The sequence below is a fragment of the Phragmites australis genome, chromosome 8 (genome assembly GCF_958298935.1).
Source record: "Phragmites australis chromosome 8, lpPhrAust1.1, whole genome shotgun sequence".
In the NCBI taxonomy this organism is placed as follows: domain Eukaryota; kingdom Viridiplantae; phylum Streptophyta; class Magnoliopsida; order Poales; family Poaceae; genus Phragmites; species Phragmites australis.
Window position 1 is genome coordinate 11,521,453 of NC_084928.1, and position 70,778 is coordinate 11,592,230.

General features: G+C 47.5%; 4 protein-coding genes across 6 annotated transcripts in view; 2 read left to right on the forward strand and 2 right to left on the reverse strand.

Annotated features, from left to right (window-relative positions):
- Positions 1 to 24,628: 24,628 nt before the first annotated feature.
- On the forward strand, positions 24,629 to 31,134 carry LOC133926626 (uncharacterized). Of its 3 annotated transcripts, XM_062372644.1 has the most exons (8): positions 24,629 to 25,134; positions 25,218 to 25,553; positions 26,478 to 26,536; positions 26,649 to 26,777; positions 27,949 to 28,084; positions 30,216 to 30,390; positions 30,464 to 30,769; positions 30,877 to 31,134. In XM_062372644.1, exons 1-7 carry the CDS (start codon positions 24,658 to 24,660, stop codon positions 30,487 to 30,489), a joined length of 1,338 nt encoding a protein of 445 aa, XP_062228628.1. In that variant the 5' UTR covers positions 24,629 to 24,657; the 3' UTR covers positions 30,490 to 30,769; positions 30,877 to 31,134. The 3 variants fall into 3 exon arrangements, with proteins under 3 accessions (XP_062228628.1, XP_062228627.1, XP_062228626.1); XM_062372643.1 differs by having other exon boundaries at positions 24,635 to 25,134; positions 30,216 to 30,769; positions 30,874 to 31,128; XM_062372642.1 differs by having other exon boundaries at positions 24,635 to 25,134; positions 30,216 to 30,769; positions 30,877 to 31,127.
- A 22,749-nt stretch (positions 31,135 to 53,883) lies between these two features.
- LOC133926628 (uncharacterized protein At3g17950-like) lies at positions 53,884 to 55,127 on the forward strand. Its single transcript, XM_062372647.1, has 2 exons — positions 53,884 to 54,262; positions 54,341 to 55,127. Exons 1-2 carry the CDS (start codon positions 53,906 to 53,908, stop codon positions 54,914 to 54,916), a joined length of 933 nt encoding a protein of 310 aa, XP_062228631.1. The 5' UTR covers positions 53,884 to 53,905; the 3' UTR covers positions 54,917 to 55,127.
- Positions 55,128 to 56,024: 897 nt separating this feature from the next.
- LOC133926627 (endoglucanase 17-like) lies at positions 56,025 to 59,436 on the reverse strand. Its single transcript, XM_062372646.1, has 4 exons — positions 59,193 to 59,436; positions 58,698 to 59,105; positions 58,193 to 58,447; positions 56,025 to 57,140 (listed from the first exon to the last, which is right to left on the reverse strand). Exons 1-4 carry the CDS (start codon positions 59,400 to 59,402, stop codon positions 56,508 to 56,510), a joined length of 1,506 nt encoding a protein of 501 aa, XP_062228630.1. The 5' UTR covers positions 59,403 to 59,436; the 3' UTR covers positions 56,025 to 56,507.
- A 9,149-nt stretch (positions 59,437 to 68,585) lies between these two features.
- LOC133926629 (signal recognition particle 9 kDa protein-like) overlaps positions 68,586 to 70,778 on the reverse strand; it is a 6,151-nt gene continuing 3,958 nt past the window's right edge. Inside the window, exons 3-4 of the mRNA XM_062372648.1 lie at positions 68,991 to 69,084; positions 68,586 to 68,898 (exon numbers count right to left, since the gene is read on the reverse strand). Coding sequence (XP_062228632.1) covers positions 68,822 to 68,898; positions 68,991 to 69,084 — 171 coding nt within the window. The 3' untranslated portion in view covers positions 68,586 to 68,821. The remainder of the gene's footprint in view (positions 68,899 to 68,990; positions 69,085 to 70,778) is intronic.

Sequence of the window (70,778 nt, forward strand, 5' to 3'; positions counted from 1 at the left end):
GTTGCATTGAAGGAGATACACGGGTTGGATGATGATGTTACTGTAGGCTTGTTTGATGTTCTGGCTTCTAGTGCATGCAATTTGAGTCTTTGTTGGTACTTCAATGGAAATGAGGACATGATGACTGATGGTGCAACTTAAGAAGTGAAGGCCTTGAGAAGTTATGTTTGGATGAATCGCCTATACTTGTTGTGCCTTAACTTGCATGGTCTTAATCTCTTAAAGAACCTGTGTCATTTTGTGTGAGAAATCAAGTTGAAATGTGCTTTGGTTCATATGTGATGAGTGTTTGGCAATGGTGTTAATTTGGTTTGATGTTTTTGAGATTTCATGGGCATGGTTATATACTGCAATTATGATCATAACTAACTAATGTTGCAGAGAAAATAGAGTTTATATGTTTATCTCTAAGTCCAAGAAAATTATACACGTCGGATGATCCGGTGTTCACATGCAGTACACGCTAGAGCATTCAACAAAGAAGCAAAATTTGAAGTACACGCCGGATGATCCGGCGTTGGGCATCAATGAACGTCGGAGTTTTTCTAGAAGAGAGGTTGCAAATTGGCTCTAGCGGACTTGTATATGTCGGATGGTCCGACGCTAGGCAATATGTACGTTGGATGCTTCGGTGGAGTAATTTGTCCAGAGAGGGTGCAAAACAAGTTCCGGCAAGAATGGATACATCGGATGGTCTAGCGATGGGCATGAATACATGCCAGACCATTTCTTGCAGAGAGGATCTCAGGCGGCTTAGTTTGCTGAGTTGAACACGCCAGATCATTCATGATTTTTCAGAGACGGGTCATATCTACAGAGATTTTGATTTCGATTTAACTTGTGATGGACTTAAATGGTGTTGAAAGTAGATATTTGCATTTCTTATGGTGTGTAGGTGATAGATGCAACTTGACGGCTGATGGTAGATAGATTGGGGCTAAGCGGGGAGCTTGGTGCGGGACAATTCATGGAGCCAAGCGGGGTCAAAGGTGATCCTAAATGTACACATGGAGATCAAGCAAAGCATAAGATGGACGATGAAGATGACGTGTTGACAAAATCAAGTGAGAAATACTAGTGCAAGTGACAAGGTGGCCCGGTGGATTGAAAGCAGAAGAGACTTGACAGCGGTCATGATCGCAAGGCGGAGTACACATGTTGTTATCGAGATGCTTGCATAAGGTGTATGCAAGTGGTTGTGAGTCATGCTTTGAGAAGCGTGCAAGGCTGTTTCCCAGTTTGATCGTAAAAGCCATGGGAGGATGAAGTGCATGTGGCATCATCGTGAAGCTTGCGCTCAGGCGAAGTAAAGTCATGAAGGCACCACGACCATCTGATGGACGGAGAAAAATTCGGATGAAACTACCCCCGTGGTAGGTGGGAGTGTATTGTAATTGAAGGTCAGTTTAGGGACAATATTGCTTAAGGGGTTAAGCAAGCTCCATAGGCCTATAAATAATGGGGTATGGCTGGTGGAAACACTTGAGTCTTTGAGAGTTTTTGAGAGCTTTCCACTTATATTGTGTGGAGAGGGAGAGATGAGTGCTTAGCATATGTTTAGGTGAGAGTTTTAGTAAAAAAACAATTTTTAATCTACCAAAAGATGGTGCTTCTCTAAGCTTAATGAAGACTGTATTTTTGTATTTGCTTGAGTCCATCTCCTTCTAGTGTCTTGCTTTTGGATCCCTTATTTCCGTACAAGTTTTTTGGGTTTTTTTGTTGTTTTTTGTTTTCCTAGAGAGATATTTGTTTTGGGTCGTATAAGGGGTGCTCTTCTTATTGCTAGAGGGTTAATCATCTCATATGAGTTGGTCTTGGACCATCTAAACCCGTTAGATCCACCAACTTGAATAATCCTTTCTTCTAGCAGCTAGTTCTCTTGTGTTTATGAGTTTTTTTTTGTCAAGTTTCTTATTTTCTTGAGCTATGACTCTTAATATGGCCTTAACCGGAACTTAGTGTTCACATTCATCTAAGAGGAGTGTTGGTTTTAGAAGTTTTGCATCTATTCTTGTCTCTCTTGCTTTCGCGTGTGATTTTGAGGTGCGTTGAGTTCAAGAATAGGAGAAGGTCATCAATTTTGAAAGAAATTTGTTAAGACGTCTTTTCACCCCCTCTAGTCGCCTATCTCGGTCGTACAATTGGTATCAGAGTCAATTTGATCACTTATTCATCTTAACCAGCTTTGTGATCCATAGGCGGCAATGGAGAGACATCTGAAGATTCTACTCTTTGAAGGTTGTGACTTCTCTTATTAGAAGGTGAGCATGGAGGCTTATCTTCTAAGCTAAGGAAGTGCAATATGGGAGGTTATAGACTCCAACTATGAGATTCCTATCGGTCGCACTACTCCGGTCCAAATTTAACAATATGAAGCTAACAACAAGGCAAGAAATATATTATTCACCAGCTTAAGTCATAATGAGATTGACAGAGTCCAACACCTCTATTCTGCTCGTGAGATTTGATCCACTCTTAGTGTCTTTCATGATGGCACTAACCAAATCAAGACTCTACGTCAAAGCACGTACAACCAAGAATGTCAGATGTTCATGCAAGGCCTCAGAGAGTCTTTGGATGCCATGTTTGCTCGATTTGATGGGATTGTTAACAATCTTAGATCAATTGGAGTTTTGCCCTGCTCTGACCATGAGAGGGCGATCAAACTTCTCTATGCTCTTGACCGTAGCTTATGGCAAGTGAAGATCTTGGGCATTGAAGAATCATCCAATTATGACACCCTGACACGTGATGAACTCTTTAGTAAGCACAAATCTACCAAGATAGCCAATGCAGCTAGAAAAGGGCTGGGAACCTGTCTCAGAACATGATATTGGTTTCAGGACCTAGTGGTGGTAGTCCTGCTAGAGTTGGCATTTTTTGTGCTAATCCTTCACCTAATAGCTTTTCTTTGTCTTTCTTGGTTTCTACCACAGAGGAGCAGGTGGACAAGCATGATGATGAGGATCTTGCTTCTACAACAACAGAAGAGATGGAGGAGAGGCAATTCTCATGCTTGTTATGAGTGTAGTGATACCACTCATTTCAAGGCGTGCCCAAAGCTCAAGAAGAAGTAAGATCGCAACCAAGACCACAATAAGCACAAGAAGGCCAATAAGTCCTTCTCCAAGAACCATGACAAGATGGCCAAGAAGGCTGCCAAGGTGGCTTCAAGGGCATTTGTAGCGGCGCTTAGCGATGTCGGCACCTCCTCAAGCGAGGAGCAGAACTCGGAGGAGGAGGAGCCGTCCATAAAGAACAAAATGAAGAATAAGGACTTCACAGGCATTTGCTTCATGGCAGATGACAACGACAGCGACAATGAGCTTGATTCTTTCGAGGTATCACCGTCCTACGTCCAGCATTCTATTCAAGTCGATACCTTAAATTATGCACTTGTTAGCCAGGATAGGTTGCTCAATAAGGCGGTTAGGGAGGTTAAGGAACTCAAGCCTAGACTAGAATCTTCTAAGACGGAGTTCCTTAAGTATAGGGCCAATGATGAGAAGTGTGATAGTTGTCTTGTGGTCATGAGTGAGCTTGCCGAGCTTCAGACTTTGCATGCTCAAGTTGCCAGTCGGCTTGAGATTGCCGAGAAGGTCATTGAGGAGGAGTGTAGACTTACTATCTTAGGCGCTTGCAATAATTGCCCTTTTGTTCTCAAATGATGTTAATGTGAAAGCTAAGAACATAAAAGAGTTAGAGTCTAGATTGGAGAGTGTCGAGTGTTCTAAGGATGTGCAGCCAAACTGTTCCACTTGCATAATCCTTAAGGACAAGCTCAGCTAGGTTAGAGGGCAGGTTCAGAAGTTCATGGCTAAGAATGAGTATATCTTTTCTCTTACGGAGAAGTGCTCATAAGGCAAGGGCAAAATGGATTTGATCTTGGCCAAGACCAAGATGTGCATTGATAAGGCGGGTTTAGCCTTGGGTTTTGGTTTTGAGAGGGCGGCTTACAATGAGGTTGGTAAGACTGTTTTCACCTTAGCTACTACCCTAGAAGCCGAGAAGTCCAAAATCAATGTCAAACCAAAACCCATCAAGAAATGTACTCCACAACCCATAAAGAAGAAAGATAAAGCCACACCACAACCCAAGAGAGCTCCAAAGCCCAAGACAAGAGCTCATGTGAGAGAGCCTAGAGTGACCGGCAGTCAAGTTCTTGAGAGACACTAACATTGCATCTACTGCTAGAGAGAGGGTCACCTTTTTGAGTTTTGCTTTCGCCGTAGGAGAGATGAGTGGCATGAGTGGAAGTGGATTACTCAGAACATGTACCACCCCTCGTTTGGTGTACGTGAGCCTTTTTCTTGCTCTCGCCCATGAGTTTTTGACACTCTTCAGTTCTCCTCTAGAGGTGTTGTCCGACGTGGAACTTATCATGATTCATATGGTTTTGGTTCACATGTAAGAGGTTTTTAGTTGTAGCGCTTTGGCGGACCATGTTTTCCCTATCATGGCACTCGCCCTCAGCACACTAGTGTTGATTTGCATTCACTTGCTTCTACTGCTTCAAGGAGAATGACCCAGTACTGGATTCCCAAGATGCTTTTGTCTAACCCCAGTACTGAGTCATCCACCTATTATTCTTCTCATATATAGGTGGCAGGTAGAGGCTTGGAGAACAAGTGGCTCATCGACTCTGATTATTCACACCATATGACCAGAGATGTATCATGGTTCTCCAGCCCCAACCCATTAAAGCGATATGAGTACATCACTTTCGGGGATGATTGGAAAGGAAGGGTGAAAGCCAAAGGTATCGTAAAGGTGAATGAGAGTTTCACTCTCAAAGATGTGTCTTTGATGGAGCATCTGGAATACAATTTGCTTTATGTATCTCAGTTGTTGGATGGGGACTTTAAAGTGCATTTCAAACATGATACTTCTCAAGTTATTGATTCTTCTGGTGCTTTGATTTGTCAAATTTCTAGAGTTATGAGAGTTTTCTGAGCTGATTTCTCCGAGTCACTTGGTTCTTCTTGTTGTTTGATTACTCAACCTTCTTCTGAGCTTTGAATGTGGTATAAGATACCAGGACACATGAGTTTTAATTTGCTTTCTTGATTGAGTGCCCTATGCTTGATTCGAGGATTGGCCAAGCTCAAGTTTGAGAAGAACCTTGTTTATGCTCCTTGTCGGCATGACAAGATAGTTTCTGCCTCTCATCCACTAGTCAATCTAGTGATGTCTAGACGATCGGGAGAACTTCTCCATATGGACACTGTTGGTCCTTTCTAGGTTCGTTCGTGGGTGGGAAGTGGTATGTACTTGTTATTGTTGATGACTACTCTCGCTATTCTTGGGTGTTCTTTATTACGAGCAAGGATGAAGTGTTCTCACACTTTCGGAGGTTAGCTTTGAGATTATTCAAGGAACTCCCTGGTGCATTGAAAGCTATTCACCGTGATAATGGAACCGAGTTCAAGAACTTTCTCTTTGATGCTTTCTTCCTTGAACATGGATTTGAGCATCAATTTTATGCCCCAAGCGTTCCTCAGTAGAATGGCGTGGTGGAAAAGAAGAAATGCACTTTGGTGGAGATGGCTAGGACGATGTTCGATGACATAGGACTCCTAGAAAGTTTTGGGCTAAGGCCATTAGCACCGCTTGCTATATCTCCAATTGGATTTTCTTGCGCTCGATCTTGAATTTGACTTCTTATGAGTTGCGCTTTGGGAGGAAGCGGAGGCAGCCAGCAGAAGGGTGGAGGCCGTGCAGTCTACTCAGGAGGACTTGTCCTGCCAGAACGATGAGCTCGAGCATGGCCGCGCTAACATCCTCCGCCGGGAGGAGCAGGTCGCGCTGCGCGAGACCGACGTTGAAATCATGGCATTGGCGCTTGACGCCTAGGAGGAGAAGATCGCGCGGCGCGAGGCGGATGCCGACTCGGCATCGTCAGCACTCGCCGCCCGGGAGGCGCTGGTCACCAACCGGGAGGCCGACCTGGCTGCCCGAGAGCAGGCTGTCAAGGCCCGGGCCGAGCAGCTGGGGCGAGCTCAGACCGAGGCGGCCGCCCAATGCCAGGAGGTCCCGACCGTGAGGGGCATCCCTATCAGCACCGCCGACGGCACCAGCCTTGAGGCCTGGCTGAAGAACACCGAGGACGAGCTCAAGATCGTCCTCTCCGAGCGGACGAACGTGAAGCTGATGATGCTGGTCATCCTTCAGCAGGCACAAGACTCCGTGGAGGCAGCCGGGCTTGGGCGCGTGTTCGTGGGCGACCAGTTGCTGGATAAGGAGTCGATAGGCCATATCACCCTCGGGTTCGTAGAGATCTCCCGGCACCTCGAGGCCCTTCCTGACGCTGTGCAGGAGCTGGCGACCCGGGAGGGGCATGCACTGGCCCAAGGAGTGGCCGAGCACGTTCTCGCCTGCTACCGCAGCCGAGACCCCGCCTTCCCGCTCGAGCCAGCCCGGCAGGGCGTGGTTGAGGCGGAGGAAGCCGCCGCCTGGGAAGCCGTCCGCGACGTCGCCGCCGAGGTGGCAGCGTGTTTTGTGCGGGAGCCGAGCCCGAGCAGCGACAGCAGCGGCGACGCATCATCTCCTCCACCTGAGCCTGTAGATAGTTAGTGTATTTTTGTTTTTTGGAATGTTGTAAATATGGGGGTGATCCCCTCCTGAACGGTTCCCTTTAATATAATAGAAACCACTCTTGGGATCAAAACTCCACTCTGTACTTGCACTTTATATTGTTTGCTTTTTGCTTGATGTCCCGAGAGGCACTGGCCGGGCTGAGCCCGGCAATCTTCCCTCGAGAAGTTAGGTTGCCCCGACCACTCATCATTCGAGTAGTGGGACCACCCGAGCGTCCAGCCCCCGAGCCCTCGCGAGTGCACAGCTGCTGAGTCAAAGAGACAGACACGAACTTCTCTGCTCGGGAGACAAATCCACCTGGCACAGTACACGCCACGACCAGTGAACGCTTTTCTCCCTGCAACCTCTCAAACAAATAGACCAGAGACACGTGCGGGCAGAAATGCGACCAAGAGTCCCCACGGTTTGGTGGTGTCCGGGGTAGGACTGACCAGGCCGAGCACCGACAGCCCGCCCCTAGGGTCTAGGCGGTCCCGACCACTCTTTGTTCAAGCAGTAGAATTACCCGAGAACCCCAGAGGCTCGGTAGTGCTCGAGGTACTGCCAAGCCGGCCGGGCACCACAGCCACCATAAAGGACCTAGGTCAGCCATTGCCACCTGTACGGTACACCGACTACTGTCTGTTTTTGTCGTTCCGAAAAAGCGAGCACGTGGGCGGGGTTTTGCGCACGAGGAGATCATCTCGCTGAACAGATTAGCATGCGAGGGTCCCGAAGATAACTCGGGAACAATAGTTTATTGCGTATATATGAAAGGAAATTCATATAACTTTAGTAACTCACCGGGTAGCTGCCAGCCTTTCGGCCGACCGGGCCAGGGAAGGGTAGATGTCCTGAGCTCGGGGCGCCCGGGAACTTGGGTTCCCTCATGTAGAGCGCCTAAGCCCCCAGGACGTCCTTTTAGCACCCGAGTACTGGAATCCCGGTAATAGAACCTGGGGCCTAGGCGGTCCCGACCACTCATGTCCGAGCGGTAGGATTGCCCGAGGACCCCAAAAGCTCGAGCAGCGCCCTGGGCACTGAGGCCCTCGTAGTCGGGCAGCTTGGCTCTCGAGCATTAATCTATAAGCTTAAAAAATAGGCAAAGATTCTTTACTTGGTGCGCTCTATTAACGCGGTACTTATTATAGACTGCTCTCGTTTTTTACCCGAGACCTCTCGAATACCCGGACCAACGAAGTGTACAAACTGAGGCATAACCAAGAGGTCCAATGGTTCGGTGGTGCCCAGGGTAGGACTGACCAGGCCGAGCACTGACAGCCCGCCCCTGGGGTCTAGGCGGTCCCGATCACTCATGTTCGAGCAGTAGGATTACCCGAGAACCCCAGAGGCTCAGTAGTGCTCGGGGTACTACCACGTAGTCGGGCACCACAGCCTACCACAACAGACTTAAGTCAGCAGCTACTGCCTGGACGCATACCGACCGAGATCCGTTTTATCAGCGGAAAATATGAGAGAGCGTGTTTTTCTCACAAATCGAGCATCTCACCAAACAGATTAAACATATGGATTCCAGAGGAAAAACTCAAAAAGTATATATTGACAATTAGTACAGAAGTGCTAACTTACATGGTTGGTGGCAGCCCCCGGCCAACTTGGGCAGGGGGAAGGCCCTTCTCCTGGTTGGCCCGAGCACAAACATGCTGACCTAGGGATAAAACTTGCGCAGATGCTCGATGTTCCACGCGTTTGGGAGAGGCTGCCCGGCCTCTGTGGCTAGCCGAAACGAGCCTTGTCATGGGGCACCAGTCACGATGAAGGGGCCTTCCCACATAGGGGAGAGTTTATTCCTTCCTTCGCGCGTTTGGGCGCGTCGGAGAACTAGATCTCCAACCTCAAGTGACCAGCCCCGGATGTGGCGCTGATGATAGTGCCGCAGGCTCTCCTGGTATCTGGCGGCTCGAACGGCGGCTCATCGCCGACGCTCCTCCAAGTGAACGACATTGCCGCGTCTTCGCTGTTCCTGTTCACCTTCTGAGTAAGCATTCACCCGAGGGGAGCCGAGTGTGAGCTCGGAGGGGAGGACCGCCTCGGTGCCGTAAACGAGGAAGAACGGCGTCTCCCCGGTGGCCCGGCTTGGCGTGGTCCGGTTGGCCCATAACACAGCAGGCAGCTCATCGATCCACCCTTTCCCATGCTTTTCCAGCATGTCGTAGGTACGGGTTTTGAGCCCCTTCAGTATCTCAGCATTTGCACGCTCGACTTGCCCATTGCTCCGAGGATGAGCGACAGAGGCGAAGCAAAGCTTGATGCCGAGGTCCTCGCAGTAGTCCCCGAATAGGGCACTTGTGAACTGGGTACCATTGTCGGTGATGATCCTGTTCAAGATGCCAAAGCGACTTGTGATACCGCGGATGAATTGGATCGCTGTGTTCTTGGTAACCTTGACAACTGGGACCGCCTCCGGCCACTTGGTGAACTTATCGATGGCAACGTAGAGGTACTCATAGCCCCCGATTGCTCGGGGGAATGGACCCAAGATGTCTAGCCCCCAGACCGTGAAGGGCCAAGACAAGGGGATGGTATGAAGAGCCTGAGCTAGCTGGTGAATCTGCTTTGCATGGAACTGGCACCCCCTGCAGCACCGAACCAACTCGGAAGCATCCTGGAGAGCTGTAGACCAGTAGAAACCTTGCCGAAAGGCCTTCCTGACTAGCGTACGGAACGATGCATGGCCACCACACTCTCCCTCATGGATCTCAGTGAGGAGCTCACTGCCTCCTGCCCGGGTGATGCATTTCAGGAGGACACCGTCCGTGCCACGCCGGTAGAGATCCCCATGTACTATGGCATAGCGTTTGGACTGCCGTGCAATCCTCTCCGCAGAGGCATCATCCCCGGGAAGGATGCTTTCTTTCAAGTACCCTCGGATCTCATCGATCCACGAGGCATCTTGAGAACCACCGGCAAGCGTAGCGCACTCACCGGGCGGCGGCATCGTGATAGGACCTCCCACTGAGGGTGCTGCCTGGGTTCCCCCAACTAGGCTCGAGGGTTCCCCTTCATCCTGGTCGGCAGGCAGAACGGATGGCCGTGTGAGCCTTTCTTCAAAGGCTCCGGGTGGGATGAGCGCTGGGGCAGAGGCCAGGCGGGAGAGGTCATCGGCTAGAGCGTTGTCACGGCGAGGTATGTGCCGCAACTCCAGGCCATCAAAGTGCTGCTCCAGCCTTCTGACTTCCGCCACGTACGCCGCCATCTGAGGATCCGCGCATTGGTATTCTTTGGATACTTGGTTGACCACCAGTTGGGAGTCTCCCTTCACCAGCAGCCGCCGGATCCCGAGACCTACCACTGCACGGAGGCCAGCAATGAGGCCCTCATATTCCGCCATATTGTTGGTCGCTCGGAAATGCAGCTGCATGACATACTGGAGTACTTCACCCGTTGGGGAGGTGAGCACCACTCCAGCCCCCGCGCCTTTCAGCGTGAGGGAGCCGTCAAAGTGCATGACCCAGTACCCAGGCCCATTTTGCCCAGGGTATGCGGACAACTCTTCATTGTCGATTTCGAGGACCGACGTCCACTCTACCACGAAGTCGGATAGAGCCTGGCTCTTGATTGCTTGGCGGCTGACGTAGTGCAGATCGAATTCTGCAAGCTCGACCGCTCACTTGACGATACGCCCAGTGCCTTCTTGGTTCCGCAGGATCGGCCCCAGTGGGTATGTGGTTACCACCGAGACCTTGTGCGCCTGGAAGTAGTGGCGCAACTTCCTGGAAGCGATGAGCACTGCATAGAGCATCTTCTGGGACACGGCGGGCCCGAACTGTGGCCTCACCCGGGGCCGGCCGAGGTCTCAGGCTCGACTCCCTGGTCGGGAGGAGCCGCGGTCTCGGGCTCGACTCCCTGGTCAGGAGGAACCGTGGTCTCAGGCTCGACTTCCTGGTCGGGAGGAGCCGAGGTCTCGGGCTCGACTCCCTACTCAGGAGGAACCCCGAGACCAGTATGCTACTCGGCCTTCGGTGTCCAGTCAAAATGATCGGTCTTCTTCAGCAGTTTGAAGAGCGGGAGCCCTCGCTCTCCAAGCTTGGAGATGAAGCGCCCGAGGGCCACCATGCAGCCAGCGAGACGCTGGACCTCCTTGAGCCGAGCCGGGGGATGCATCTGTTCGATGGCCCGGATCTTCTCCAGATTGGCTTCGATCCCTCTGTTGGAAACTAAGAAACTGAGGAGCTTGCCCGCGGATACCCCGAAGACGCACTTCTCGGGGTTGAGCTTCAGGCAGGTGGTGCGGAGACTATTGAAAGTCTCGGCTAAGTCTTTCAGTAGGGTGGCCCGATCTCGGGACTTGACCACGAGGTCGTCGACATAAGCTTCGACGTTGTGACCAACCTACGTATTAAGGGTAATGCGCACGGCCCGCTGGAAAGAAGATCCTGCATTACGCAAACCAAAAGGCATTGACACATAGCAATAGGCCCCCACCGGGGAAATAAAAGATGTTTTTTTCTCATCCTGTTTGGCCATACGAATTTGGTGATAACCCGAATTTGCATCTAAAAAACACAAAAGATCGCATCCCGTAGTGGAATCTACAATCTGATCTATGCGGGGTAAAGGAAAAGGATCTTTTGGAAAAGCCTTGTTAAGATCGGTGTAGTCGACACACATCTGCAGCTTGCCGTTGGCCTTGGGGACGATGACTAGGTTGGCCAGCCACTCCAGGTGGAAGACCTCTCGGATGAATCCGGTGTCGCGGAGCTTGCTGACTTGCTCCCGGATGAACTCCTGGCGCTCGAGCGCCTGCCGCTGGACCTTCTGCCTCACCGGTCGTGCCTCTGGGCGCACAGCAAGGTGGTGCTCGATCACCTCCCTAGGGATCCAGGGCATATCGTACGGTTGTCATGCAAACACGTCGACGTTAGCCCGGAGGAAGGAGACGAGCATGCTTTCCTATTTGTCGCTCAGGTCACAGTCAATCCAGATGACCTGGGATGAGTCTTCGCCCAACACAACCTCCTTCGTGGGGATGGAGGCGTCGGCGGTGAGTCGGGGTTTGGATGAAGAGGGTCCCGGCCCCCTTGGGTTCCCTTCGACCTCAGCCCGAGCAGAGACCAAGGCTGAGTATAACTGCTCGGCGCAGGAGATGGCGCTGCTGATCTCGGTGGGCACAGAAATGGAGCCAGCAGGGCCTGGCATCTTGACCATGAGGTAGGCGTAGTGCGTCACCACCATGAACCGGGCGAGCGTCGGGCGCCCGAGGATTGCGTTTTAGGGGAGAGGAACTTCCGCGACATCAAAGATGACGTTCTCCGTCCGGAAATTGTCCCGGCTCCCGAATGTGACGGGCAGCTCGACCTGCCCGAGGGGCAGAGTGTGCCCCGGCGTCACCTCGTAGAAGGGGAGGGACGGCTTTAGGCGCCTTGAAGGCATCTGCAGCTTCTTGAAGGCCTCCTGGGACAGGAGGTTTAGGCCTGCACCCCCATCGATCAGCACCCGGCTAACCTTCACATTACAAATGGTGGGGGACACCACCAGAGGTAGTCACCCCACCCCTGCAGTACTCGCGGGGTGGTCCGCCAGACTGAAGGTGATCGGGGTATCCGACCACTTCAGAGGCCTTGTGGCCGCAGCGCCCAGGGTAGCCGAGCACACCTCATGCCGCATTGTCTTGACGCAGCGACGAGAGGAGGGCTTGTACGCGCCTCCGTCGATGAAAGCGATGGTGTGCTCAGGCTCTTCGAACCTGAGCTCTTGGTTTTCGGGGGCGGTTTTGTCGTCACCACCCCTGCGGCGCTCCTCGCGCTCCTTCTGGCGTCGCTCGACGAGCCCTTTGACCGACCGGCACACAGTGAGGTCATGCCAGTCAGTTTGGTGGATCTCACACCACTTTCCTAGTTCGGGCCTCACGGGAGCGGGAGCCCTCGTGGGAGCGGGCTTCTTGTCGACAGCCGCCCGATGTGCCGACCTGCAGGCAGGGCCCTCCACCGGCACGACAGGGGCACCGTCGCGCTTCTTTCTCTTTTTCTTTTCCCACCTGTCAGAGCGGGAAGGACCTGCCTTGTTGGTAGCGGGTTGCTCAGGGCGTGGGACATGCCACGCCCGAGCCTCTGCCGCCTTGGCGCACTTGTCAGCCAATGCGAAAACTTCCGCATGGGTTTTGACCTCATGCGTACCTAGCTTTTCAAGCATTCGCTCATCGCGGACGCCCTGCCGGAATGCGACGATGTTGGCATGGGGGGTAATCCACATGATGGTGTTGCGAACCTGGCTAAAACGCTGTATGAAGCGCCTCAGCATCTCCCCCTCTTGCTGCTTGACGGCATGGAGGTCGCACTCCAAGCCGGGGTGCGTGAAGGTGCCCTAAAAATTGGCCACAAATTGGTTGCACAGATTATCCCAGGAACTAATAGATCCTAGGGGTAAGTTCATAAGCCAGGAGCGGGCAGAGCCCCTCAAGCCTATGTGAAAGTAATTGGCCATAACCTTTTCACTGTCGCCCGCTGCTTGGACGGCGGTGGTGTAGATCTGGAGGAACTCGACGGGGTCAATGGACCCGTCGTACTTCTCCGGTAGTTCTGGCCGAAACTTCGTGGGCCAGTTGACCCGACGGAGCTCACTGTTGAATGCGCGACAGCCTGTGCCGTATCCCACAGCGCCAGCAGCGCCCTTGGGGGGCGAACGCCGGCGCGCCAGGGAACCGCGGCGGACGCGGGCTGGCATAGAGGAAGCCTGGTCCTCTGCCTCGGCCTCGCGCTGAGACTCCCGGTGGCGCTCGAGGGTGACACGCGCATCCTCAACAGCCCTCCGCTCATTGAGGTGCAAGCGAAGGTCCTAAGCTCCTGTTGTGGCCAGGGAGGGCGGCACTCCACCTGGAACCCCCCCGGCCGATTCTGCCGCCACCCGAAGATGGACCGGCTTTTGTTGCACCGCGGTGGGAGGTGGCGTGGGAATTTTTAACCAGCACCTGTCGGTGAGCCGTGCCCACCAATGTGGCCACCTCCTGCAGCCAACGGCCTTCCGAGGTTTCCCCTGCTGCCTGGACAGGCGGGTGCCTGAGGAGTGCTTGCGCCGCAAGCAAAGCGCTCCCAGGGCTGGCATCACCAAAGGCAAGCCTACGCCGTAACGGTGCCCGGCGCTGTCCAGACGTCGATCTTGCGGCGTTTGCCGCTTGCTAAGGGTTGGGCGGCCCGCTTGTAGCGGCGGCGGCCCTGCTGGGCCCAGCGCCGTTGTCCCCAAGGGAGCGGGGTGCCGTACGAGCCGACCGCTGCTGCTGTTGCTGAGGAACAGTAGAAACTGGGGGCTCCTGGGCCATGGGCTCCACTTCTTCACTCTCGTTGGAGCTGGTGCGTTGGAGACGATGTCCGCCCGCCATTTTCCTGCAAAAAACAAGGCGGATTCAGGTATGCAACCCCCCTACCTGACGCGCCAGCTATTGGAGGATGAACTCCTCAAGCGGGGATCCTGGGCGACGCCCTTTGAGATTCGGCTGGGGGGATGATTCTGAATCTACCTCGTACGTGGATTTAATGCGAGTATATATGAGATGTAGGCGGGACGGATGATCGGATGCTGATGGGAGTAAATGCTCGAGGGATTTTAGATAGGTTCGGGCCACACGGAGCGTAATACCCTACTCCTGTGTGTATGCTATTAATGCTCTTGAGATGCCTCTCTCAAGATCTCTTGTGTTACAAGGATTTCTGTCTAAGTCTAGAGCTTCGGTCTTGCTTGGAGCTTGGTGAACCTCTGCTCCGCTTCTCAGACTTGTGTGCTTCGGCTTGTTGCTTCAGCTTCTCTAAACCTGTTCGGCTCGTCTGAACTTTGTCTTCCGTGTCTGTTGCCCGGAGTGTACTCCCCCTTTTATCCCATCGGGGAGGCTTGGCATGCCCAGAAAGGAGGGCACGAGTCCCCATGAGCCATAAATGGAAAACAACCATCTGGGGCTGCAGTTTGATGTTACGGGGGTTGAAAAATACGTCCCCGACCGGTCCTGTCGCCCACCATACCACCTTTTAACAGGTGCAGCTAAGGGGCCCACCGGGCAGCCACCAAGCAACCCCGCGTGCCTGCCCGGTCAGAGCAGGCCTGACACAGTAGGGCGGCAGGCGATATGCCTCGGGCCCAGCGATGATATCTCCAAGCCGTGCCAGATGACGTGCGATGGGACCCATCGCATTAAATGTCCCCACGCCTCCCTGCCAGGCGGTGGCAGGGACTGACAGCTGGCATGGGGGAGTGGTTGGAAGTGATAGGCCATGCTCCCTCTTAAATGCAGCATTGGGCCTGTCACCAGTTGACACCTCACCGCTGAGCTCTTGTGGGGTCCACCGGCAAGGGGCTTCTCAGGTCCTCGGGGAACACTGGGTGCTCGGGGACTATTGTTCATAGCCCCGAGCGCCCTCTCCCGGATATGTCTCCTCTCGGTCCTCGGGGAACTTGGATACTCGGGGACCACTGTTCATGGCCCCGAGCGCCCTCTCCCGGAACTATGTCTTCTCGTGTCCTCAGGGAACTCGGGTACTCGGGGACCACTGTTCATGGCCTTGAGCGCCCTCTCCCGGAACTGTGTCTTCTCGGGTCCTCGAGGAACTCGGGTACTCGGGGACCACTGTTCATGGCCCCGAGCGCCCTCTCCCGGAACTGTGTCTTCTCGTGTTCTCGAGGAACTCGGGTACTCGGGGACCACCGTTCATGGCTCCGAGCGCCCTCTCCTGGAACTGTGTCTTCTCGGGTCCTCGGGGAACTCAGGTACTCGGGGACCACTGTTTATGGCCCCGAGCGCCCTCTCCCAGAACTGGGTCTTCTCGGGTTCTCGGGGAACTAAGGGTACTCGTGGACCATTGTTCATGGCCCTGAGCACCCCTCCTAAAACTTGGTTTTCTTGGGCCTCGGGGAGATAGTCCCCGAGGGAAGGCGTCATGTGGCATTCTGCTGTCCTGGCCTCGGAACTTGGGGACCCCTGGTTCCCATGTCACCCACAACGGCGTGTTGACAAAGTCAAGCGAAGTGAATGCTGGTGCAAGTGACATGGTGGCCATAGGGATCGAGAGCAGGAGAGACTTGTCAGCGATCAAGATCACAAGATGGAGTACACGTGTCATTATTAGGATGCTTGCATAAGGTGTATGCAAGTGGTTGTGAGTCATGCTTTGAGAAGCGTGCAAAGCGGTTTCCTGGTTTGACAGTAAAAACCTTGGGAGACTGAAATGCACGTGGCATCATCGTGAAGCTTGTGTCGAGGCGAGGCAAAGTTATAAAGGCGCCACAGCCATCTGATGGACGGAGAAAAATTTGAACGAAACTACCCCCATGGTAGGTAGGAGTGCATTGTATGTGAAGGGCAGTTTAGGGATGGGATTCCTTAAGGGTTAAGCAAGCCCCTTAGGCCTATAAATAGAGAGGTATGGTTGGTGGAAATACTTGAGCCTTTGAGAGTTTTTAAGAGCCTTCCACTTGTGTTGTGTGGAGAGGGAGAGATGAGTGCTTAGCATATGTTTAGATGAGAGTTTTAGTAAAAAGACAATTTGTAATATGCCAAAAGAGGGTGTTCCTCTAATCTTAATGAAGAGTGTATTTTTGTATTTTCTTGAGTTTATCTCCTTCTAGTCTCCTGCTTTTGGATCCCTTGTTTTCATGCAAGCTTTTTGTGTTTTTTTGTTGTTTTATGTTTTCCTAGAGAGGTGCTTGTTTTGGGTCATGGAAGGGGTGTTCTTCTTATTGCTAGAGGGCTAATCATCTCATATGAGTTGGTCTTGGACCATCCCAACCAGCTAGATCCACCAACTTGAATAATTGTTTCTTCCATCAGCTAGTTCTCTTGTGTTTAGGAGTTTTTCATCAAGTTATTTGTTTTCTTGCGCTATGACTCTTAATATGGCCTTAACCGGAACTTAGTGTTCACATGCATCTAAGAGGAGTGTTGGTTTCAGAAGTTTTGCATTTGTTCTTGTCTTTCTTGCTTCCGTGTGTAACTTTGAGGTGCGTTGGGTTCAAGAACAGGAGAAGGTCATCAATTTTGAAACAAATTTGTTAAGACACCTATTCACCCCCTCTAGTGGCCTATCTCGGTCCTACAGTGTGTTTTCTTGTTATCTATTCGATCATACTCAACTCTCAACTACCTCCTATTGATGTTACTTTTCTGTCATATTGTACTGCTATATGAAGTTTGAATCAGGATGAGTTTAATTGAATGCCTACTGTAACATCTTTGTTGAGTAATATGTTGAAATTTGTTTTGATGTGTGAATGGAACTGATATTTTAAGGTTTTATATTCAGGTCTTGCATCCATTATTTATTTGGCTGTCGTCTTGTGCCATTCTATATATTGTGATTGAAATTTCAGAGTCCTTCTTGCATGAGAACACAACCAAGTCCAAAGTGAGAGGCATCACAATAGACATCGAAGCTCTTGTGAACGTCCGGTTGTGCTAGAATGGCATTGTGGTGAGACGAGACTTCAAAGTCTTGAAAGCCACTTCACACTCCTCGGATCATTCAAACTTGACATTCTTCTTCAACAATTTGGTCATGGGCTTAGCAATCTTGGAGAAATTTTCGATGAGCCGATGGAAATAACAACCGAGTCTGAGAAAACTCCGGATGTCAGTGACACTTCTGGGCTGCACCCAACTAAGCACATCCTGCACCTTGCTCGGGTCAACTGCAACCTCGTTTTCTGACAAGACATGACCTAGAAAGGGGACCTCTTTGAGCCAGAACTCACATTTGCTGAACTTGGCATAGAGTTGGTGATCTCAAAGGCGGCCAAGAACAACACGAAGATGCTCAGAATGTTATTCTTCAGTCTTGGAGTAGATGGGAATATCATCAACGAACACCATGACAAACTTGTCGAGTTCCTCCATGAAGACTGTGTTCATCAAATACATGAAGAATGTTGATGTATTTGTCAAGCCGAAAGACATGATGGTGAACTCATAAAGCCTATAACGGGTAGAGAAAGTCATCTTTAGAATATCCTCCGGTCGGATTTTGATTTGGTGGAAACCTATCCTCAAGTAAATCTTAGAGAAAACCCAGGCACCGGTCAATTGATCGAACAGGATATCAATCCGAGGGAGTGGATATTTGTTCTTGATTGTGACGGCATTCAACAGATGGTAATCAACACACATCCGCAAAGTATCATCCTTCTTCTTGACAAAGAGTGCCGGACATCCCCAACGTGAGGAGCTCGGACGAATGAAACCCTTCGCAAGCAACTCCTGAATTTGCTTCTTCAATTTTGTTAACTCGTTCGGCAGCATCCTATAGGACCACTTTGAAATCAGGGTCGTACTGGGCAATAGCTCATGGAGAACTCCACGGTTCGACCGGGTGGCATTCTTGGCAATTCTTCTGAAAAGACATCAGGAAATTCACAGACAACTGGAATATCTAGGAGATCTATGGTTGCGACCGCTTTAAGAGCACACAAGTGTAGGCCACCCTCTCCAAGGTGAAGAGAAACTCGATCGCCCTTGGGACCTTTGAGAGAAACGACTCTCGTGGCACAATCAAGTCGAGCACTATATTTGGTTAGCCAATTCATCCCTAATATAACATCTACTCCTCTAGTGTCAAGGGGAATCAGGTTTGCAGGAAACTGAACTCCCTCAATAAGAACTTTGGGCTTCGGAACAACTCGGTCGGTCCTTAACTTAGTTCCGGGTACATCACTGATATAGGCAGAAGGCAAGGTCTCGGTAGCTAACTTATGACTCAAAACATAATTATCCCTGATGAAATAGTGAGATGCCCCTGAATCGAAAAGAAAAACTGCGATGTGGGAATTCACAAATAGCGTACCAACGAGCACGTTATTGTCCTCTCGAGCACCCTCGGCGGTGGTGTGGGCCACTTAGGCACCTTGGGGACGTGTGTAGCACGGGAGGACTGTGGAGCTGGTTGAGCGGGTGGCGGCTTTGGAGCAGTCACCATGGCTTCTGGCTTAAGGTAGGGCAATCACAAGCGAAGTGCCCGACACGCCCACAGTTATAACACAGGCCGTCGGGGCCACCTGTCATACTCACTTGAGGACCAAGGGGTCTTAGAGGCTATCCTTGAGGAGCAAAGAAAGATGGGGGGTGCACCATCCACATTGGGCATGGAGCACTCGAGGCCGATATGTGAGATGGAGTAGGTTGACTTTCCGTCTGCGTGCGTTGAGAACCCCCACCCATGGAGGGTGACGGGACCCTCTTGCGCTTCTTCTCCTCCTGGTGGTTCTTCAACTTGAACTCCACCATAAGAGAGGTGCTCACTAGCTTGTTGAAGTCAGCGAACTCATGGCCGATAGCTGGTCTTGCATCTTGAAGTTAAGGCCATTCACAAAACAGTATTTCTTCCGTTCATCGGTGTTGACCTTATCCTGAGCATATGTGCAAGATGATTGAACACCTGCACATACTCCATCACCGATCTACCTCATTGCTTGAGGTCCATAAACTCCCACCTCTTGATCTCCATAAGGCTCTTAGGAATATGGAATCACGGAATGCCTGGTGGAACTACGCCCAAGACACCCGGTGATTGGAGGGGTGCATGGCAAGAAACTTGGACCACCACACGCCCGTTGCACCTTGAAGCTGATAGGCAGCGAAGAGCGCCTTCTCATGGTCCTCGCACCGGAGGAGAGCAAGCTTCTGCTCGATAGTCCGGAGCCAGTGGTCAGCATCCAGAGGAGCCTCAGCCCGCGTAAAGGTGAGCGGTTGAGTTTGAAGGACATCTGTGAAGTCATCCTGGCGCCTAGCCCCACATCCTCCATGAGGGGCCATGTTACACACAAGGGCCTCGAGGAGAGCAGTTTGAGCTTGGCAGTTTTGCTCTATCTGCATCAACACATCCGCCATGCTCGGTGATGGGGGTGGCACGATGTTATTCTCATTAGAACCCTCAGGACGATCTCCAAGATTTTGATAGGTCCTCACCCTATTGTGGCGATAGGATAAAAGAAAAGCAAAAAAAATCAAATTCCGACATGGATCGATGCTGTTGGAGCAAGAGTTCGTCTTGCCCCAGCAAGTACGACGAGAGTTTCTTCTAAGGAGGAGACTCAAGCTTCGAGACGAAGTTTAAGAGGAAGTAACACCACGGATGTATTGATGGTAGAAACAATAGATCGCTCTGAGAGAAGTATCACAACGTGACTTGGTGTATTTTCACCTCTGTGTCTTTTTTGTTTTCTTGCCTGTCCTCCTAGCCCAGGCGGCCATGGCTCCTATTTATAGGGCCGTGCACAGCTTGGCATACAAGTTAACATAATGTACAAATATCTGGGATCCGATCGATTTACTGGGCCTTATCCTGGATAACTGCTTTTTACCCTATCTGAGAGATAAATATCTATTGTGGTAATTATCATGGTGCATGCACCCTGGAGTGCGGCGAGCCGCTCGTCAACTGCGGCCCGGCACCGCACTGCCAGGGGTGTCAGGACAGCCTCCATTATGCCAGAGTGTCAGAGCGGCGTCCACTAGCCTAGGTATTTAATGCCGGTCACCTCCTTGCAGGCAAAGTACGACTGGTGCCTCCCCTTTTGACAGATCTTTCCTGAGGCCTGATGACTCACCCAGTAGCCTCCGGGAAGCCAGCCCGAGAAGCGGGAGGCCGAGGCTTCGGGTGATCGAGCCTTCGAGAGGCTAAGCCTTCGGGAGGCCGGACTCCAGAAGGCCGGGGATTCAGGAGGTGGAGGCTTCGAGAGGCCGAACCTTTGGGAGGCTGAGGCTTCGGGAGGCTGAGCCTTTGAGAGGCTGAGCCTTCGGGAGGCAGGACTCTGGAAGGCTGGGGCTTTGGGAGGCGGAGGCTTCGAGAGGCCGAGCCTTTGGGAGGCTAAGCCTTCAGGAGGCCAGGCTGGTTAAGCCAAGGAGCCATCGGGGGTCCTTAATAACGACCACCAACAGATGCTATCTTTGCTATGTCGGATTCAAATAAGTGATGCACACTAAGGCATCATATATCAAGGAAAATGCATGTTCAAAGGTATGGTGCGAAATAAATAATGGAACATGAAAGTATGCTCGATCCTTATCTTCAAGTTTCTTCCCCGAATGCATCTCTCTCTAAAAAATCATCACAAACACATACATCACCTATCGTACGAAGAGAATAAGTATTTGCGCGAATGGTGCTTGTGCAACTCACCGCACAAGCGATGTTTTATATGTGGTTGCCCACATATTCACTTCTCGTACCTTCGCCTTACGGGACATCTCATGTAAGTGTCACATGAGTAGACATATCTACCATGTATGGTGGATGTTCATATGTTATCACTAACGTATTCACTTTCCGTACTATCATCGTACAGAACACATCGAGCCCCTACCTCGCACCGGTTGAGCCCCTGATATTTATCACTATCGGGATGCATCAATGCAACATAATTAACAAATGCATCATAATGAGAAAACCACACAACGCATAAACAAACAATTCAAGTGCATCACTCAAGCATACGTTACACTCATGGGGCATATTATAGCAAGTTCATACATATTAATCATGAGGGGGCATAAAGCAAACTTTAGTGAGTTGCTAAGTGGGTTTGACACACTTGCTGAATAACGCTCTAACCATTTTTTAGCTACTTAATTAAACCAATCTCTGATACCACGCTGTAAGGAACCGTCCAAACAGTATTCTAATTAACCATTAAGTCGATTATTTTCTTAATCATGACTTCAACGATTAATCAGAATATTGCTCCGGTAATCCTGGCACGTGTTTTGTGCCCAAGATCGGAACACGTGTCTTTCCAACATGGAACATCATAACATAGCTTAAGAAAGAGCGAATAATTAACATTATATTACAAGTTCTTAAGCATGCACCAAGTTAATATAGTTTACAGCAAAAATGAGTTAGGAGGAGACTAAAACTGCTCAACTCCTAACCAACAAAAAAAAACTACGTAGTAGAAACAAAAGTTAAAGACAGCAAAAAGTGGGTGAAGCCATATGCCCTTAGGCTTCACCCCGAACGTGCGACCTCCAAGAGTAGGATGCACTACTCATTCCCGTCACTCACATCGATGGGAGTGAAGTAGCCAAAAACTAACTCCTCCTCACCTACAAAATCTGTAGAGTAGCTGAGTACGAAGGTACTCACAAGACTTAATCTATAATAGACACTTATAAATAGCTCAACTCCAAGGATGATGCATTGTGACGTTATCAAGAATATGGCCACATGGTTAAGTAAATTCATATGCGAAAGCAAATCTGACATAAACATATGTGAGCATCTATACTTGACTAAAGTAACAAACAAGCCTATAAACATCAATTGAACATAATGTAAAAGAAACCATAGTAGTAACATCTATAACGAACCATCTCAAACATACCAAACCACATTCGTAACTCTACTACTGTTGCAAATGGACAAAAGCATGCTCATGACCGAGAGCGTGGTATTTTAAAATATTTTTACACCCTGCAAGGGTACTCCTTTACCTATACGACTTGAGGACCATACGACTTGCATGACCACACAGGTCCATACAAGGGGTACTCATGTCAACCTTTTCCAATAAACCTTGATCGTTTGATCATACACCGACAGGTGCGGGGGTCATCCAGAACTACTCCCGGAGCAAACTGGATACCCCAACTAGCCTCTTGCCCAACACCATCGACCCGCAAGTCGAAAAGCCACAGCTACAAAGGTAATCGGCGTATCGTTCCCATATACGATATATAGTAAGCACGAAAAGTGCTACAGCCAACTGTAACAACGATCAGTGCTTAAACGATGCAAGCATTCTACGATGTCCGGATCCCTCTCTCAACCTACCCAGTGTAACTTCACATCCGAGCAAGACAAACACCCCTAGCACCGCCCACATCTCGCCTCATCCACCCTACTCATCCAACCAACATCATCAACCCATCATTATGATCATTATACAAGTAGTCAAAGCCTACGCTCGCGAACGATGAAACATTTCACCACTTGACGTCTGCCGAGGACATAAGCACTTGGTAAGCATCATGAATAACATTTTAAGTTAGACAATGGCATATTAAACCCAGGCTACAAGGATACAGATCAATAATTATCCAAGATAAGAGAATTAGTGTATCAACATAGGTTCTACCCATCATAAACCCGATATCGACTCGAACTCATGCATAACATACATAAAACATATTTATCACATCATATCATATGGGATCCAAAGTATTGGGAAAAATATGCTTAGATGCATGCATTGCTACTCAGGTATTTACCTTATCCTACCCGCGCAACACTCGTAAAACTCAGGCAGACTGGCGTCACCTTCAATCACAGTCGCGACACGCTCTAGTTCTTCATTCACTAAAAAAGAACGGGTACAATGATGAGCATAAATAAAATGCACAGTGTATGCTACAATATGCATAACAACAACCTAAATGTGTAATACATACAGAGGAAAATGAAACTTGCGATCTAAACAACACCGGAAAAGTAACAGGAGGCCGATGACTCCAGGTTGAACTCAGAACCTCTGGGTGAACCTATGGGTGAGAACTCTCAGTTAGCTATTTTTGAAATAACTCAGAACCTTCGGGTGAGTCCGGATACTCCGGATTGGGCAAACACTTTGGGTTGATCCGGACTATTCGGGTTCTAACCAAGTTGAGTTCTAAAGTGTTTCCCCCAGTCGATTCAACTCGCATGCTAAATCTATTCCATCAAAACATGGATATACATTATACAAAGGGTTCTAGACTCAAATTGTATCCTAAATTGTCATAGTTTTCGAGGACAATTCAATAGGATTTCTCCAGGTTTACTCAAAGTATCCAGGTCAATCCAGATTATCCGGGTTGTCTAGAGATGCTGCTTCAAAGGGGAAATCTCGGCCGATTTGATTTGCGAGCTTCTCCAAACCAAACAAAAACATGTTTAAGGGAGTTTATAGAGTCTCGAACTCACTCACTAACCTAGCAACACCAAATTCTCACTCAAATTCTCATTTTAGCTCAAAACTCACTCAAATTCTCATTTTAGCTCCAAAGCTCAAGAACTCAAGAACTTTACAACCGAAACTTCAAACTCGGGATTCATCCAACTTAAACATGCATCTATGCCATGGGAGCCTAAGAGACTCATCTAAGATGCTTTGCCGAGCTTAGGGACTGTTGGTTGAAGGAGGAAAAGCTCAGAAAGAGAAAGAACACTGGTGCTCCTTGTGTTTCAACCAAGAGCACTAAAAGACATCAAAACCGACTCGAATCCTTCGGAAAAACGAAAATGAATTGGATGGATGGATAGCTCATAAGTTCGTGATCACGTAAGTATCACATGCATACCTCGATTCTTTCTCTTAAGGTGAGATTTTGAGGAAAAAAGAGAGATGGAGCTTGAAAGGGAGGTAGGGAGAGAGCTCCTTGCTCTTGTGACCAGTGGGGAGCACGGGAGTGAGAGAGAGAGAGCACGGGGAGAGTGAGAGAGCTGAGGGAGTGGTTAGGCTGGTGTCCATAGAGAGGGAGAGATGGGGTGGGGCCACATATGAGGCTCACGTGTTAGATAAAATGGTTTATTTTAACTGCGAATTTTATTCTTTTCTCTCCAAAAATTCTTTCTCTCGTCCGATTAACTTTAAACAAACTACACTAGCATTCCAAAATAAATTATATCAAAACTAATCATGACACTAATGACATATAATTAAATTTAATCATGCGATTATTAATTTTGGACGTGACAATTTTTCAGCTACTAATGATTTCATATGTCTAATATCAAACGACATTTTGAATTTGATTTCTATAAACAAGTTCCATGTACAACCAAACCAGATAATTGGAATTGAATTAGATACAGGAAAATTCAATTCCTTTTGGAATCTAATTACTAGAATCAAATTCAATTCATTGCATCCAAACGGACCCTTAAATATCGTAGAAATTTTTCACGAAAGATCGGCAGCTTTTTACGCAGTCCAGATCTCATCGTCCCACAGTTACAGACGATTGGACGGTCGCCTCCCAGGAAAGCAGAGGTCCGCGTGCGAGGAATCCCCAGTGCGCACACCGCACAGGCAAACACAGCAAAGCACACCGCTTTCGGCCCCACCACTCACCACTGCAGCTCGGCGAGCTCGTGGCTTCCGGAAGAATCAATGCGAAAACTAAAAAGAAATTGCAAAAAGACACCAAACCCAAGTCCAAAGCCACCGCGCAGCAGCCCGCGACAACCACCGCACCGAGCTCGTGGAGGGGGGGCGGCCATGTCGGTGGGATGCGGGCTGGAGTGCGTGGTGTGCCTGGGGTGCGCGCGGTGGGCGTGGAAGCGGCTCACCTACATCGGTGCCTACGACAGCGAGACCTGGCCGACGGCGTCGCCCGCCGACTTCGAGCCCGTCCCGCGCGTCTGCCGCCTCGTGCTCGCCATCTACGACCCGGACCTCTCCAACCCCAAGTTCGCGCCGCCCGGTCGCGGGTACTTCGACGTCGACCCCAAGGGCGTCGTCAAGCGCGCCACCTACGACGACGTCGGCACCGCCTGCCCGCCCTACATCGTCTACGTCGGCCACGCGCACAAGGAGATCATCCTCGCCGTGCGCGGCCTCAACCTCGTCCGCGACGCCGACTACAAGGTCCCAAAGCAGATCGCCGTGAAGAGACGCGCCACCGAGATTTGACGCGGCGAGATTTGACGGTTTATCTTCTCTTAGCGCAGGTGCTGATGGACAACAAGCTGGGGATGCAGATGTTCGACGGCGGGTACGTGCACCACGGCCTGCTCAAGGCCGCAAAGTTCATCCTGGAGCGGGAGACGGAGACGCTAAGGTACCTGCTGCGGCAGTACGGGCCCGAGTACAAGCTCATCTTCGCCGGCCACTCGCTGGGCTCCGGCATCGCCGCGCTAATGACGGTGCTGGTGGTCAACAACCGCAAGGAATTCGGGAACATACCCAGGAGCCAAATCAAGTGCTACGCGCTCGCGCCCGCGCGGTGCATGTCGCTCAACCTCGCTGTCAAGTACGCCGACGTGATCAACTCCGTCGTGCTGCAGGTATGAGGACTAGATCACGTGTTCAATCTTTAACGGCGGTGGTGCCGTACTATCATTAGATGTCGAATTTGCTAACCTTCGGACAATTGGCGTGTTGGAATGGTACGGGGGGGAGGGTATGAGGAGCAATTTGGTCAAATGTGCTTTGCTTGTGTCCTGATTGCTATGTATAGCAAAGGTGAAGTAGATTGATTGTACAGAACGGTAGGAATCATGTTGCTGGAGTAGTGCCCTGATGGAAGGTTGTTTGGTGGATGTTGGTTGTATCTATTTATGATTCCAAGACATGTTTAATTCAAGAAGCACCTAAGCAAGTAGTACTAGTAAGTTGTATCCTATTTTCCAGGGGCGGATGCAGCAAGGGGGCGGTCCCCCACCCCCCCACCCAGTGCGCACCTTGGGTACCCCTAGTCCCTTATAAGAAACAAGTGAGAATAGGCAGCTGGTTCATAAATAAATGTGTGGCCGTGACAACCTTCAGTTTGTTACTTGTCTGTCTCATTAAATTTTAATTCTCACGTTGTATTCCTTCCATCATTGATGTTGACTTAACCCCCCCCCCCCTCCCTCGTTTCCGATTTATGGCTCCACCCCTGCTATTTTCCACGTTTCACGATGAGACGATTTATTTGTTTTATGTAGAACGTTGAGTTTATTGGGTAGTAGAAGGTTTATTTCTGAAGAAACTTCGATAATGCTCTTGCCATGTAATATGGTGTTTGTGGTGCTGCAACTTGCACGCAGCTGCTACATGTTGTTTGTTTCTCTGTTGCTATCTCGTTTCATGCTGAATAAGTGAAACAGTTCATGAACACAAACTAATCCTATGTTGTCAATCTAATGTGAAAATCTATCATCTTTGGTACTAATTACATTGTGATATCTTCTGAAATTTATGCACTCACTGTATGATGTATTTTCCAGGATGACTTTTTGCCAAGAACACCAACACCATTAGAGTACATTTTTGGGTTTATCTTCTGGTAACTTGATCCCATGCACTGTCTCCAAATGCTTATGTAGTTCTACTTTCTTTCAGTAAAAAAACTGCATGTAGTGATTGATTTTTTCACCAGGCCTTTATGCTTTGGACAGCTTGCCCTGCTTGCTATTCCTCATTTGCTTGAGAGATACATTGAAACGAGACAAGAAAAAATTTAAAGATCCGAGAAGGCTGTACGCTCCTGGGAGAATGTATCATATTGTTGAGAGAAAATTTTGCAGGTAATTGGTGTCTTTAGGTAGTACCTGCTACTGTTTTTATGTTTATGTTGTAAATAATAAATAATAAACCTACTCTTCTAGGATAAGGAAGCTCCAGCCTGTTGCTTATTATTCATGCTACATCCTTTTTGATGATTTAAATGAAGGATTTTACAGTTTTCCAAGGCGGAGGAAATAAAGTCCAGCAGCATCATATACAAAATGAGGAACTGTAGTTCACAGAAGAATGCGATAAAAGCAGAGGCCTCTCTCTCCGGGCTAGAAACAAAAACGAAAGTGCTTGCATTCCATTAGCTAGAACCTGACAATCGAAGGCGTCTAAAAAAACTGGAGCGGGACTGATCTAGAAAGATTCAATGAAGGAACTAGCCTTACTATTGTAGGACCGTGTTCCCTTCCTGTCTATCTCCCTTCGGTCTGGTAGTTCTGCTTCCGATGCCGGAGGAGCAAGGTGGGATAGAAGGGTAGTTTCTGAGTTCAAGATGTCTGAGCTTGGAGGTTCCGCCCCGCAGGGGTCCCTCCGGTATAGCGTCGCGTTGGTCACTATCGCAGAGTGGCATTTCTGGTGCCACTCAGTGGGCATTATCATTTCTAAAATTCCAACCATTTTATTCATTTGGAAAAACCCAAAAAAGGTCTTTGTGTTTATCTAATAGAAGCAACAAAGCTTCAGTGTGCTATGGCATGCTTCATCATTAATATTCATCATTCACTACTGTTCTATGGCATGCATTTTCACAGCTAAAGAGGAACTGAGTATTGAGGAATATGAACTTCATGTATTCTTTTATATTGTTTGAACAGATGAAGGATAGCCTTGTTTTCCTTAAGTTCCTTGTGTGTTTCTGCTGGTCAATGGCCAGATAAAGTGAACCAAAAATCTAAAAAAATTGAGGTATTTCATTATTGATTGGTTACAATTGGTAATCTGTCTCATCACATAAGCTAATGAGTAGAGATTATTGGATTATTATATAGGGAAATGATTCATGTCAGTACCTAGGTTTTATTCATGTTCGCACACAACGGTTTGCATAATACATGTACGACCAGAAAAAATCATGAGAAATCTTGGAGATACATTTTTGAGATTTTTTTTTTTTTTTTTTGCATTGTTGTACACAAAAAGTGTGTTTTTACGTCGAGAATGACTAATGCTACTCATCTGTAGATGTGGAAGATTCCCGCCTGACGTCAGAACTGCTATTCCAGTGGAAGGACGATTTGAGCATGTTGTGTTATCATGCAGTACCACTTCTGATCATGCCATTGCTTGGATTGAACGAGAATCACAAAAGGCTTTAGAGGTATACACACATTATTTTACATGTTACTGATTTATTTTAGCAGTTTCCCGTAAGCTTTCCTTTTTCTGCAAATTGTATGTATCATATTGATGACATATTTATCTAAATCTAGACTGTCTTATACTTATGTTGATATGTCAATGTACCCTTTTTAAATAATTTGATAAAAACGGTTGGGAAGACTAAAGACCCCTACAGTATATGGAATATAAATAACTAATATAAGAATAAATAGTATTACGAGGTATGTACTGACTCCTAATTAGGGGAATTCAACTAGAAATTATGGAGCCATCATCCATGTTTGCATGACTAGCTTCTTATATGGTTTTGCCCTATGGATAACCAGAGAAAACTCTGCGCAAACTGTCTTTTTGAAGCAGCTATGGGCAAACTGACAAAGTCTTATTCTCAAAGATAGTCTTATTCCTATGAGTCAGCAGGACCAGAGTTTCATCTTCAATCCTTGAAAATTTGGAACCAAGAAATTCATTCTGTGAAGTAGATTCCTTGTATTCAACCTTTCAACCTACCATGGAGGAGCAGCTGAAGAACTCGTGTTTCCTTATGTAACATGATTTCCTAATCCATTTAAGAGGTCTTGGGACCTTTTGGTTGATCAATTAAGAATTTAAGATGAAACAGACCTGTTGTGACAGAAGGTCTCATTAGTCGTCACTTTCTTTCTGTTCAAGTGATCCAAAAATGCTGCTAGAGTAGCAAGCTGAGAAGAAGGGATTGGCGAGAGCTTAGTATCATTAATCTGTACCTGACTGATTTAATCAAGTTTCGTGACACTACTCACAGAAAGGTACCATGCTGCGGGTTATAATATACTCATCCATTGTATACACCAAAGTGCCACAAGCGCGCAGCAATGACTGAACTGCTTTGATATACGTATGGGTAATGGGTCAAAGCTTACCGCTTCTTCCTCCAATTTTTTCTGAGCTGTGAACTAATATTACGTGGCAGTTTGGCCTCATTTGGTAATTCACAAGTAGCACATAGTAAGTCAGGTACCTTGGATGGGCTTTGTAGCCTTGTAGCATGTATTTTTTATGTGATTTTATATAGGAATAAGTCCATATTACACCCCCTCAACTCTTCAGTTTGTCTAATTTCGACCCCAAACTCTTAAACTGTCTACTTTAGGCCTCTCAACTTTCAATATCGGAGCACTTTAGACCCCAAAGCCTATTTCAAGTTGTTTTTGGATGACGTGGAATATTTTTCATGTGATGTTGCGTGGTTTTTTGGTGATGTTGTGTCCTGGTGTCACGAAGGCAGCCAAACACAATGCGTCGGCTGTAGTTGCTCTGCTCATGCTTGGGGTCGGAAAACCACTTGAAATAGGCTTGGGGGTGTATAAGTGCTCCAGTATTGAAAGTTGAGGGGGGCTCAAGTAAATAGTTTAAGAGTTTGGGGTCAAAATTAGACAAACTGAAAAGTTGAGGGGTGTAATATGGACTTATTCCTTTTATATATTCCAGACTAGCCCTACATAGTAAGATAATAAGGAATCATCCTAAGTTGTTGCATACATTTAGATAAGAAGGATACACACGCTGGATGAGCTTGTGGCCTTATAGCAAGATCTGCAAGCATTAGTCTCCTTATTGTGTGCATGGAGCATTTTAATAGATAACTGGTTGATAAATGAACAGGATGTGCGAACACCTGGCAAATGTAGATTTGATTTCCCAGGGTCTGCAAGTGAATGGTGCAAAACTTTTTCTTGAAAAGAAATGTATTTTTTATGGATTTATGGGGCTTTATGTACCTTGGTTTGAATTAGTAAACTTGAAATGGGGCATACATGTTTGAGATTTGGCCTTGCCCATTTATCCATTTTGCTTCTGTGACTTCTCTTCTGCACATTTTTCTTCCCTAAGAGCTAGTGTAAGAATTAGAAAGTAAAGTCTGTGTGTTGTCATGATTTTCCGTAGTAAATTATATATGGAAGATATATAATTTGACTTGGAAGAGTCATTGCAAACAAAACGGAAATGTGCATCCTCGTAACAGCAAACATTGCAGAGCTCCTATGTGCTGGAACTTGTGGTTGGTTGCAGAGCAAAGTTTGCAGTGAATATTTCTTTATGATTACAGCTATATCTTTTTCTTGCAGCTAATGATGGAAAGGGAGAACGCAGTGACTCCACCTCCGCAACAGAAGATGGAAAGATTGCAAAGTTTTGAGGAGGAGCACAAGAATGCCCTGCAGAGAGCCAAGACCTTAGATGTTCCTCATGTAGAGGAAATTCAGGAGGATGATAGTACTGCACCACCCTCTGATACTCATAGTGAGACGACTACAGAACCAAAATCCACAGGAAGAACCAGTTGGGACGAACTGATGGATAAACTTTTCACCAGAGATGAAGATGGAAAACTTGTTGTGAAGAAGGACATCATGGCGAGGGACATCGCTATCGAGTGATGATGATTCTGGGACTACTTTGCACATGTTAATTCATTCTTTTAGCCAGCTGTTTAAAAGAGTAAGTTGTGGTTTTCATATTGAGTCTTTTTGAGGTTGAGTCTTTTTTTTCCAAGGGCTATCTCGCTTATATGTAGAGACATCATCTTCTGTGCATTTGGCCAAGTCTTGTAAATTTATGAGCAGACTTTGTACACTGTTCCCATCAATGGATCGCAAATTCAGAATTTATTCAGGCAAAGGTAAAGAGCTTTATTCTACTGAATTCACCTTCTTTTTTGTTCATTCTTTTGGTGATGATGGACGCGAGTTCATTAACTTGAACTTGGAACCAAATCCTACACAGCAGGATGTAAGGGTGGTTGTTTATTGGAGGGAGCAGAGAAGGGGATCACGATCATGGAGTTCGTGGTGGCTATGGTGGGCGGTGGCTAGGATTTTGGTGTAGGGAGGCGGCAGTGTGAAAGAGAGAAAGCGAGGTTTGGTTAGGCGCTAGGTGTCTGGACGGCAAGAAGAGGGTTTTTTTTTTAATTTTTGTTTATCTCTTTATTGATAATTTGTCTCTATATAAGGCGGCTAGGTTTGGGCATAGGGAGGTGGTGACGTGAGAGAGAGAAAGCGAGGGTCGGTTAGATATCAAGTGTCTAGATGACAAGAAGAAAGATTTTCCTTTTAATTCTTACTTATTTTTTTATTGATAATTTATCTCTTTTTATATAGAGACTAATTTGACTAATCTATTACAGTTTGGAAAGTTGAAAAATGCTAATATAACAGAAAGTTTTGAAAAACACTAATCTACTTAACGGTTAAGAAATGGTGTGGACCTAATCGCCACTACATTACTCGTAGTATTGTTTACGGCTGTGAACAGTATCCATGAGTGGGCTTTTGAGCTAGTCGGTCTTATTGGACCATGGGCTAGATCTTAACCTATGACATATCTTCCTCCATTCACTTGTAGCTCATCCTGGAGCTATGAATTGGGGAAAGCTCTGCATGCTACAAGGTAGGGGTTATATGGGTGAACGGTTCGAAATAGATCGGAACAGGGCTAACTGTATTTGAAACCATTTTTTTTTTGTGGGAAATAGATTTGAATACGAATAGTTTGGATACAAATATGATCATGGATAATATCAAAAATGAATACAAAACGAATATGGATCGAAAAAATACAGTCGGTAATTATTTACCGGAATATGAAAGACTACTCAAATTGTATATAAGACCATAACAAAAATAAAGAACATATTCATACTTGAAAGTTACTATGTAGTAATTGAGATAATATAGTCTATACACTTGGTCACTTGGATAAAAAACAACATAACTCAGTTCATCACAACTTCATAACTTCACATGTTATACTTGATACAAGTTCATACAAACACATAATACTTAAACTTAGTTCATCATAAACTCACAAAACTAGTAAAAGCCTAAAGATAACATATATACAAATGGAATAGAGGGTCTTCTTCAGGTGAGCCTACCGCGGTATAGATAGCGTCCCAAATGCCACCGTTGGGTAGAATAGGAACCGGTAGACAACCACGTCCATTCCCTTGATTGGCGTCTCGTATGGTAACTAACGATTGAGATAAAAGTATCCCATTTAAAAAGTTAAGTATGTTACCCTTCCAATGGATGACACATTTAAAAATAAAAAATACTTTATTATCTCGCTCTCAAAATTCAAAACACTATCAAAATTATCATAAAAAATTCTAAATAATTTTGGTGATATAGAGGATACTTAGATTTAGCCCCAAAAAAATTCAGATAAAATATATGATATTTACAATGAGAAACAAAAAAGACAAATTTCATTATACACAGACTGTACGATAACAAATTTCATTGTACACACTGTGTACAATGAAATTTATCTTTTTTGTTTCTCATTGTATATATCATATTTGAATTTTAATTTTTTTATCTAGATTATAGGATCCTCTACAACATATATATAAGAGAGAGAGAGTGAGAGAATTTTCATGATTATTTCAATAATATTTTGAATTTTTTTAGCATTAGAATGTTGTTTTAGCCCTGGGTTTCGGATAATATCTGAACTCAGGTAGTCCAAATATCTGATGCTGATACCGATTATGTCGGAAACTGCTATGACGATTCAAAAAAATATCCAATGCTGATTCCGAGCCAAAAAATATCCGATGCCGATTTCAAAAAAACTATCAGTTTCTGATTCCGACCCGGATCGGCCGGAAACTATCCGAGCCATTTTCACCCCTTGGGCCATAGTTGAAGCTCGAGGAAGCACCATGTTGAAGAACGAGTTTTGCTCCCATGTGGCTCCCGCTGGTGGCGCCGTGCAGTGTGGATCATCATTGATGAAGTCACGACCATCCACGATGAAGAATAGGTTTTTGCAATCATGATTGTCGCTAAACTTCTCGTCGCACTGAGGGCAAAGGTTGAGACACCACCTCTCCATAATCTCCTTTCTAGAGGCGCTTGATCGGCAATAGTCTTATAGGGTCAGTATTTGGAGATGCCCTAGGGCCTCTGTCCTAGGCGTGATCTCCAAGTCGGTCGCAGGTGGCAAATGAGAGTCTATGACTACTGAAGTCCTATAAGCCTCGGTGAGGGACGTCGTGACCTCGAACACCACAAAATCTTGTGTAGCGACCGTGTGTTCCTCCTGAACACTAGGAGCTGCCATAATAACACGTTCTTTGTTGTGCGCGACTAACCATCGATAGAGAAATTTTTTGGATCATGGGAGAAAGTAGATGGTACAGTGGAACCTACGGAAAGGAAGTCTCCGGTCACATCCTCCGCAGATTCTAGAGAAGTAGATGAGATGGTGCTGCGCGTGTCAGAGAAAATATCATGGAGGACGGCGTCGATGCCGGTGGAGGAGTCGTCATCGGGCAGACCTAGGAAGACATGGGTAGCACCTCCTGGCGTCAAGATAGGGTGGAAGACTGACGTCTAGGTGATGTTGCAGGAGTGTTCATCTGCCGGTGGTCGTCGAGAAGCGTTGGCCATAGCCTCCGATGAAGCTACTGATGATGGGACGATGGCATCTGGCAGGATGGTGATTGTTGGTGGTGAAGTAGCCTGCTGCAGATCATCCTTGTTGGTTCATCCTTGTTGGTACAGGCATCTGAGACTGCGGTCGATGCAGTAAGGGGGAAGAAAGCTTAGGCGCTTCTTTTGGATCCCGAGGAATGTTGAGGACGGTGAACAACTCATTGACACATTATCGGCATTCACGACAAAATTCCTTAAATTTCCAACAAAGATCCTGTGACGAAGGTGTAGGATTGGCAACGAGTGGAGCATAAAGATCGGAGGAAATTGGAGCATCATAGGTACTGTTCACGGATGGAACAAGAGGCGTTGGTACTGTTCATGTGATGAATAGGCTCACGTTTGTCATTGTCGAGGTCATGTAGTCCTTTGCGATCGCGTCAGAGTATGTAGATCTTGAGTTGACTGCAGGATCGATCCCTCCGATGAAATTCATAATGTCATAGTGGTCTCTAATAATAGATATAATTGTGGTTGTTTATTGGAGGGAGGAGATGAGGGGGATTGCGACCATGGAGTTTGTTGACGACTTTGGTGGGTGGTGGCTAAGGTTTGGGCGTAGGGAGGCGGCGGCGTGAGAGAGAGAAAGTGAGGGTCGACCAGACGCTAGGCGCCTGTGTAGCATCTAGACCCCTAAGTAAGTGGTAAGTGTTTTGATGATTAATGGCAACCGTATTATTGTGACTAATGCGTATGTTTTGAAGGGAATCAAAATTCTTTAGTTCACAATGATTGAATGGGTTTTCTTAGTCCCTCATGGAATTCTATTGGTCGATCAAAGGACATTTACGTCAAGATTAAGAATCTTCTAGTTCTAAGTGTCACAAGGTGATGAAGGATACTTAGAGTAGACATAGGTCTTCTTTTTATCTTTTGATCATACTATAAAGAGGGCTAAGTGTCATACCTTAACCTAGTTGAGTCTAGACTTAGTTGGATGCACACTTATGAAATTCTAGCATTATGTAGCTCAAAGAAGCTCATGGGTGACAAGTTGAGAAGTTAGAACTCAAAGTCCATTGAAGTGGACGAGTTCCAAAAAGTTTGTTCTCACCGGATTGTCCGGTGTGAGAAGGCTTATACTCATCGGACTATTTTTCTTCTCTGTGAAGATTTCAAATGACCTCTTGGATTGTCCGGTGATGGAAGGAATTTTGCACCGGAGCATTTAACAGAAGAGTCATTTTTTAGAGAAATTTGAAGTTACATGCACCAGATTATCCGATGATTTGAAGGACTCATACACCAAACTATTTAACAGAAGGACCATTTTTCTGGAGAAAATCAGAGTTGAACTGACCAGATTGTTCGGTGACTTAAAGGAGTTATCACCGGACTATTTAACAGAAGCTTGGTATTTTTAGAGGAAATAGATTATAACTCACCGAACTATCCGTTGATGCTATGTGGAAGAACACCGGAGCATTTTGCAACGGCTACTAACAACTGTCAAATCAGCGTGTGGAAAAAGTTAACTCACCAGATTGTCCGATGTTAACAGAGGCGTTTGCACCGGACCATCCGGTGTTAAAAAAAAGTGAGTGGTTAGGCAACAGCTAGATTTAGACCTCTAGCCTATATATACCCCCTCACTTGGTTTCATTCAACTCTTTTGCAACCCAGAAGCATTCGTACACAATGTGTATCACCTAGAGGCAAGGAAGAGCACTTGAGGTAATTTGTAAGTTCTTAATTGAAGATTAAAGACTCCATTAGTTCTTCAAGAGTAGTGAATGTACATCTAATTGTTGTTTAGGTTTGATAGGGATCAAGTGAACCAGTTAGCTTGTTATTCTTGGTGGTTGGTAACACCTAGCCGATCGTAGAGATTGGAGGTGTTCTCGGTGAGCTTTTGAAGGTCTTGTGGGAGCCCCGGGAAGCTCGTGTACTTGGTTTGATGCCCATCAATCCGGAGATGAAAAAGTGGCAATCACTAGTGAGCATTTGAGTCTTGATGACTTAAGGGGAAGCGACATCCTTGTGTGGATGCTCCAACGAGGATTAATGGAGAATGCCAACTCTTTGATACCTAAAAAAAAACTTGGTGTCCTCTTTCACTACTCTTGTTACATTCCGCATTTTACTTCTAGCATTTCCTTAATGCAAGTTTAATTCTGCACTTTACTTCTGTTCTATATGCTTGCATGTTTGTGCTTATCATTTTAGCTTGCTAGGTCGTCTAGTTGCTTTTATTCATTCTAGGCTAAGATTACTCTTTGTTCTAGAATTCGATAGTTGGTTTAGTTTTTTATTAGTACCCTATTCACCCCTTCTAGGGCCATTAGATCCTTTCAGCCTGGACAACAAGAAAAATAGTTTTTTTTTCTAATTCTCGCTTATCTTTTTATTAATGATTTGTCTCTATTTATACAGAGAGAGGCTAACTGGACTTCTAAATAATCTATTACAATTTGAAAAGGTCTGAAAAACGCTAATCATAGCACCTAAAATAAATCTTGTAGATACCCATTTAGCTTCAGTGTTGAACCGTTGGACAAATCTTTTCTAGGTGAGCTTTGTTATATGATGTGCATTGAGAACGCCACATATGTGCATTGTTTTGTTCTATGTTTATGACAAGTTACATCTCGAATGTAGAAAACAAATACCAACGCGCTACCCTAGCTGATCCGTTTTCCTAGATAAGGGAGTAAAAGAAATCGAGCATCAATGAAGAAGAGACAATTGGAGGAAATAATCCCAGGTCTAACCGTCTACACGGCTTATTGTATACAATCTTGGATTTTATATTCATTTATCCATTCTCTCCCCGTTTGGAGAAGGGCTGAAGTATAGCGGTTAACTAAGAGGAAATTTTCACTATTTTTAATATAATGTCACGCTAATCGTTAGCGTGTTCTGAAAAGAAACCAAAATTTTCACAGGATGTTTGGACAGAGAATAATACAAAAGATAAATCCTCATCTTCCGGTGTCTCTTTGCACCTGGAAACACTGAACTCTGAAATTTCAACGGTACACTAGCACACAGTGGTATCAAGAACTGTGGCGACATGCATTATCCAAAAGAGAGATTGTCGATCGTTGCACAGTAGAGCTTGGTCATGGCACTGCTCAACGTCCTAATCCGCATGGGCACGTACAGCCGTGTGCCCATTAATTCCTGGCAGGTTGCATCACCCAATTTCAACGGAGGACGAAGAATCTATGATCTATCTCCAACTGTGCAACTGTTCAATCCTCTGTGGCTGGCGATGCTGGATTGTGCATTCAGATTCAGAGCACGCAGGCACAGTGGTTCGTGCTCCGTAGCACTACTGGCCATCATCTGATTCTGGGCAGTTAATTTCATTGTCGGTGAATCTAAGAATTATACCGTCTCTCTCTTGTTCGATAATAATAATTTCAGTGCCTCCGAGAGTGTGCCCTGTGCACACATTTCCACTCGAACCTGTAGGACTTGGAGCCTGTTTGTTTTAATTATGAATAATAGATTATGTGAACAAACGTTGTTCGAATATGAAAATATAATGTCACAATCTACATCTAGATTATGATTTAATCCACAGTTTACTCTGTAGATTTGTTCAAATATAAAATAGATGTCACAATCTAGACCTAGATTATGACTCAATCCACAATTCACCATGCAGCAGCTTATATGGATTGTGTAGAGGGCAAAAACAAGACTATCTCTTTAGTTACCATGTATTTACCAACCTCTGTCATTGGCAAGTCATCTGATCAAATCATTTTTCCCCGTCTCCTATCACTCAGTCTCTCCCTGAGTTCTATCACTCGCTCGCTCTCTTGTGACTCCAGCTCACTCTCATGAAACCCTAGCATCACCACTCGGAGATGGAGGGCCTCCCTGGCACTGTGGAATGGGATCCGGTGGATGAGGTCGACGCGGCGGCGCATAGCCCGGCTTCCTATGGTTGTCAACTCTTTCCTAGCGCAAGCTCATCCTCCAACGTCGCCCTTGCCACGTCTCCAAGTGTGGCGGCCTAGCCTAGCGCACCTCCTGCTACATCTCCAGGTGTGTCGCCCTCTAGCCGTATCGGCCCACCCTGTCGCACCTCCAGGCGCTGCGACCTGCCCTGTTGCCTCCCACTATCGTGGCAAAGGTGCAAGTGCAACTCGTGCTTCATCTGAGGTAAACAAACCAATCGCAATTTTGTGTGTGGTTGTGATTAGTGCCTGATGTGTTATTTGTAGCTACAAGTGCGTATACATGTACTGTGATTTGTAGGTACAAGTTCATCTTAATGGTTGACTGATGTGGGATTTTAACTAATTGAATCGTTTGACTGATGTTTAGCTGTTGCGTGAAGCAGTGAACTAGAACACTCATGGGCGAGCAGACGTTGGTTCATGGGTGTACATATGTACACCCAAATTTTTTTGCAAATTATATATATATATAATATTATCTATTATGTATGTATTAGATATTCAGCTAACTAGCTAAGCCCACGTGACCAGATGCAGCCCAGTTGCCCATGGCCACACCCACCCCACCGGCACATAGCCCATGCGGCTAAGTTGACTCACACAGCACACGCATGAATCCAACAGTCAACATCTCAGTTCTCCACAGTTCGTCGAAACCTAGAAGCAACAATATAGAGGGTGGTGGTGGGCCTAGCAGCGCACGGCGGCAGCGCGGGCACCAGAAGGGCGGAGGCGGGCTTGGCGCTAGCCGGGCACGGCGGTAGTGCGAGTGCCAGCAGGGCGGAGCCGGACCTAGCTGGGCACGACATGGGCGAGGGCACTGCCGGTGCTAAGGCAATTGCGAGTGATCTAGAATTTTCTATTCTTGCTGCAATTGCGAGTTAAGACATGGATCTAGGCTTTAATATTATAGTTCAACAACCATTTTATAGATCAACCAGACATGTTGATATGCTACCTTCTCTTTCTAATAGAGTTTATTGAATATGGATGTAGGTGTTTTAGTTGCAATGAATAGATACTAGTGTCATATTCTGTATGTGTGTCTGGTGGTCGTGGTTCACAACAGCTCTAGCCCATATTGCCATGATTTGACCGACATTGACATGGTCATAGCTCATGACTCACTACTCACGTGGCCACGCATAGCAGCCTAGGTGCCCTTGAGGCACGAGTGATGACCACGTGCATGAGTACGTCGATTTCTGATAGGCTGAGACCATGTGTGTGACTGCGTGAAGACTGCATTCTTGAGATGGAGGACGGCGGCGGTGTGAGCGCGAACGAGGCAGGGGTCACGGTGGCGGGGCGTGGTGTGGGCACGGACTCGAGCCTGGAAGGCGGTGGCAGTGGTAGCATGGGCTCAAGCTAGGCGGGACGTGGCGGCGGCATGGGCACGAGCAAGACGAGGTGCATGTGGCTACACGCGTGAGTATGAGCACAATAGGTATGTACACCTAAATTGAAAACCCTGATCCGCCACTGAGGACACTGCAAGCAGAGTTGGCTATTCAATGTTAACATCAGTTCTCAATTATCTAGTGCCAAATAACTACCGTTTGTACTGAATTATTCAAGTTAGATGAAAGGAATTACAGACTAGACATCTAGGGATATTATAGACTTTTGATATCTAAAAACAACAATCCAATCCTACCAGAATTCAATTTGCTAAACAGCATCAGAGTTTACAATCTAATTTTTTATAATCTAGTTTTTACAATCTATAATCTAGATTTTATATTCTTAAAATTTGCAGGAGAAACAAACTTGACCTTAACCTGGTGGCCGGTAAAATACTTTTTCTTCTTCTTGCACACTCGTCCCTCAAAAAAGGAAAAAGGACCGTTGCAGTTTGCTGGAAAGATAGCGTACCAAAAATAATAAATTTCTCACGAAAATACTATATGATTGCACTTCTTTGAAGGGCTTGAATGATGCCACTTACCCGTGCCTTGTGCGAAAGCCCTCACGGCTTCCATGTATTTTCTAGTAGCACGCACATTGCTCTTTTTTTCCTTCTCCAGACGACCAGCATCAAGAATCCTTCACACATGACTTGCATGGATAATGCTGTAAAAGTTGGTTCGGATCGGAGTTGCTAGCCGCTTGTTGCTTATCGGAAGCCAAATGATATCTCGGTTAAGCACGGAAGCATCTCGTAGAGTGTGTCACCAGCCACTTGAAAATACTTTTCATGCAACGAAATTTTACATAAATTTACGTAGCTCGATCCATATTTCAAGACAGTACTACTCTATTTCAAGCGGGACCATATATATAATTCCCGGTGGAAGCTATACTTAGATTACTAATGCACATTGTTCTGTATAAAAGGCTGCAATTACAAGTTTGGGAAGCGTTTACTACTTCCTTGTCACAAATACATAACTGTTGAAGTATTAAGTTAAGAGACGTCCTAACTATCGGATCTCACGAGATATATGACGGTGAGTGGGAGATATCTTTTGAACTTTAACCCATTACACAATCAGGTCAAGGCTTGCTCGATCAGTACGAGGCTTGCGCGACCAGTTTTTTTGCGATATATTGTGATCCTACGATCAGCAGTTGCTGGTCGAGGAATGTTCATGCCTAACTTGTCTATTACATTTGTTGTGTTGATTTCTATTTAAGTATTTTTCTTTTTGAGGTATCTCGTAACATTCTGAGTTGAACATGTTTATTTAGTTACAAATTTAACTTCAAATTAAAACTTTTAAAGGTTAATTAATATAACTAAAGTTAAGAAGATAAGTCTATGGATGTGTATATATACCTTCATGTATGTTAAATGTGTTAAGTTGAATAAGTATTCTAAATAGCACAAGAGTCAATTCCAAAGTAATCTCTACATTAGGATGGTTCATATGTTTTGGTTAAGATTTTTATGGTTCTTTGTGTGGTGGTTTCAATTGGGATGTCTCTCAAATTCAAAATCTACTTTTAAATTCGGTTCATCTCAAATCCAATCCGAATTTAAATTCTTGGATTCAAATCATCTCCAAAAGGTCTCGAGATCCAAGGATCAAATATTTTAAATGAAGTTAGTATAATTCAAAATTAAATCCAAATTCAAATACCTCAATTTGAATTTAAACCTTATTTTTATCCCAATTATTCTTTTTCCTCTTCTCAGGTCGAATTCCAATTCTTCTCACTTTCCCGGCCCACTCCTTCTCCCCTTTACCCCTCCCCCCCTCTTCTCCCGCGCTATCGGCCCGTTCACTCGCACGCGTCAGCACTCTGCCCACACCATCGCGCTGCCCGCCCAGCCGCGCGCTCACGCGCGCCAGCGCTCTCCCTCTCCTCGGCCGCGCTAGCTGTCCATGTGTCGCCCATCCACCTGCTCACTCCCTCTCCCTCTCCTTCTTTCCCCCTTCCAGCACAACGATGACTTCTCCTGCCGTCGTCCCTCCAGAAAATATCCCGCACATGCGTCGACTAGCCTTCGCTTCCTTGCTCTCTCTCTCTCTTTCACGCTCTCTCTCTCTCTCTCTCCTCCCATGCCCTGCACACACGACTTCCGCAACCCGCCCATGCTTGGCCGGCGTAGTTGGCCCATGCCCCGGAGAAAAAGGTGGGCACCGGCCGCCACCTCACCACCGACATCCTCATGACGCCAGCCCACGCGCACCGCCTCTGTGCTTCCTCTCCCTCTCTATAAATAGCAGGCCCACATATCCCTCTCCCTCTTTCTCCATTCATCTTTTCTTTGCAGGATTGGCCCCTCCCCATGCAAGGGAGGTGCTGTCCAATTGTGTTGCGTCGCTATCTCTTCTCCGGCGGCGATCTGGCCTCATTATCGTCGCCGATCGCCGTCGAGATGCTCCCTGCTGAGTCCACCGTATCACGTAGAAGGTCGGTGTCCACTCGTCGTCGTGCAGCTCCGGCGAAAACCAAACCCCGACGACCTTCCGGTGACGCCCCACCAAAATCCCTCGCCACCGGCTGATTCCCCCCCCCCCCCCCGCCCTTCTCCATCGCCCACACGCGCGTGGAAATCAACCTCGGGCCGTGGCTCAGCCTAGCTCGGCCCATTGGCCGGCCTCACCGATCCAGCCGCCAAACGGGCCACTTGGTAAGCCGGCCTACCTCCGCGGCCCATTAGCCAGCCAGCCCAAAACTCGAGCGGGCTTGCACAGTGCGGGCCCAGCACTGTGCAGCCCAGCCCATCCAGGCTCATTAAGGCCCTGATCCAGCCCATCTAAGCCCATTCGCCCTAAACCGTACTGTTCATGTGGGTCACATCGGTCACTATTCATATGGGGCAGATTACTGTTCAATGGGCCCCACCCGTGGGCCCCACCCATGAACAGTGTCATTTCTTAATTTTTCGATTTAAATTCTGATTAAATCTTTTGGGAGCTATAGCTTCTCCGTTCTGGCTCCGATTTCGGCGATTCTTTCGCCGAAATTCATCTAAAGTCGAGATCTAATCGTCTATTATGTTATGGTATCCATTAGAGCTCAATTGGCTTTTCATTTAGTGTTAATTGATTCTTCTTTAGTATCACCGTTATTGATCGTAGTCGCGATTTCAGGGCAACCAGAGTTCTGCGATTGCTGCGCAGGAAGCATCAGGAGTGAGGACGATCCCGATTACAATCAAGACTTTGAAGAAAATTCCAAAAAAAAGGTAAGTCTTGTCTCCTTAATCATATTGAACCTATGTTTTCAAATAATATACATGATCAACTAAAACCGAACTTATTATTGCATGTGCTATGTATTACGCTTTTACATAACTACTTGCAATAGTTAATCCTATCAAACACCTTTCATGTCTTGAATATTATCATCCAAAATACATATCACCCTATAATTACTCATCGTTATCTATATAAATGTCGGACGACGCATTGATTTCTAGCATGCTTAGGATTGAATACGTCTTCTTGGAGATGTCGCTTTTAAAACACATCTCCTCAGAGATAATATTACTGTTATCAATGACAACTCATATACCATGAACTTCGATGGTTGTGAATTTCTTAATGGGTGTGAAATCCTTGATGTTGTGTGGGATATGGAGGGTGATGTGTAAAAATGGGTGAAAACCGTTTTGGCGCGAGCAGGTAGAGTGGTCCTCCAGGGAGGATGCGCTTGGGGGCTTGAGTTACATGGTGGTATTCATTGCCCATGAAGATGCCTAGCCCAGCCGCTTAAGGACCGAGTCTTGCGCCGTCATGCTTAGCCACCCCCGTGCAACCATGCGTCCTGTATGGGCAGGACTTGACTTTCCTTCACTGGACTGAGTTGGGCATCATACCAGGAGGCTGAGAGCAATGAGCAGCCAAGGATCCATCTATCCTGCTGTTTGGAGGTTTCAGGGACCGGCTTAGGCTTAAAAAGGAATGCTGGCCTTCGGAACATGCAGCTCTGGAACTTGGCATGTCTCATGGAAAAGCTTGGCAGGAAAGGTGTTTGGAGAGTCTCGGTATGATTCACTCCTCCGTTTGCAACGGTTGAAGGCTGAGCATATCGCGTGGGTAAAGCTGTACAACCTCTGCAGAGTGTAAATCTATTTGAATAGCCATGTCCACGGTCATGGACATGCGAAGGTATGGTCACGCTTGAATATACTCTAGGTGTATGGGTTTTGATGAGTGAGTGTGTGTACTAGATATCCGTGTGATGAGGTTCCTGGCTCACACCGCCAGAAGCTGTGTGGTACTAGAGGTACACCAGAAATGATAAGAGGGACTGCGGAGTGAGGTATAGCTCCTCTCAAGACCGAGAAACCCCATATATAGCTCGTTGCGGATTTTTGAACTAGCTAAAATGTTTTGAAGTCAATATTAGTTGATACAATTGGTAATCTACATAAGCTTCTTTATGCTTAAATCTAAACTATAAAGCTTATCCTTGAATAAACCCCTTTATGCATCTATCAACACCTTGAAGTAGTATAGGACTTACTGAGTACCTTCCATACTCACTCTTGCTGTAATTCAGATGAAGATCTTGATGCCGACTTCGCCACAGGTGAAGCCGGGGATGAAGAATAGTCTCTGAAGTCGCGCTCGCACCCTCGCTGCTTGTGGCTTGGGCTTTTGCTTCCGTTGTGTGTTTTACTGGCCACTAGGCCAGGTTTGTAATATTCAGTATGGATTGTAAGCTTTTTGTATCTAGAACCTTACTATTTACATACAAAGTTTGACTGTGATGCTACAAATGTTATAGTGTGCGTATCAGCTACGTAATCCAGGGACTGATACAGGAGGCACAGGAGATCTCGGTAACAGGGGTCTTACATACATCCTTCAGCGAACAAAGTCGTGGCCAGAGCAGATGGACAGTGCCCCGTCCCTTAGCATTAAATGTTGTGGAGTGGGGTTTTGTGGACCGACTTGATGCCACGCGATGGTTGGGATGGCCCCGCAGTACTACCAGCGCAAGGTACAGTTCGCATGCTCCACGTGGTAATGAGCTAAGAAAAGAATATCTAGCTAGGTATCGATGTACTGAAAGAGGTCCACTTGTAAGTTCTCATTCTCTTATATATAAAGAAGAGGAGGAACGGGTCTATGAGCGGAGGAGAAACTCATCTGTAACCAGTTCAAAAACACTCATAACAAAATGCACAGGATGTAGGATTGTTATCCTTCAGGGAGCCTGAACTTAGATAACCCCTATGTTCTTGAGTTCATCAAATTGTAAGTGTCGTTCACATGCTTATCGATCGGTACACCCTGGAATCATTGTCAGGGACTAACCTTCGATAGTTGACGCGGCAGGTAGGGGACGCGTTTCTACATTTCAATAAGTGTTGGAGATTAGATTAGGCTACTCATGACCGGATCCACGGCAACCGCTAAGTCCAATTCCAAAGGACCCAGGTCACCGTGAGGTATTGGTCATGGAATACGATCCATATGAGCTCAGTGTGCTTTAGGTATGGGACACCAAGTCAGAGTCCGAAGGCTCCAAGGCTCAATGGAAAGTTTGCATGATAGTTCATGAAACGGGGGGCAACGACGACTCTCGTGTTTCGGGTGCCGGCGATGATCCCTAGGCCACACGCCTAGAAAAGAACTAGATCGATGCTGGACATGGGGATGCTCTGACACAGCCCCAACCACCACAGCATCAACCGGAGGAGCTGCAACAGAGGATGCGATCTTTGGCGGTAGTGTCACCAAGGCCGTCATGCCGCACAAATGTCAGGGGCTCCACCCTCGTGATATGTCGTCACTTCGCGCTCAGTAACTCGACTATGAGGCCATGACGCTTGCACAGAATCTGTAGACTGTGCGAATACTTAGCCACCCATCGGTAGTAGTACCGGAGGGTGTTCTAGTAGAGCCATAGTTGCGTGACCTCGCCCTCCTGGTTGAGACCACCCGACGCCAAACTACGGCGGCAAACACCACGTTTGTCGCTAGGACTGGTGAATATCGCGATCACCAAGAATCGTGTAGGCCCCACGGCAGGAAAGATCTCATCCTCCCTCAGTAACGGGGAGCACTCAGAGACCCTCGCTACATCGGGACAGCCAACCCTCTGACCTGCGTGACTCTCTGCGCCAACGCGACCTCTGCAACGGGATCCAAAGCCATGAGCCAGGCAAGATCCCTAAATAGGTAAGAGGATACCCTAAAATTAATTGGGTGTGTGGCCTTTTCGGCAAGGTCATCTCAAGGATAGAAAAAAGGGTCTTCCACTCTTTTAGTTCTAATAGAAAGAACGACCACTTCCGGCGGATACCAGGAACGGGGGCAGCTTTCCAGGATCTCAACAGGTGACCATTTTCTCCTCCTGTACTAACCACTCCTTGACCAGATGAGGAACCGTTGCCCTATTTTGCAGCTACCCCCACAGATTGCGGGAGCGGTACTTGTTGTCGAGCAGTGAGGGTTTTCTGTGACCAGAGACGAACAAGCAAAGGACCACACCTGTCAATAGGTCGTGCACATTGAATGGACTGAGGGCTAGAGCGATCTCGACCCCACAAGCTAACAACACCTTTAGGTACATTTCAATTAATTTTTTAGACCACCAAATAATGTTACGGGGTATGAGGGCATTTTATCTGGAATACAAGCAGCATCCGCACGAGGGGTAAAATGCCCACTAGCAATGAGGGACTCCCTACTAGCCATAAACCGGGTTCGGAGGGTTTCCTGTGCTCAGACCAGAAGATGGCGACATACTTCTCCAAAGTGAGAACGCTAGAGCGATACTTCATCGGTTTTGAAGTCAAGCACATCACTCACAAGGACAACTTCCTAGCTGATGAGCTGGCCTGTCTAGCCTCTTCTTGTAAACCTATCCCGGTCGGAATCTTTGAAAAATGATTCACACGACCACCCACTGCGGTCTCGGGCCAATGTAGAAGGGATGCTCCTCTTAGAAACGGAGCATTAGAGGCAACACCTCCTTCGGTGCCGTCTATCCCTGGTGGCCATCATGTGGTTGCCCTGCTCGATTTGAATATGTCCTAGATGGATCAAATCTTTGACTACCTTCAGAATCAAGCATCCCCTAACGATGATGTGTCAGTAGAAAGGGTCACGTGGTAGGACCACAAATACTCCTGGGTAGAGGGACGCCTCTACCGCCAAAGGAGTAACGACTTTTTACTGAAATACATCACTCAGGAAGGGGAGAGCACAACGCTCTCTGACATCCTCGGAGGCATATGTGGCAGCCGCGCTTCATACCGCACTGTGGTCAAGAAAGCGTTCCGGTAAGGATTATATTAGCCCATGCCCATTCAGGATATTTGTGAGCTGGTGAAACGATGCGGGTCATATTATAACCATGGCTGACATAGCAAACTACCGACCCAAGCATAGCAAACAATACCACACTCTTGTTCTTTCACTGTCTAGGGATCATTATCGTGGTTTGTTCCCTAAAAGCCCCAGACGGTTTTGAATTCTTGTCCGTGACAGTTGGCAAATTTACTAAGAGGATCGAGGCCAAGCCTGTCAGGAAATTCACCGCCACAACAGCAATTAAGTTCACACGAGTGGTAGTAGTGCAGTTTGGCCGTCCAAACTGTATAATTACGAACAAACGGGACTCAATTTGCTAGTTCAAGAACGCACGTTGGTCGCCTTGAATGATCAACTACTCACGGGACGACTAGGAACCGCGGCGAGAGGGCAATACAAACTCGAGCGAAGAGTCCCACAAACGTGCTCAAAATTCAGGCAGCCTGATACCAACAGGGCCTCAGGTGCTACCGCAACCATAGAGTGCTAGAGCAGGCACTGGTCGTAGACAACCTCAACCTCAGACGAGTCCAGGAATAGGGCAGGTCGTAACATGTTCTTCCCTATGGGGAGGGGTCCTACAAAGTGGTCTGCATTTCTTGACCTGGCATGATTGACTTAGCCATAAAGGCAGGCCACAAATTACATAAATTCATGGAACATGAGTTCTATGTGTAAGGCTGCTCGAAGATGAGGTTGTTTTTCTATTTTGTAGTATCTTCCAGACGAGCGTTGAACATAACTTGTAAGTTTTTTCAAATTCAAAAACCAGACTCTGTTTTGCAGGATAACTCAAGTCCGAACAATCTCCCTAAATTATAAGTTTTCCGATTCATAGGCTTGATCGCCTGGTCGGTAGTTTTCTGACTGACCAGATAGTCGGGGGCTATAGCTTTTAGGATTTGTAGTTTGTTTTTATGTAGCGTGCAGGTTTTTTTCTACCCAATCGATTGAGTGGGAGTCAAAATTGATGTTCACACAATATCGAAGGTATGGGCGTCCAAGGGATGACAACCACGAGGTCATAACTCCTAAATCGGGTCGAGCGCTGATCGCCCTCAAAGGCCTTGTCGTGCTAAGGGTCATCCTAAGCGCTAGGAACCTTGCTAGCGAGCACCCCGAACCTACACACCACTTGAACATAGGAGAAATTTACATAAAGATTGGTCCTTTCATTATGAAGCAACCACCTGGGCAGTTCCCGAGGGTTGTTTCTACACATACTATTTAGTACACATGGGACCCAAAAATATAGGGCAATGGTTCGAACCGAACAGATAAAAGAAGGGAGCGGACTGCGGGTAGATACGGATCAGTGAGGTCATGGAGCTCCTTCGTGGTCATCATGGATCCGCCAAAACCCTCAGAGACCGTCGGGATAAGGTCAATATCGAAAAATGCTCGTGGACGTAGGCTAGGGCAAGACATGCGCCAGTGGTTCCGACATCTAGCAAGTGGTCGCCCACCATCATGTGTAGCATGTCCTCAAGGCCATTCACCTCCTCAGAGCCCGCCAAAAACCAGTCGATGTGACTGGTCACAGTGTTTCTAGGAGTAGGGTGAACCTAAACATCGGTGGTCCGCACCAATGTGTCGAATGGTGCAAAAGCACGACTGAGGCACCGATGGGGGAGTTACGACCGGGGACATAGGTGTGGTTGAGGAACTGCATCACCAACCGAATTACGGAATCGGGAAGGAAAAGGAAACTTGAAGCGCCTACGCCTAACCAGAGAACTTACTGCGGCGGCAGAGACCTGAGCACGAGTCTGTTCCTCGCAAAGCCGCTAGACTGGTTGGTCAGGGAGGATAGTCCTGCCAATGAGCTGCCGACGCTCGGTGTCCCACATGCACGTTTGGATGTCTCTATGGCTGACGAGCCCTCTGTCGGTCTCTTCCTCATGGATGCTTGGCCAGCGGTAGCCTGATTGCTCCGAGTTTGGTCAGGGTGCGCCTGGTCAGAGCAAGTCCGATTGGGGTGGTTTTGGTCGGGGCGTGCTTGGTTGGAAGGAGTCTAGCCGAGATGATGCTGGCCAACCCTTGGCTGACCAACGTCGCTCACGGTCGCTACCTTGCTCTATGCAGTCTGGTCATGTCTGCGGCCAATCGGGTTGACATCGCGAACAGAGTGGTGGCTAGCCAAGGCGATGCTGGGAGGCGAAGAGGGCATGCAAGCAACAAGATCAATCTCTCGAGCAACTTCTATAACCTCATCAACTACCGAATGCAATACATCAACCTCAGGAAGATTCTGCGTTGACGCAAACCATAAAATCTTGACCCAGTAGAAGATTTGGAGATAGAAATCCTAAGAAAATGCCAAGTATACCAGTCTGATCCGAGCCCTCTTCGACTGAAGGAGATCGCACAATACAGGAGTGTTGTGTGGCAGGCCACCTTTCCTCACGGCCGCCGTCATTAGTAATTTGACCTGCAAATCAATGACGTCATCAAGGAGATCTGGATGAGAGGAATATTATGACACCTCATGACTAGTATTGAGCGCCACGAGGACAGCTGTGATGTTACCTATGGGGCTCTCCTGGGTGGTGGCGTCACTCCCAGTGTACTAATAGGCCAAATGTGCTCTCCTCCGCAAGAGGCATAGTCGGTGCTTAATGAAGTCACGAACGACATCCGATCCAAATAGCCCAATGTTCGCAAATTGTTTGAGCCAAGCGGCGATGGTCAGTAGTTCCAGAGTTGATGTAGGGAAGTTCCCCCAGTTCTCGTTGGGCACGCCGACACGTCCGGCATGCAGTGGTTGTCCAAGGAACCTTCAGTCGGGAGGTAGAACCATTCCTCCCTCTAGCCCGACCATGACGACTTGAGGCCCATCTCAATGTAGGATCCTGCAACACCGTTACAAAGATAAAAGCCGTAGCTTATGGTAGCCGAGCCGGTCTATAACCTTGCCGTGTAGAAGTACCTAAAAAGGTCGAGGCATGGCTCGACCCCGATGAAATTCTCGCACAAATGAACAAAGACACTCAGCATGATGATGGGATTAGGTTTGAGGTGGAGGTCGTAGATGTCAAAGAGTGAGAAGACGGTGGTGAAGAATTCGGAGAAGGAAGGAACAAGGCCGGTCAGGAAGAACGAGGTGAACATTATGATCTCCCCCTGGCAGGGAGCAGGGACATCCCCTCCAGGGCGGTACCTGAAAGACAGGCGGTGCGAGAGCATGCCACTCTCGTACATCAGCTTCAGCTTCATAGCGGTGCACCTGGACTTGGGTAAGTTAGGCTCTTTTCCGGTGCGCAGCGCCATAGGAGTTTCGATAGGAGCACGGGTGGAGTTGGCAACGATGGGCTCTGAGCGCAAGGGCTTAGAGGCTATAGGGGATGGCGAAAGGATTCGTGGGTAAGCATTGGCTTTCCAATTTATAAGGCCGACGCGATATCCTAACCATCGCACGGGGCCCAGTCGTCTCGTGATTCGAAAGGCCGTGCTTAGGGAACTGAAATTCCCTCAGGTTCGGTGGAAATCAATGTCTCTCTCCCATGATCTCTCTCTCTCTCTCTCTCTCTCTCTCTCTCTCTCTCTCTCTCTCTCTCTCTCTCTCTCTCTCTCTCTCTCTCTGGAAGTTTAAACCTTCCCCTCGGGATGCGATTTTATGGGTCCACCACGAAAGTGGACTACGTCGATGACCACTCCCGGGGTGAACTCGTGTTCACCTAGCGCCCAGGTGCTACGACTAGGTCCACCCGTGACCATGCGGCAAACCGCTCAAACCACCACATCCGTGAGGGAGCTTGGAGGCTACTGTCGGAGTATTAAGTAAGGGGGCATCCTGGCTACCGGACCCCATGAGGGATATGTGGCCAGTGGGAGATATTTTCTGAACCCTGGCCCATTACATAATCACATCAAGGCTCGCTCGACTAGAGCGTGGTTTGCGCGACCAGCCTCCTTGCGATATATCATGATCCCGCGACCAGCTCTTGCTCACGACTAGCTCTTGCTGGTCACAGGACGTCCATACCTAACATGTCTAATCATATTTATTGATTTCTACTAAATTATTTTCCTTCCTAAAGCATCTCCTTCATAGAACAAAGTCATGGCCAACGCAGATGAGTAGTGCCCCGTCCTGTAGCATTAAATGCTACGAAGTGGGGCTTTACGGACCAACTTGGCACCACGCGATGGTTGGAATGGGCCCCGTAGTACCACCGACGCAAGGTGCAGCGCGCACGCTCCGCATGGTGATGGTTTGAGAAAAGAATATCTAGCTAGGTATGGGTCTACTAAAAGGGGTCTATTTGTAAGTTCTCCTTCTCCTGTATATAAAGAGGAGGAGGAGGAACGAGAATAGGAGGGGCGGAGGAACTTATTTGTAACCAGTTCAAAAACACTTATAACAAAATACACAAGACATAGGGCTGTTATCCTTCGGAAGATCTGAACATGGATAACCCCTGTGTTCTTGAGTTTATCACACTGTAAGCGTCATTCACGCGTCCATCGACCGTTACACCACAGAATCATTGTTAGGGACTAACCCTCGACAATGACAGTTTAACGCATGCAACAATTTAGCGCAAATAAACCCCGCTAACACACAAGTTACGTGTATAGGTTTGGGAAGTTTGAAGGCGGTATTACCATGGCTGCACTTGTTTAAGCACGATCACATAATAAGTTATCAACAGACAACACCAGCAATGGATCCACATGGGTAGGGGCTCAAACCCTCTACCCATGGGGCGCACTTCGAAGCCGTTATCTCCTTTCAATTTTTAGGTATGAAAGAGAAAGAAAAAGAGGGTCCCCTACCCATAGGGCGAACTTGGGAGCCCCTTAGCTCCTTTCAATTTTTAGGTATGGAAGAGAAAGAAAAAAAAGGAGGAAGAGAAAAATAGAAAGGAGAGGAGGAAGAAGCTGCTATGTCTGTGGATCCGCCATCGGTCAACAATCGTGCATGAGAAGCAGCGCTAGATTCCTCACATATTTGGGATAGAGAGATACTTGTAGATCAGCATATTTGTGGGGCATGAGTATGGTTCGAAAATTCGTTTAGGACCCGAAAACCACCACTCAACGATTTTTCGATATTCGTGAAAACTGTAAAATTCAGTCAAAATTTGGTGAGAATTCGGACGAATTTCATCAGTCAAATTTATGAATTGGAGGCAAAATTTGGGCAAACCAACCATTTAGTAACCGCTAGAATTCCATCAAAATCCGTTTGGTTTTAACGAATTTCAGTGAAGTTTAAGAAAAAAAAAGTAGTTTAACTTTGTAAAATCGATAACTAATTCATCTGTGCTTCAAATCAAGTGAAACAAATTTTGTTGGTTTTCATGTAACAGGATCTACATGATAAAAGTATTTATACTCACGATAAAGTTGTATATTTTCTGTGAGAAAATATATTTCCTAGACCTAGTTAAATGCATAGTTAATTCTGTGCTAATCCAAAAATTATGAAACTAATTTTGTTAGTCTTCTTACATGATCCTATGTCTTTTAAAAATATATGAACTCATGAAAAGTTATTGTCATATGCAAGATTGTGTAAATGTGTTGCAACTAGATTAATTCATAACTGGTACACCTCAAAAATTAGTGAACCACTTTTATTAGTTTACTTATACTATGATTTATGTAGAAAAAATAATGGTAGATATGAAAAATTAATTACAATGCTATTTCTTATCATGTTCAATTTATGCTTGTGAACTTTGTAAAAATCATGAAGAAATTAATAAAAACTCTAAATAAAATGAAACAAATTTTAAAGATTGTCTTAAGATACGCCATACACAAGAAAATATGTGTTTGTATATTAAACTTTTCTTTAATTTGATGGGTCAAATCATCATGTTCATACAACCCATTTTAAAAATTTTCTTTTTTTCAAACTTCCTCCATATAAAATATAATGCATAAAACATTATTTTTGAAAAAAAAAATCATAGGTCTTACAATTGTCTCTAGTAGTTTTAGACATTTTTGTAATTTTTTTTAAAATTTTTTTTTTTTAATTCAAACTTAAAAATTGATCAAATTCAGAATTCGGTGCGGACTAATTAAACAGTTCACAAATATCTAGTGATTTTTGAAGATTTTTCAAACCCTAGGCATGAGAGGGTGCTCTTGAGCCGAGAAACCAAACACAAATATTCGTCCCCAGTCACTCAATCAGGTCAGGTGCTTGGATCCAAAGCTGGGCATTGTTAATCTTCACAAAGGAAGAGGCAACTAGACAAAGGACCGATGAAAAAAGTGCGAGGCTAAGTTCAATTGTTCAATTCATTAGGGCTAGCAATCTGCTGCGATTAGCATATGAAATTAAACTAGCAGTCCATTTAATTCGAGGCATGTTTACCTCATGAAGTTAAACTAGTCTTTTGTCTCTGTGTGGTACAGTACTTCGTACTTGTACTAGCACTGCTTTTTTTAAAAAAACTACTAACCAGCTACTGGTCGCTGGATAAGCCGATCCAACGACCAATCCAGCCACGTTCGTTGAACTCAGCCTGTCTTCCTCCAACGACCCGCCGTCTTTCTCCCGCATCGTCCCCCTCCTGCCTCGAACTCACCGTCGACCACTGCCCCTCGTCGCCCCTGCGGCCTCCGACGCCCCTGCCGCTACCTCCTGTGGCTGGTGGCGTCTCATCGCCTCACCGCACGGCCGACCCGCCTTGACCGTTGCGTCTAGTAGGGGAATCTTGTTGCTCTGCGTAGCTACATGTGTCAAAAACGGATCAGTCGTTCTAGATAAATTACCTGGTTAGTTGCTCGTTGCATTCCAATGTTTCTTCGTTTTTTTTCCCCTTTATGTTTTAGGGTGTCCTCTTAGGCCATGTACAATGCGTACATGTGGCCAGACGCTCACGGGAGGTTGCTGGTTTTGCACGCCTACTTGGAGCTTCGCGTGAGCGGTTGTGTTGGCGTCGCTGCTCGCGAAGGCGTCGACGTTGGAGCAATTGCCGCGTGTAAACTAGCAGTTTTAAGTTGGGAGATTAAACTAAAAATTAGCGGCTCTCATTGAAGATTAGGACTCTTATGCAAATGCTTCGTTATTCTCTCTTTAAGCGTGTGTCTAAGCATAATTGCATTGTCTAAGCTCTTAGGATCCGTTTGTTTGTTCGTATAGTAGCTACATGATCTAGCAGATATGTATAATCTCATAAATAAGTGTGTTTAGTTACTCACATGTACCGTCCTAGCATGACTCGATAAATACAAATGTACGTCCGTAGCATAGTTGGACGGATATATTCTTCTGCATCTGCTCATATAGACGAACTAATTATTAGTATCACATAATTATCTTGATACGAACAATCAATCATAATTTTAATTTTTACATTCGCTCATGTAATTTTAGATCCGATCAACCAAATAAAAACACAACTTAAACTATCTAAACAGCTACCACCAATCAAACTCTCTTCTTTTTAATAAATATGATTATGCTCAACCAACCTATACAACTCATACAAACAAGATCTGTGAAACAATCAATCACATGCGAATAATTTGTATATATATAGCAAGTCGAGAAAATTCAAAGACATGAAGATCGCATAAGGCACAGTACTTAAACTCAAAATTCAAATACATCCTATCCTCCGTGCAGCGAGCCGGTTCCTCTTCTGAAGTAACTTCGCGCGCGCCGTCGGCTGTGACACGTGAGTCAATTCTCGTTAGACCCCGCGTGTCAACAATGGCCGTGCAGTTACCTCAAAGGATCCCTCCATCCGTGCAGCCGCTTCAGTCACGAGACTTTGTACAAGTTTACGAGATGCCGACGAGTAAACAAAGCCGTAGGCACCACCGGCGCTCCACTACATCGCCGTCACGGCACCACAACCAACTGCCCTGCCAAGTGCCAGCTGCCTATAAACCCTCTTGCTTCTCTTCAGTCTTTGCCAGTGGCCGCCACCACCACCACCCCTCGCCCACATCCGGCCACGGTTCTGCCAGAGCGGGCCGGGCCGGGCCGATGGACCTCGACGCCGGCATGATCCCCACCTCCCCCTCGGCCGACTCCTCGCCGTCCTCCTCCGACCTCGACACCGAGGTAGAGGTTCTTGGTTGGGTGGCTCTGCATTTCTGATGTGTTTCTTGTTGGTGCTGATGGGGTTTGGTTTCTCGGCAGTCGACGGGGTCGTTCTTCCCGGACAGGAGCACGACGCTGGGGACGCTGATGGGCGTGTCGGTGTTAGGCGGAGCGCAGCGGCGGGCGCCGGGGGCGCTGGCGGGGGAGGAGAGGGAACAGACGCAGCGTGCAGCGCAGGAGGAGGAGGGGGAAGACGGGAGGCGCGGCGGCGGCGTGTGGCAGCGGAGGAGGCGGCGGCGGCGGCGGCGCGGGCGCAGCCTCGGCGGGAGCTGGTGGCGGCTGTGCCGGGACGACGACGGCGGGCCGCCGACGTCGCTGGGCGAGTTCCTGGACATGGAGAGGCAGCTCGCTTGCGCTGACTTCCTGTGCGACGGGACCGGCGCCTCGGGGAGGGAGACGGCTGCGGCTGCGGCTGCTGCGGCGTCCGTGGCGGCCACGACGATGTTCGAGGACGGGAGGGTGCGGCCCCCGCAGGCGCAGCAACCGGTGGCCGCGGCGGACGAGAGGGGGAGGTGGCGGCTTCTGCGGGCGTCAGAAGGGTCGTCGTCGTCGACCTCGTCGCTGGCAAGGTTGCCGGTGCTGCTCACCGGCATCTGCAGCGGCGGAGCTGGGTAACCAATGGTGCTCACAAACTGCAATTAAGTCTCTCCTGAGGCGTGTTTATGTGAAAGTGGATTGGACGCTTCTTTAAGCCTCTTTGTCTCCCTTCTTTTCCTTCCTCTCTTTCACGCATTTTCGCTCTTTTTTATTTTTTTCCCTCCCATTAATTATTGCACTTTGGTTCTTTTGGCCATAATGCCCATTTGATGATGCTTCTTTTTGCTTATTCCCTCCCTTTTGCACAGGAAAGAATCAAGAGCGAAATTTAAAACCCTGCTACTCGTCCTACTTTTGAGTACTGAGCTTTGACGATGCATTTTGTGCAGTTCTATTTCATTTTTAGCCTAATCGAGGCTCCCTCCATTTCCAAACATAACAGTGTTACATTCTCCAGAACTAGATTACTAACGAGAGAGGGAGAGAGAGAGAGGGAGCTCCATTTCATGGCAATCACACTCTGATTCTTGCGAGTTGCAACAGACAAAGTTGTGTTGTTCCTATACCCATTTCCTGCCGCAAAATTCTAGCTGTAGCTTGCCGGTACCCCGTAAGCATCCCAGCTTCAGTACAGTCCAGTAGTGTCAGTACTCGTGGGTTTTTTTGTCCAGGCCTGCAGTTCGATTCCATCACCACGGCGGAAAGATACACGCAGTTGGGCGTATGTGATCTGCACAGGTTGATCGGTTGCCGTCACAACTACTTAGCCCCACTCGTCGCTGATCCATACAAGGAGGAAAACCATCCGATCGACGCGTACATCTTATCTGTGCATTGTCACATACGGCTATATGCATCCGAGGATGTAGAGGTCGGGATTTTTTATCTATTACATTGTCTAAGGGGAAGAAGACCTGTTCATTGTCACATACATGCATGATACATGCACGTATCTGTGAGCGAATGGTGTCTTTCATTTGTTGGCTGAGCCATCAGCGGTTGCTAACGAACCTCCTTTCGCGAGTTTAGTCTGATGATCATACCAGGAATGCAAGAACAGGGAGCAGCTGGTGGTGCTGCAGCTGCAGGGTCTGTTTGTTAGGGCCAGGGTTGCTGGCTCCCGCCAAAACTGCCATTCCCCATCCATTCCGAGCAGGGGATGGTCTGGCACTGCACTCGCCTTCCTCTTTTCGAGTAAGCCTGTGTGTTTGTTTCAAGCAAGAATTGGAGTCCAGCAAGGACCCCAAAGCCAGAAAGAGACCATGTCTATTGTCTAGCGGAGAAAAAGTAGACGTGTTGCTACACATGGACTTAGAATAGAACTCATTGTAGCGGAGGCAATCGTGGAAGGGTTGATAGATGGCACCAGAGACTAGGATAGAACAGGATTCATTGCAAAGCCAGCCAGATGGATCTTGAATCACACCAAGCATGCTGAAGCACAGACACGGTACTATAGCAGAAGACTAGAAGTAGAAGAACGCTACGACCAATCCTTGTTCCTGCCATTTTTTACAGGAAAGGATCGGCACCGACTACGGAATCATCAACAAAATAACAGCGGCGGCGGCGGCGGCGGCAACAGGATGAATCATCCCATCGCAGAACATACATAAGGCCCACCAAGCCTAACAGCCCACAGGGCCACACCACCACCGTCTCTCGTTCTTCAGTCGCCGCCCCACTGGGCCGGGTTGGGGTGGGCAGAGAAGTAGGCGAGGAGTCCGAGCAGCGGCGCGTTGATGTAGGTGGTGGGCTCGGACTGCTGGAACACGGCCCGCGCGTCGGGGAAGGCGTCGGTGCTGTTGCTGGGCCCGCCCACCACGGCGCCCACGAGGAGGTTCGGGTTGGGCGCCGGGCTGGCGTAGTAGGCCGCGCCGGCCTTGCACCCGATCCGCGCTGGGTGGGCCGACACCGAGGGCAGCGAGCTGGCGCGGTGGTGGATCCGCTTCGGGAACCGCGGGCCATACCCCACCATGTACGACATCCGCAGCGGGTTGTCGCCCAGGATGTAGTCCACCTGCCGCTGGGCGACGCGGCGGAGCTGGACGGGGGAGGCGGAGGCGCCGCCGCCGCAGGGGACCCGGGCGCTGGCGTGGCTGAGGTACTTGGAGTAGGCGAGGAGGAGGAAGGAGAGCGACGTCACGTGCTGCATGTTGCTGTTGCCCACCTTGAAGAGGAGGCCGCCGGGGGAGTACTGGATCTGGGGGTGGCCGGAGATGCCGGGGAGGAGGGTGCAGATGAAGTTGTCGGCGTTCACGCGGAACGACTGGAAGTACTCGTCCTTGCCCATCAGGACCTCCTGGAGAACGAGAGAGAGTAGTGAATTAGCGCACTAATCAAGTGAGAAACATTCACTAAGTTGAAGGGAAATGATGGATCAGTATGTGCATTCCGTTTCCGTGGGGCGCAGCAAAGGCCCTATTCTCTGCTACAACAACGTGCGAGCACAGAGCCCTCGCCTGCTTTGATCAGATCCACTAATATATCGCTGACGAAAGGCTGGAGTGATACTAAGCTATCCAGATAGAATCTTTGTGCCATGGATAAGAAATGCTCATCGGTACTAATGATGTATCCTGTTTGCTACTCACTCTATACTGCCAGTACTCCGTAGTACTATTGCTGAATACTCGCATCGCCACGTGTACATAATCCTCAAGACCAGACGCATGATTAGGTGAATAAACATGATACGAATCGAGCTGAGTTCACATGCTGAGCTGAACGCAAATCAAGCTATTGATGCTGCGTTGGCGAATCTATAATCCCATCTCAGCCGTCTGCCCGGCTCCATTCTAAGCTCCATTAGCAGCAGCCAGGACAAGACCAAGACAAAACATGATCTAACAACACTCCCGATCCGACCAGTGTTAACAGTGAACCAACGGCCCGTGCCGCTACTGCTAGTACAAGATGTGTACACGAGAAAGGAATATCGCAAAGGAGAGAGACATGACGTGCGACGCCAACTCTCAGTCGCATGTCGGGCCAAAAGGCAAGGCAGCGTGCGCGCGTGAAAAGGTTCTCTCCATTGCCTATAAGTCAGGCTTGGGATACATGCCAAATGAGTCAATGGCGTCGCAGGGCACGGCCCACCGGAAAGCCGGGAAACGCGACGTCAGGGGGGCATGTGCGCGCCCGCTGAACGACGCTGGCCGACTCCAGAGGCGAGGCAGCGACGCAGAGCGATGATGTACGCAGACCGATGCTGCTACTGGAGCAGCAGCACGCAGGAGCGGGACACGAGAAGGGGCCAAACCGAGACGAGACAGACATCCCTGGAGCTACTAGCAGCGCGCAATCGTAGCCTAACTTGGGAGGTAAATAAATGAATGGTAAAGCGCATGTCACCTTGGAGATGAGGACGTTGATGCCGGCGTGCTTGTTGTCCCAGCCGAACTCGTTGATGGCGTCGCTGGCGCCGAGCACCACCTCGTTCCGCTTGATGTAGTCGCGGTACTCGCGCCGCCGAGACGCCTTGTGCAGCCACGCCGCGCCCCACAGCAGCTCGTCCTGGTACCCCGAGTAGTCGCAGTAGCAGGGGCACACCGCCGCGTGCAGGCTGCTGCTGTAGGGCCCCCTGTGCTTGTCCGCGAACTCGAACACCTTCCGCAGAACAGACAAAACACAGACACGAGAACAAGACTCAAAACCGGTCTGCTCCTCCGTTTGCCATCAATAGAAAAACATGTGCATTTAATTATGTCCTACTCCAGTACTCCTACCAGGAGTAACAACCATTGCCAAAGAAAGAATCTAACGGCCAGGATGGTAGCCGGCATTTACGCGCCATAACGCAGCACGCGTACCGGCTTCAATGCACTTTCCGGTCAGAGTGGCTCGCTCGGTCGCTCACCTTGATGGCGCGGTCGAGGAGGCGCTGGGAGTAGGCGGGGTCGGCGTCGCGGAAGACGATGGAGCCGGCCGCGAGCGCGGCGGCGGTCTCGGCGGCGACGTCGGAGCCCGGGTGCGCGGGGTCCACCTTGTACACGGTGCGCGGGGTGTCCATGTCCTCGGGCCGCTCCCAGCACGAGTGGTCGCGGAACGCGTCGCCCACCTGCACGTACACCGTGTCGGGGGTCGCCGTCGCCTTCATCAGGTAGTCCGTCGCCCACCGCACCGCCTTCCGGGCCTCCGCCTCGTGCGCGCCGAAGCTGCGCTCGAAGTCGATCAGCCCCCACGACATGAGCGTCGCCGTGAACGCCATCGGGAACCCGAACTTCACGTTGTCGCCGGCGTCGTAGTACCCGCCCGTCAGGTCCACCTGCACGCGTTTCACGAAAGGCACGTCAAAAACGGAAGAAAAAACGCGTTGGAGAGCAATACGAGTAGTGCAAGAAAGGGCCCGTACGCCGGCGGCGGCGCCGTCGTGGATCGCAGAGTCCTGGCGCCAGCGAAGGCGCTGGTCGGGGGGCAGCCGGCCTGAGCGCTGGCCCTCGAAGAAGAGGATGCTCTTGTGGAGGGCGTCGTCGTAGTCGTGCATGGCACGCACCGCCGTCACTGCCGACGACGCCGCGAGCAGCAGCGCAACCGCAACCACCGCCGCTGCCTTCGGCGCCATGGAAAGCTTGGTCTTGGAGGGGGCGGAGGCGGTAGTTTAGTTGGTTGGTGCTGTGCGGTTGGTCGGACACTGGCCGGAGTGGGGAGGAATTAATAACCGGCCGCGCGCGGGGTGGTAAATGGCATGTGAGGCTGCGCAGAGAGGGAATGGGCGCCGAAGGGAAAGCGACATGGGATGCTGGAGAGCCGGCCAATCGGGGAGCGGCGCGCGCTACGAGAAGGTGGCGGGGCGTCCATGGACTGGGTCCTCGTTAACGTTGCTGCTCTAACTGCTTGCAAGAGAGATTAGTATAGTGGTTTGCAATGGAGTGATCAGGAGGCTTCACGTGTCAGCAACAACGTTACTGGTATAGTTACATTAGAGGAACCTTGTCCGGTTTGCAATAAAGGCTGGGACTTATAAGCAATACATTTGGTAGCTCAATGGTGTAGAGATGAAGCTGGTTTACTGATAGATTTGGTCATTTTTTGGTGTCGAGATGAGAAGGTTCATCAAAGGTCGTTAGAATTTATAACCACACCTCTTAATCTTTAGCGTCTAAAATCATGGGTTCGATTTCAAGCAACGGTTTGTGGTTTTGGTTCACCAGTGACTCGCTCTAAGGGTTAGAGGAAGGTTAGGGTAGCAGACGGACCGACTGTAGGCTACGGTATGGTGGTGTGGTGAGGTGGCAGTGGCGCCGCCGAAGCCGTGGGTGGTAAGAGGGCAGTGGGTAGGGTTTGCGGTAGGGAGCTTGAAAATAGATTGGTTAGTAAGGGAGAGGCGGTGGCGGTGGATTCGATGACGAGAGTCGATGGAGACGACTAGAGGTGGGCGAGGCAAGGGAGCGCTGCGTGAGGGGGAGCTATTGCGTGGCAAGTGGTGGGAGTGGATGAAGTCGTCGGGAGAAAAAAGAAAGAAGGATAATCGTCAGATCTTTATCGGATGGTTGAGATTGATCGTATGAAGAAGAAAAAACAGATTTATGATAAATAGCATCACTCTTATGTATATGTCATGTGTGATCCTATAGCTGCATGATGTCATCCCAAATAACACTATGAAACAAGGAAACACGATCACAGGGTCAGTGTGTCCTACCTCGCGAGGTGTATGGACGATGAGCGTGGCGTAGGGAGTGGAGGGGAGGGAGGGGTCAAAGCGGCACTGCCTGGGAGGCTGGTCAGTATGAGGCTCGACATGACGGGTCGAGAGGATGAGAGAGCTGGGAGCATGGGAGAGGGCCCGGGGGACAATGTGGGCTCGATGGGGCTGATATGTACAAGAGTGTGTGGCAGGGTTGTACAAGGCGATATGAGCAGCGAGCGCGGCGATGCCCATCCCTCCCGCTGCCGGCTATCCGCATGTCCCAGTTAAACCGCTCGGTACACTGTGCGATAGGTAAGGTAACAATGTGTGGTCAGTCAGTCCATGTCATCATGCGTTCGGCAGGCCGTTGGTTCATGTTTGGCCGTAGAATCGTTGGTGACTGGTATACTTGCTATAGTGCTACTGCTAGTACAGGAATATCCATAACCAACCATGTTAAGTACTACTAACATGGTTTGGATGTCTGAGTAGATCCACTCGTGCGTCTTGAATGATGGTAGATGGAGTCCTCTCTCTTAGTAAATTAGGGCATGTAATTTGGAACATTAACCTTACTAGAAACCCTTCAATTTCTACGCCAACAAGAAAATTCGCACTTTTCAAACGGAACGGAACATTATGGTTGTATGGGTGATATATAGGGCTGACGGGAAAAAAAACTCGAGGTTCATGAAACAGCTTGGCTCCACACCTCTTCGGTTTAGGCTTGTAACATAAACAAGGTGAGCGAAAACCGTTCCCAGCTCGCTTTGTTAACAAGCCGGACTCGAGCCTTCTGGGATCCATTAGTTGCTTGTTAGGCTTGACGTTATATAAGATTTGACCAATATCCGACCCTTTTGATCTTTGGAACAGGTGGATCTGCCCTTATGGCTCCAAAGTCCAGAGTATGTTTGGCCATGTTTCCTTCCGGTTTCCCTACACGCATGGAGCTAGAGGTTGCAAGCGATGTGTGAGTGTTCTATCCACAACTTTTTGGTCCAATCACAAGAGCTTTATTTGCTAATACCAGGATTACAATATTCGAAGATTGCACTGTCAAGGAAGTCTGGTGTGCAGTTACAACTACAAGATAGACTCGTACAAGCTTTCTTCGTGCAACAGTGGCAACAAAGTTGGCCTCTTGGCACGGGTCAAGCTAAATTCAACATTGTAAAAGCCCTACTATAATGCTCTTGGACATCCCTATGATGCCGGACACTCACTCTCCTTCGATCCTTCCCCCATACGGAGAATGTTGCATGATCAAGTTCGTCATTGCAATGGTAGCCACATGCAAGGAGGTCTTAACCAAACCGGCCCTGCCAAGGCACCACTTGGTCTCTAAGGGACCCACATGTAAGTGTGTGCCGCTCGAGGTATAGTAAATGTGGTCGTTGTGGATAGGAGCAATGTAGGCCAGAGGTTGAGGAACGGCAGGACCGAACCGGACCCGCTCAAAAGCTGTGCAAGTTTGCACGACGAGAAACGACAGAGACCCTAAAGAGCAGAGAGGATGCGAGCTTTGAGGACAACAATAGCTAGGAGGGAGCATGTACGTGGTGAACACCGGGCTAAAACCGGCAGCACGAGAAACCTCTAGCGCGCTTGCAGAGGAGACGTACGTGACACGCCACTCGTCGGACCAGTGGGTTTTAACTGTCACCGCTGGGTCCCCGCCGGGTTTGGGGTTAGGGATAATTTTTCACTGTTAGACGTTTCAAGTGCTGGCCGAGTTTTTTATTTAGGTTTTGAGTCGGATGTATTCTTGTTATACCTGATCTCGTTCCGTTGCGGGACCTAATGCTTTACAGAGCGACAAGCGGCTAGATTGGAAAACGGTCTCTTGGTGGCAGGACAGTGAAAATCCTGGCTTTATCTGCTGTTTTTGGGAATACGTACTGAAAAGCACCGGCAAAAATGAGAGGATGTATTGCACTCCTAAATTCCTTCTTGTAACACCCTGAATTTTAGCATATAAAAATATAGCAAAATTCGCTCCAAATTAAAACTTTTTCTAATTATTAAGCTAGGATAAAATCAAGGAAGTATATATTTGATATATATATACTCATATGCATATATTCAAATATATTATTTTGTGCTAAGTATTCCAGAAAGCACCAAGTTAGTTCTAAATTAATCGTTGCAATGAATTGGTCATATGCATTTTGGTTTATTGGTTCTTATGGTTCTTTGCGTGGTGATTCGAATTGAATACTTCTCAATTCGAAGACATTTTAATTCTTCTCGGCAATTCCCTAATTCAATTCAAATCCGAATTCAAATACTCCTGTTTGAATTCAATCCCAGATATCCCAAATCCAGTTTCAATCAAATCCTTCTCATTTTCATATTCGAGTGCGGTTCAAATCATTCATGGTGCATTCAAATGCCTTCCCGTTCAATCGCTTCGCAAACTCAGTTCATTCGTTTCGAATCAAGTTCCAAATTCGAATCTCATATCAAATCCATTTCTAATTCAAATCTAATTTGAATTATGCCAATCCAATTTAATTCGAATGCATTCGTTTGAATCTTTCCAAACCCGGTTACCAATTCAAATTATACAAATTGAATTACACAATCCACTTCAAATTCAATATATTTATTTGAATTATCACAAATCCATTCGATTCAATTGCATTCAAATCGAATCATTCCATTCCAATTTGAATCGGTATTCATACACAAATATCTCTCTCTCTCATCTCTTCTTCTCTCCAGCCCATGCCCTGCTCTCCTTCCTTCCCCCATGCCTACTCTTCTCTCTCTCTCTGAGCACCGACCAAATCACAGCACCCATGCCGTGCTCCCATACCGGCCATCACCTCCCCTCCAACCTCTGCCTTCACCTGCAAGCCTCCTCTTCCTCACACACAAGCATACATACACACCTGCAGGAGCTCAAACACACACATGCATACAAGCACAGCAGCAGCACCGCGCCGTTGCGCCGTCGACCCACGCGATTGCGCCGTCATGTCGCCGTTGGCCTGCACCGCCCCTTCGCACCTCTGTCGTCCCCGCCCTTCCTCAACACCGAAGCCGCGCCGCCAGCCACTCGGCCGCGCTCCAGCGCGTCGCGCCGCACCACCGACGCGCTGTCCCGCAGCGAAGTCGCCACAGCAGCTCCGCTGTTGCCGAGCCTCCACCGCACTGCTTCCCGTCGCCGTGAGCTCCGGCCATCTTCGGTGAGCCTGCCTCCCTTTCCTCTGCAGCCCCTCTGCGTCGCCGCGCCGGCCCGTGTGCGTCCTCCGAGCCGCGCGCGCCGCGCCATCTCTCTGCATGTCCCGCGCCGATGCGTCGTCCCGGTGTGCCGTGCCGCCTCCTGCCGCGCCGGCCCGCACCTCCCGCCGCGCGCGCTGCCGCCTCGGCCGCGCCTCCCGCGTCGCGCCTCCGTCGCACAGCCGCCGCCCTCTGCGCCGTGCCCCTAGGCTGCGTCGCCCGCACTGTCCAGCCGCGCCGTGCGCCCAGCCGGTCTTCACCGCGTTGCGCCGCCGCCCGGCCACCTCCCTCCGGTGAGCTCCGGCTCCCCCTCCCTTTTCCGGCGACGCCGCTTCTTCTCCGCCGGTCGCTCGTCGCCGCTCAGCCCGCATCGCGTCGAGCCACTCTGGCGCCATGCCTCCTACGCTCCACCGCGCCGCCCCGGTGCGCAGCGCTGCCTTCATCGTCCCACCGCCGAGCTCCCCATCTCGGCCAGCCACCATTCCACCGCCGGTCTTCTCTCCCTCCGGCGGACCCCCCCCCCTCTCTCTCTCCTTTCTCCGGTCTCTCTCTCTTCTCTGAGTCTCACGCCCGCACAAGCCAAAGGCCAGCCGGCCTTATCCTTTGGTGCCCCCTCTCACCGGTATGTGGGCCCCACGAGCCGGTCCACACGTCCGGTCCACGGTGGACCACAGACCCGCGCCCAACACCGGTCCACGGACCATGAACCGAGTCCATCCAAGTCCGGTCCACGGTGCACCCACCTCACACCCACTCTGGTCCACAAATTCCGTAGACCGAGTTCGCGAAACAGTAGTCCTTTTTAATTTCCAGATTTATCCTTTCGGTAAATCTTCCGATAGCCATATCTTCTCCAATTCAACTCCGATTTCGGCGATTCTTTCGCCAATGTTCCTCTAAAATCATAATCTACCTCCATGCCAAATCTTGTAAATTTTGGAGTTCGTTTAATTTTCTCGTTTGGTAATTATTTGTATTGCGGTATTTGATCTAAATTTAGATTTTCCCCTTTAACAAATAAAGTCAAGTTTAGATAATTCCATAAATGTGTTTGAGATATAATCGTATTTAAGTTGCTTATATTAATCTCGCTTAAGTGTATGTTAATCATCATATGAGTTAAAAGGTAGATTTTAGATTAATCTTTTAATCAATGTTGCAATATATTGTTATTTTATGTGATATTTCATGTGATGGCTTACAATTAATCTTAGCTCAATTAAGGTAATCAATTAACTCGTGTAAATGATAGATAAATAGATATTAGTCATTAGAATGTGATAGAATAATTTAACATTGGTAATTAATTAATTAAATAACCTTTTGATAATTAATTAATTAGATTCAAAGGATAGATTAACCTAATTAATTAATTACCTGTATGCTTTTATGATAGTATTAAATATAACTTAATTAGTGTGGCAATTAACAAACTAAGTAATTAAGATTAGTTACTAAATAACCAGGTTTAGTGCTATAGATTAGAATAATTAATCTCCACACTTAAGCACATATAATCGTCTAGAGTTATACTTACGTATATATGTATACATGCTCACATACATATAAACGTAAGTATTACACATATATTCATGTATGTACACGTGCACTCATCTACACGTAGAATCTCTAGCTGTCGTCCTTCGACAGTTAATCTAATAAGAGTTCACCTAGTTAATGGTGATTTGTTCAGGTTTTCTCTTAAGTTGATGACAACTAGGTTAACAGCTTAGCCTAGCTTCGCGAGATTATCTCGTTATTCTCTGTGTATTAGTTTTGTATTGATTAAGAGTTGTCGTTTGTCTTTTCGCTGAGTTTAGCTTTCGTCGTTTTCCCTCAGCTGTTCTTTTTCCACTTTAGTATTTCTTGGTTTTGTTCCGGTGTTCAATTGCTTAGTCGTTGTGCGCTTTTTGTCGTTAATCTACGTAGGCTCGAAGTCATGGTTCTAAGCAAGAACGCGAGGAAGGGACTGAAGGCAAGATCCAGCGATGAAGAAGAACCCTGGGAAACTCAAGAGACAAGACCAATCGTGAATTGACCCTTCAAGAAGGCAAGTCCTATTTCCTTGATCATATTGAACCTATGTTTTCGAATAATATACATGATCAACTAAAATCGGACTTATTATCGCATGTGCTATATATTGCATTTCCTTCAAACTACTTGTAGTAGTTAACCCTATCAACACTGCCATGCCATACATGTCATCATCCAGAATACATATCACCCTAGGAATACCTGTTGTTAAATATATTAACGATGGACGACGTCTTGATATCTAGCATGCTTAGGATTGAATACATCTCCTCTGAGATGTCGCTTTTAAAATACGTCTCCTCGGAGATATTGCTTTTAAAACACTTCTCTTAGAGACCAATTTGCTATTATCAACAATAACTCATATACCATGATTCCTTGATGGTTGTGAATTCCGTGATGGTCGAGAAATCCTTGATGTCATGTGGGACATGGAAGGTGATGTGTAAAAATGGGTGAAAACTGTTTTGGCGCGGGCAGGTAGAGTGATCCTTCGGGGAGGATGCTCATGGGGGCTTGAGTTACATGATGGTATTCATTGCCCATGAAGATGCCTAGCCCGGCCGCTTAAGGACCGAGTCTTGCGTCGTCATGCTTAGTCACCCCGTGCAACCATGCGTCCTGTATGGGCAGGACTTGATTTTCCTTCACTAGACTGAGTTGGGCATCATACCAGGAGGCTGAGAGCAACGAGCAGCCAGGGGTCTATCTGTCCCGCTGTTTGGAGGTTCAGGGACCGGCTTAGGCTTAAAAATGGAGGCTGGCCTTCGGAACATGCAGCTCTGGAACTTGGCGTGTCTCGTGGAAAAGCCCGGCAGGAAAGGTGCTTGGAGAGTCTCGGTATGATTCGCTCCTCCGCTTGCAACGGTTGGAGGCTGAGCATATCGTATGGGTAAAGCTGTACAACCTCTGCAGAGTGTAAACCTATTCGAATAGCCGTGTCCACGGTCATGGACATGCAAAGCATTGACCTCACTTGAATAGACTCCGGGTGCGTGCATCTTGATGTGTGAGTGTGTGGACTAGATGTCCGTGTGATGTGGTTCCTGGCTCGATCCGCCAGAAGCTGTGTGGTACTAGAGGTACACCAGATGTGATAAAAGGGACTGCGGAGTGAGGTATAGCCCCTCCCAGGACTGAAAACCCCCAGATATAACTTGTTACCCTGGTTTTGGTTTTAAAACTATTTCGACAGCTTTGCTATCAGGTCACCTTCTAATACGTTGGGGACTTGAGGTGATACTCAGTACCAACAGAAGATGCCTGCCTTTGTTTCAAAAGCTTTGTTGCGTTTATTTCAAAAGGTTAACAGTGGAGAATATAACTTGATACCTGCATAAAACCTGCTTTATGCTTAAAACTATGCCGTAAAGTCTTGTCCTTGAAATATTCATTATGCATCTATCAACCCCTTTGAAGTAGTATAGGACTTGTTGAGTACCTTCCGTACTCAGTCTTGTTGCTTTCAGATTGTTGAGTTGGAGATCAACCTCAATCCAGATGAAGTCGAAGAGAAGAAGTCTAAGGTCGCGTCCGCACCCGAGTTGCCTGTGGCATTAGGTTGCATCGTCGTTTCGCTCCGCTGCGCTGTAGGCTCTTCTGCCTGGCTGGTCTGCTGTGGATTTTTGTCCACCAGACCATCTTTTCTCTTTTCAGGTATTTATTTTACTTTTTTGTATTCGAAGTATGTATTTGATATCATTCTGTTAAATTCTGTACGTATCAGCTACTTGATCCAGGGACTGATACAGGAGGCACAGGGGAACCCGGGTTCGGGGTCCTGACACTTCTCTTCTGCACTTGTTACAATGCCGAAATCGAAGAACTCCTTGCATTCGAACTGCATGAACAGCGAGGGACACAACCCCGAACAGAACCGCTTCAAGCAATGGCCGTCCAGCCGGCACTTAATTCACGAATGCCCATAATTAGTTATGCTTTCCACGTACCTTTGCGGATAGAGTTCTTTCCGGGGAAAATAGGCGCATGGCATGGCCACTCCCGGAAAGCTTCCAACCGTTGAAAAGGTTCTCGGAGCAACAGTTTGACCGGTGTGTCAGAAAGAACACGGAGACCGTCAAAGCATGTACAGTACGTGAACGGTGAGCCTTTGTCAGTGAAGTCTTTGTTCGCTCCATTCATCCGGAGTCCTAGGAATCTGGACCACTATTGGGTTTGCAGCATTCTTTCTAGTTAAGAGAAAAATCCATGAACTCTTCCTTCGTAAGTCATCTCTTTCAGGTTGCCATCGTTTCCTTTCCCTTTTGATACATCTCCTGTAACATTTTGGAAAAGAATCTATCGCCCTACAATGGCACTCCGTCCAAATTCCTTCAACCCCTACCCCTAAAGGCTAAAACCCTATGGTCTTCGAGTGCCAAATTGAAAACGGGAGTAACAGACTCTAGTCAAGTAGTGCTAAATGAAATGAACAGGTCATCCACAGCTAAAACCGGATCAAATCTCAAGGTGGTACGGTAACAAGACAACAGGTGACGCTAGGCACGTGACAAGATAAGCTCCAAGCTCAAAGCTGAATATGCACATCGCAGGTTGAGCATGTTACCGTAATCCAGCACTCCTGCTGTGATGAGACCAACAATAAGGGAACAGACAACCAATAGAGAACCACATGTTCGAGCCCATCCGACTACAGAGGGCGCGCAGAAAAACAACCAGAGATGCATATGCTCATTGTGACACTAAATTTCATATCAGCTGAGGCCCACTGTTGCAGCGTCATCAGCGCCGCAGTTGCTGGGGTACCACCTGCAAATGCCGTATATCCCCGCACAGTATGCAAGATAAGATCAAAAAATATGATGGATTTAAGCAGATTATCTGGTCACATTCCTCAACCGAAAAAAACCAATAAACACCGCATGTGCGAAATAAAATGTCAATGATTGTGCGTTTCTCAATCATGATAGTGTGCATATGTTTCTCGGTATTCTGTACCAGGAAAAGTCCAAGGACTGCTCAAATTTCCTTCAGAGTAACATCGCGGGGACAACACGAGTTAGTGAAATGTCCATCCAACATTCCAGTTGTGAATTTTCTGAAACAAATCAGGAACAAACCAGAAACTACTGCCTTCTGCCCCGTCCTTTCTTTGATTGATGTTGTTCTGCCTGTTCCTTCCCTGAAACTTCACTGATATCAGCTGCACGATAGAAAAACAGGAACCCGAATTAGTGAAACAATTCGGTACTTGATCTCCAATTATCGTGACCCTGGAGAAACAAGGAATAATACCATCAGGCCCACGAGTCATGAGAGCAAAAAAGATGTTGTTTAGCTTCTCCATCTTCTTTGCATCTTGAGCTTGATCTGTCTTAAACTTCAAGCACTGCAGAAGTGTTGGTGCTTAATTTCAGTCAAACTTCATACTATATGCAGTGTGCCAGAATATTACATAGTTAGCAATTAATGATCTTTCAAGCAAGTAGTAATAAGTTACACCGCTACAGGCCTATGTTTTGATATTGTTGTATACTTTTATCAGCTTAGGCTCCTGAAGAAGATACTTTCTCCTGTAATAAACAAGTACGAAGCAACTCAAGTACAGGCAAGTCTATGGTTCTGGCATTACGAGTTACAACACATTAAGAGCCGCACCTCCAGTACTGTTGCAAATAAAAATCAACATAAAACACTAGCTAAATGAAGCAAATGATGACACCATTAACTTAAACAATGCCTTGCATAAGTAAGCTTATCTCAATGCACAACAGCATTGTTGATCAGTTAATGTAACACAGGCATAAACAACAGACAGTGAATATGTACTTTTGCTGCAAAATTTAATGGAGCATGTGCAAGGGAATAGATAACAGGAAGTACAAGGATAGTCCTGATGAAATGAAAAGTTCCAGAAAATCCATTTACGAAAAGAAAAGTATAAGTACATATGTATAGTACGAGCAACTAAGTACAAAATGAGCCAGCATATCTTAATGCGTGACAACTATTTTGGACAGTTTAGGTAACACGATAAAATACATCAGTCAGGACTTACATTCATTGCAGTTGCTGCTAAAAAAAATTGACCACATGCCAGAGAACAGATAACATGAGGCATAACAATATTTCTGATTTTTTTTTCAAGAATAGACATCCAAATTCATTTGTTTAAAAAGATACATGTGGGGTATCTGGGGTATTCAGTATCCCTCTACATAGCCGAACATGGTTTGCAAGCAACCACCCCACCTAGTAGCGCTACTGCATCATGTTGCCTTAAAAGCGGTCTTATGAGTGTTTAACAATTAAAAGAATGAATATCTAAACGTGCAATATGAACTATAAACGAAAGTGCACAGGTAAATAATTAGGTTCATAGTATACCGTATACCGTTTCATATTAGAACACATCTCTATAAATTGAATCACCGGTAATTTGGACTATCAAAGGATCAAAGGAATTTAAGTAACTAAGCACTATGTGACTCAAACAGCACAAGAGAACTTCCACGCACTATAAACTACACTTGCATCATAACAAAAGGGGCAATGGCACACAAGAAGTCTAATTCCATCCAATTCCACAAAATGTAATACTAACAAGGTTCCAGTTGTAACACAACCACGCCAATCTATAGCTACATACTTCTACACTAAACCATTTTCTATTTCTTGGCAAGTAATAATCTCTGACTCTCAATAGAGCCATCATAATCACTCAACACGCACCAAGTCCTTCTCTTACCCACTTTCATTAGGAGCCACATAAAATAACATTTTTCGGGCTGCAATAAACGCTTTTAAATTTCAAGGCATACTGAACCGCTAAGCGCTCACTATAGTCTATGTTTTGTTATCACACTTCCAAATAGCATCAGATCACTGTTCTAAATAGTGGCCTTCATGACCTTGGGTCTACCTTGATGATATTTACATAGCTTTCAAATGTCAAATAAAGGTATTCCATGATCCTACTTCCTCCGATCCAAAATATAAGTCGTTTTAGACCTCTCCACTATGTGCAAAATATAAGTTGCTCTACAGTTTCGAGGCACATTTTCACCATGTTTTCCTGTTTTA

What these genes read in the sequence shown, in the direction of transcription:
- LOC133926626 (XM_062372643.1), top strand. Translation starts at nt 24,658, where the DNA reads ATGCGAAAACTAAAAAGAAATTGCAAAAAGACACCAAACCCAAGTCCA. An exon ending in ATTTTTGGGTTTATCTTCTG is followed by an intron (nt 26,537 to 26,648) that starts GTAACTTGATCC and finishes TGCTTTGGACAG; the next exon opens with CTTGCCCTGCTTGCTATTCC. An exon ending in GTTGAGAGAAAATTTTGCAG is followed by an intron (nt 26,778 to 27,948) that starts GTAATTGGTGTC and finishes ACTCATCTGTAG; the next exon opens with ATGTGGAAGATTCCCGCCTG.
- LOC133926628 (XM_062372647.1), top strand. Translation starts at nt 53,906, where the DNA reads ATGGCCGTGCAGTTACCTCAAAGGATCCCTCCATCCGTGCAGCCGCTT. An exon ending in CCTCCGACCTCGACACCGAG is followed by an intron (nt 54,263 to 54,340) that starts GTAGAGGTTCTT and finishes GTTTCTCGGCAG; the next exon opens with TCGACGGGGTCGTTCTTCCC.
- LOC133926627 (XM_062372646.1), bottom strand. Translation starts at nt 59,402, where the DNA reads ATGGCGCCGAAGGCAGCGGCGGTGGTTGCGGTTGCGCTGCTGCTCGCG. An exon ending in ACGACGGCGCCGCCGCCGGC is followed by an intron (nt 59,106 to 59,192) that starts GTACGGGCCCTT and finishes AAACGCGTGCAG; the next exon opens with GTGGACCTGACGGGCGGGTA. An exon ending in TCCTCGACCGCGCCATCAAG is followed by an intron (nt 58,448 to 58,697) that starts GTGAGCGACCGA and finishes GTTCTGCGGAAG; the next exon opens with GTGTTCGAGTTCGCGGACAA.